This window comes from Cydia pomonella, chromosome 21 (genome assembly GCF_033807575.1).
Source record: "Cydia pomonella isolate Wapato2018A chromosome 21, ilCydPomo1, whole genome shotgun sequence".
In the NCBI taxonomy this organism is placed as follows: domain Eukaryota; kingdom Metazoa; phylum Arthropoda; class Insecta; order Lepidoptera; family Tortricidae; genus Cydia; species Cydia pomonella.
The window spans coordinates 2,949,029-3,021,117 of NC_084723.1; the positions used below are offsets into that span (position 1 = coordinate 2,949,029).

General features: G+C 38.7%; 1 protein-coding gene across 1 annotated transcript; it reads left to right on the top strand.

Moving 5' to 3' along the window:
- Positions 1 to 33,021: 33,021 nt before the first annotated feature.
- On the top strand, positions 33,022 to 39,221 carry LOC133529743 (UDP-glucosyltransferase 2-like). Its single transcript, XM_061867543.1, has 4 exons — positions 33,022 to 34,999; positions 35,445 to 35,667; positions 36,104 to 36,323; positions 38,669 to 39,221. Exons 1-4 carry the CDS (start codon positions 34,178 to 34,180, stop codon positions 38,940 to 38,942), a joined length of 1,539 nt encoding a protein of 512 aa, XP_061723527.1. The 5' UTR covers positions 33,022 to 34,177; the 3' UTR covers positions 38,943 to 39,221.
- Positions 39,222 to 72,089: the final 32,868 nt, after the last annotated feature.

Below are 72,089 nucleotides of genomic sequence, written 5' to 3' on the forward strand. Positions count from 1 at the left end.
CGTAGACCGTAACTGTTTGCATTCTTAATTGTTATCGTAAAATATTCAATAACTAAGATATGAAGAAATGTAACATTCATTAAGTTATGTTTATGAAAAGTGAAATATTGTGTTTACGTACATGACAAGGTGTAATATCGTTAGGGGATTTTGTTTATAATTTCAAAGTGTCTTGCGCGTTTACGTTCTACGGGCGTTGCGATGTGTTAAAGTTCATTCTTAGAGATTTTAGACTTATGTCTCATTTTGTATGGGATTTTGAGTTATAAAACGTTCCGCTTGGCGCGCTGTGTCTAAATCCCATACTAAATGAGACTTAACGCAAACGCGCACGTCACGTTTCGAAATCGAATAAATGTACACTAGGTGCTCTAGTTGTTCGTGGCATCGACTTCCTTTCTGTAGTTGCCGTTACACGATTGGTTTACTTTTATAGCAGACAAAATTGTATCAAAAATGCCTCTTTTTAAACAAACTTTTTCATTGCATAGGCAAATGGGACCGATTCATACGTCTACATTTTTCATGTAGACTAGTTTAGACTAGTACGTGTGGCCCTTTTAATTTTCGACATAGTTATACGTAATCTGCTAATTATAGCACTAGTGCGGTAAAGTAAAGCACCATATATAAGTACTGTAAAGAGTATTTGTTTTGTACCTTATTCTCGGTCAATTTAACGTAATCTCAAGGCGTAGGTACAAAGGTAAAATTATTAATACATATATTAAGTACGTATATAACGTTAGACAAGCGGATAAATTATACTATAGTTTTAGGTACACTAGACATTACTGAACGCTAGAAATTAATTAATAGTTAAAGTTATCCATAGTAACCACAGTCTGGACTGCAAATTAATTCCAGACTATCCCAGTTGAACAGAGCAAACATTTGGAACGTGGTACGTGACCTTTTTACAAGCTTTTTAAGAGGAAAGGTGACGGTCGAATCTCCATACAAATGTAGTCCTCATTTTCCTCCCTGGATATTGACATTATGGAAAATATTTTTACAGAATATTATGTATTTTAGTCATAGCTATGCACGACCGTTTGATTCTTTTAGTTTTATTCATTATTATAAAATTAGTAGCGAGAAATAGGTTTCAAACAAATTTTTAAATGCTCCTAAATCTTATAATAATGAAAACATCTAAAAAAACAAATAGTTTTGATTAAAATACATCAAACTGTGTAAAAATATTTTAAATAATGTTAATATCCAGAGAGGAAAATGGGGACTACGTTTGTATATAAAGGCAGTTTTGGGGCGGTCGTCCCCTTTCCTCTTAACCCCCGACACAAAAGAGGGGTGTTATATATTCGACGCCAACAATTGGCCTGATTTGAACTCATTATACGTCAAAAATTTGTAACTTGTAACGTTTCTTCAAACAAAAAACGACACTTTTGACAGTGACATATCCGATCCATAACGTAATCTTGAAATAATTTTTGACGTATATTAAAGTTCGGATCAGGCCGATTGTCTGTCTGTGTCTGTGGCAAAGCCTCTCTCTCTCTAAATTGTCCAGCAGTGGGAAACTAAATTAGACTAACAAAAAATACGATTTAAAAAATACAATATAGAAATATTAGATACCCGATTATTATAATGGGGTGAAGTATCTAGTTAGATACCACATTGTTACTGAATCTCAAGCAGTTAATAAACTAGTCTCGAGTTGATTGTAAATATTTCTACAAATAGATTTTAGATCTATGTTCGTTTCTAAGTATACGGAGATATAACCAGGAATTTCTGTTGAATTTATCTTGTTTCAAATTTGTTGTTGAATTTTGTTGTTGTTGTTGTTGTTTGTGTTTGTTGTTACGTGTTCAAATCCTAGTACCAATGAGTTTCTCGGAACTTATGTACGGAATATGATCTGAAGATTCATCTGGTGCGACGGACGGACGGACGGACGGACGGACGGACGGACGGACGGACGGACGGACGGACGGACGGACGGACGGACGGACAGACGGACAGACGGACAGACAGACAGACAGACAGACAGACAGACGGACAGACAGACAGACGGACAGACAGACAGACGGACGGACAGACAGACAGACAGACAGACAGACAGACAGACAGACAGACAGACAGACAGACAGACAGACAGACAGACAGACAGACAGACAGACAGACAGACAGACAGACAGACAGACAGACAGACAGACAGACAGACAGACAGACAGACAGACAGACAGACAGACAGACAGACAGACAGACAGACAGACAGACAGACAGACAGACAGACAGACAGACAGACAGACAGACAGACAGACAGACAGACAGACAGACAGACAGACAGACAGACAGACAGACAGACAGACAGACAGACAGACAGACAGACAGACAGACAGACAGACAGACAGACAGACAGACAGACAGACAGACAGACAGACAGACAGACAGACAGACAGACAGACAGACAGACAGACAGACAGACAGACAGACAGACAGACAGACAGACAGACAGACAGACAGACAGACAGACAGACAGACAGACAGACAGACAGACAGACAGACAGACAGACAGACAGACAGACAGACAGACAGACAGACAGACAGACAGACAGACAGACAGACAGACAGACAGACAGACAGACAGACAGACAGACAGACAGACAGACAGACAGACAGACAGACAGACAGACAGACAGACAGACAGACAGACAGACAGACAGACAGACAGACAGACAGACAGACAGACAGACAGACAGACAGACAGACAGACAGACAGACAGACAGACAGACAGACAGACAGACAGACAGACAGACAGACAGACAGACAGACAGACAGACAGACAGACAGACAGACAGACAGACAGACAGACAGACAGACAGACAGACAGACAGACAGACAGACAGACAGACAGACAGACAGACAGACAGACAGACAGACAGACAGACAGACAGACAGACAGACAGACAGACAGACAGACAGACAGACAGACAGACAGACAGACAGACAGACAGACAGACAGACAGACAGACAGACAGACAGACAGACAGACAGACAGACAGACAGACAGACAGACAGACAGACAGACAGACAGACAGACAGACAGACAGACAGACAGACAGACAGACAGACAGACAGACAGACAGACAGACAGACAGACAGACAGACAGACAGACAGACAGACAGACAGACAGACAGACAGACAGACAGACAGACAGACAGACAGACAGACAGACAGACAGACAGACAGACAGACAGACAGACAGACAGACAGACAGACAGACAGACAGACAGACAGACAGACAGACAGACAGACAGACAGACAGACAGACAGACAGACAGACAGACAGACAGACAGACAGACAGACAGACAGACAGACAGACAGACAGACAGACAGACAGACAGACAGACAGACAGACAGACAGACAGACAGACAGACAGACAGACAGACAGACAGACAGACAGACAGACAGACAGACAGACAGACAGACAGACAGACAGACAGACAGACAGACAGACAGACAGACAGACAGACAGACAGACAGACAGACAGACAGACAGACAGACAGACAGACAGACAGACAGACAGACAGACAGACAGACAGACAGACAGACAGACAGACAGACAGACAGACAGACAGACAGACAGACAGACAGACAGACAGACAGACAGACAGACAGACAGACAGACAGACAGACAGACAGACAGACAGACAGACAGACAGACAGACAGACAGACAGACAGACAGACAGACAGACAGACAGACAGACAGACAGACAGACAGACAGACAGACAGACAGACAGACAGACAGACAGACAGACAGACAGACAGACAGACAGACAGACAGACAGACAGACAGACAGACAGACAGACAGACAGACAGACAGACAGACAGACAGACAGACAGACAGACAGACAGACAGACAGACAGACAGACAGACAGACAGACAGACAGACAGACAGACAGACAGACAGACAGACAGACAGACAGACAGACAGACAGACAGACAGACAGACAGACAGACAGACAGACAGACAGACAGACAGACAGACAGACAGACAGACAGACAGACAGACAGACAGACAGACAGACAGACAGACAGACAGACAGACAGACAGACAGACAGACAGACAGACAGACAGACAGACAGACAGACAGACAGACAGACAGACAGACAGACAGACAGACAGACAGACAGACAGACAGACAGACAGACAGACAGACAGACAGACAGACAGACAGACAGACAGACAGACAGACAGACAGACAGACAGACAGACAGACAGACAGACAGACAGACAGACAGACAGACAGACAGACAGACAGACAGACAGACAGACAGACAGACAGACAGACAGACAGACAGACAGACAGACAGACAGACAGACAGACAGACAGACAGACAGACAGACAGACAGACAGACAGACAGACAGACAGACAGACAGACAGACAGACAGACAGACAGACAGACAGACAGACAGACAGACAGACAGACAGACAGACAGACAGACAGACAGACAGACAGACAGACAGACAGACAGACAGACAGACAGACAGACAGACAGACAGACAGACAGACAGACAGACAGACAGACAGACAGACAGACAGACAGACAGACAGACAGACAGACAGACAGACAGACAGACAGACAGACAGACAGACAGACAGACAGACAGACAGACAGACAGACAGACAGACAGACAGACAGACAGACAGACAGACAGACAGACAGACAGACAGACAGACAGACAGACAGACAGACAGACAGACAGACAGACAGACAGACAGACAGACAGACAGACAGACAGACAGACAGACAGACAGACAGACAGACAGACAGACAGACAGACAGACAGACAGACAGACAGACAGACAGACAGACAGACAGACAGACAGACAGACAGACAGACAGACAGACAGACAGACAGACAGACAGACAGACAGACAGACAGACAGACAGACAGACAGACAGACAGACAGACAGACAGACAGACAGACAGACAGACAGACAGACAGACAGACAGACAGACAGACAGACAGACAGACAGACAGACAGACAGACAGACAGACAGACAGACAGACAGACAGACAGACAGACAGACAGACAGACAGACAGACAGACAGACAGACAGACAGACAGACAGACAGACAGACAGACAGACAGACAGACAGACAGACAGACAGACAGACAGACAGACAGACAGACAGACAGACAGACAGACAGACAGACAGACAGACAGACAGACAGACAGACAGACAGACAGACAGACAGACAGACAGACAGACAGACAGACAGACAGACAGACAGACAGACAGACAGACAGACAGACAGACAGACAGACAGACAGACAGACAGACAGACAGACAGACAGACAGACAGACAGACAGACAGACAGACAGACAGACAGACAGACAGACAGACAGACAGACAGACAGACAGACAGACAGACAGACAGACAGACAGACAGACAGACAGACAGACAGACAGACAGACAGACAGACAGACAGACAGACAGACAGACAGACAGACAGACAGACAGACAGACAGACAGACAGACAGACAGACAGACAGACAGACAGACAGACAGACAGACAGACAGACAGACAGACAGACAGACAGACAGACAGACAGACAGACAGACAGACAGACAGACAGACAGACAGACAGACAGACAGACAGACAGACAGACAGACAGACAGACAGACAGACAGACAGACAGACAGACAGACAGACAGACAGACAGACAGACAGACAGACAGACAGACAGACAGACAGACAGACAGACAGACAGACAGACAGACAGACAGACAGACAGACAGACGGACAGACGGACAGACGGACAGACGGACAGACGGACAGACGGACGGACGGACGGACGGACGGACAGCGGAGTTTTACCCTTTGGGTACGGAACCCAAATACCTACTGTCCGCCGAGACACGTACAATCAGTGGAGTTGGAAATGCATTGCCGGCCTGGCTGGCGGTCAGGAGCTGGAATTACGTTCGTTTCTTGAAGCTGTGAAGGTCGTACCGATCCAGAAATTTAATACCGCGGAAGACATTTCACAATTTAGCTATCCAAGGAAGGTAGTTTCTGGAGAATTTTAGGAACAGTTATCGACTATCAACTATAACATCATACAAACATGCTCAGTGCTCACAAACACTCGTACGTAAAATAGACCTTCCGTTATACCGGTGAACATTAAAATTTAACCTAACGACATAAAATATGTACCTAACTTAAAAAACCAAGGCAGAGTTCAAAATTTGTTTTCGGTACAACATTGAAAGGCGCGTGTGAAGTTCCGAGCTCAATCAATCTTATTTATACAAATGGCGGACTTAAGCCTTAAGGTATTCTCTACCTGTCAACCAATGGGTTAAACCAGAAAGATTAATTATTAGGTGCAGTGTCTTTTAAAGTAAATAAGTTTGTAACCAAGACTATATATGAATATAAAATAAATCTTACAGGGAAACTAAGCATTTTCCGACCAGGTTTCAATAAAAATGATGGCGTCCTACTAATTTTTATTGCCTGTAAATGTAAATGCGTATAATTTATTCTTAATTCGAGAACATTCCGGTCGTTCCTAAAACATTTAAATTTTGGTCTCTATTCTATAACATACAAATCAATTTGCTATCAATCTCTGTACTTAGAATTAATCACAAATAAATTGGTGACTTGATTTACTCACAAAGGTCTAGATCTGAATAGAAATAATTGCAATCACTTGTTTATCTGAAATAATTTGTAAATATAATTTTGTTTAAAATTTTGCCTCCGTCAGATCCCTCGGTGACATCAATAATAGAATACCAAAATTATAAATACAACTATATACAATTGAAATTAACGATTGATTAATAATTGTGATTTTTTCTATAAAAATAAATATTAAACTGTAACATAACACAACTTCCAATAAGGAAAGTTTACACAATTGGTCGCTAGATGGCGCTAGCGTTGAGTTAGATCGCGCAAGCGTTTGTCTTCCATAGAATAGTTAATTTCTAAGTTTTATTATTGTCTATTCATTTTATAGATACGATGGGTGTACTGTACTTTTCAAGAGATGCTCGGAAACGATTACTAGTGTGGTAGCTGGTGGTTTGGTTCATGCTAAGGGTGATTCCTCCTACATACTCTTATGGGTCTGCGCCTTTACGCGAACGGTGTTACATTTTTTTAAGCACTGTTACCAAGTTTAAAAAAAAAATAAACTACTTGTCGTTAACACTGTCTTTTGCTGATTACTAAGAACACCCCATCGATTCCGCCCCTTCAAAAACTACAATTTTACGTTGGCTGCTTCTTCATTTTAAATTTATATTTTCTGCAGGAGAATCGAGCCCCGGGCCATTAGCAAAGCCGACCGCTAAACCTAAATAATAAGGCGTAAAAATATATTCGGCCAGAAAAAATATTAAAATGATATATTTCTGTCCATTGTCCACGCTCTTTTGTATAAAGCTCTCATTTCCAAGATAAATGTCATTTCATTACATTAATGCTTTTGTTTTAAGGCTTTTGTATTTTGAGAAAGGGGAAAGTAAGACGTTTGAATTAATTTAGGATTTATTTAATGCGCCGTATTTTGGTGTAAGTTGTGTAATAAGTTACTAGTGCTTTTATTTCTTATCATTTTCCTTTATTTCTCTTTTAACTTAGGTAATTCTATAATTTGGATATAAAAATAAAATACAAAACACATAAAAATACTTTTAAGCATATATTAAAAAATCTAACCTAGTGTGCCGCCAGCAGCGGGGCAAGGCACAAGCTGCCGGTGGTCAGGGCCGCAGAGAGAGGAATTACCTTCTGGATTTCTAATGGCTCCTCTACACGATGGGCCATCATACTGGCCCACTAAGATGGGCCATATTGTTAGGACTCGTGAAATTTATATTGACCGTAACGATAGCAAAAAAATTATATGTGAAACAATTTTCTCGGTGGTCAGTGATAATTTGTTAGACCAGGAAAGTAGATAAGTTCTAAATTTCCTGCTACCTAAAGGTTGTCTGGAAGAGATCGCTTTTTAGCGGTAAGACCGCCTGTTGTTACCTGGTTCTATTTTCCTTTAAAATTCATTTGTAGTTTTACATGTATGTAAAATGTATAATTGTTGGTGCAATAAAGAATATTTACTTACTTACTTCAATTATAACCGGAAATTGAATATTTACTTACTTACTTCATACTTGTTTACTTCTACGTAAATACCTAAAGATACAGAGTATAGTCCCTACACCTTACTGTACATACTTGGAAAAAGCATCAGATAATTAGTTAATCGATATACCGAACATAAAACTCACTCCCCGTCATTAAATTTTGACCTCTAAAATCCGATGTCTGATGACCAAGCGAACAGTGCCAAAGGCTTTATTCTAACGAACGTCCATTCTCAAATAGATGAGAGAATAAATCCAACACTTTTCAGTCGAATTCATAAATATGTATACATTTCTTCATCATAATCCATTCCAATAAGGTGAAACAATGTATACATATTTATGAAGTCAACTGTACGAATCTACAATTCCCCGGCATTCGCTATCGTCGACATAGATTATTGGGAAACGTGACTGTAGGGGTCTCATTTGTACGAAAATCTTTCCTTTGAAAAAAGACATATTTTTTGGTCCTTGTTGTAACTGTGAAGTTAAGATTTTTGAGAATACTTACGTAGAACTTGCGAGATAACATGGTTGAACATTTGGAATATTTTTTTATAGAATATAATATATTACATGCTTTTGTATTTAAGTGCAATATATTATATTTTAATTATTTAAGCGAAAATAGCTCAAATGGGTCTTGGCAGGGCACGTCTGCCGTATGCCGGATGACCTGTGGGCCAAAACAGCCACCTGTTGGGTCCCATGGGTTGTAAGGCGTCACGGTAGACCTCGTCGGAGATGGGGGGACGAACTTGACGGCTTTGACGGGACTGGTGGGAGACTTCCGAGGATAGGTACACGTGGAAGAATAAGAGGGAGGCCTTTGCCCAACAATTGGACAATATACTAAAATAGTACATTACGATACAAGTGCGAAAAATAGGAAATTCGAAACGAGTGGCGATAAATTAAAACACGACGGGAGTGTTTTAAATCGACACGAGTTGCGAATTATCTATTCGCACATGTATCGTATAACGTTTTACAGTACATATGGCCCTTTAAATGTTTGACACAGTAACGTAATATGCTTATTTGCGCACTAGTGCGCTAAAGTAGCACCATATGTACTGTAATGTATGTTATACTTGTACCGATTATACGTATTAATGCTTTTTATATGATCGTTCAAGGCTTATTGCTGGGCAAGTCTCTCGGAATCCCATCTACATATTATAAGTATCGCAATAATGTTAAAATATATGATTACTCCCTATAAAAAATAACAGACAAATTCCAAACTGCCAGTTACCAAGTAACTGCGCTGTTACGATGTACATTTGGGGCCATTACATAAAACGTTTTCACTTTGTTCCGTATACGGAACACCTGCAACTTGGGACCATTGAGGGGTATATTAAAGGTTGTTTATTGAGTTCCCTCGTATTTGGCCTGTTTGAGAATACCTTTTGTTTTTCAATGAAATGTATGTCGGATAGTGTTATTGGACCCAACAAAAAACATAATTTTTCCTAAATATAGTCTGGTACATTGTTTTTACATTTGTTTCGCCAAACATATAATTTATTGGCGAATAATGCACTCACTTTCAAAACACTTATTTTATCTTACTATATATACATATAAAGAATTTTAAACATATTTTTAACATGCAAGCTATAAGTACCATCATGTGTATACTATTATTATTACTATTAAGTTTATGTTTTATATTTTTATCTGAGGGTATTATCTATCAATAAAAATATAAACCTTTTGTGTGAACTAATTGCTACTGTATTAAAATTACCATTGTAATTTAGCAAATAAAAAAACTATGACTATGACTATTATTCGTGCTCTCAATTTAGAAATCATCTGCCTGTGTCATGGCACGACAACAGCCAAATTCGCACTGCGCAGTCGCGCAAAAGAATAAACGTTTAAATCGACCAATCACGAAAAGCTGGTTGTCAGTTTAAAAAAACGTCGGATTGTAAAAGTTTTCTCGGAGCATAAACCTAGGATTTTATTTTAAAATATTGTGGAAAGTGGACTCATTTATACATAAAAGTATTGTTATATAACTCTAAGTGTGTGTACATAACGAATTACGCCGGAACCGGTCGGACCATTTAAATCTGTGCGTGACCAATCCAGCGCGTAATGCCGCTCTGTCGCCAGAATTATCAAAAAGGTATGTGATTCATTTTTGGTGGTTTGAGTAATGCTGGAATGCAGTTAACAATGGTCTACAGTTCGTAATTATTACACCGACGGCAAAATAATACAATACAACTATGATTAGATAGCATCTTAAAGCAACTTTTAAAATCTTTTTTTGAACACCTATAAACTAGTACAATATGTGGAAATCTACTAAATGCACTCCGTATCCCTCAAACGCTGCCCCAAAGTTGTTATGCCTTTGCCCGACACGAATAGGAACGACATATTTTCACATATTGAATTTTAAATATTTCGAGCAAAATTATTAGATTCTATTTTTCCTTTAATAAAAAAAATCTGTTCCAATATTACAAAGCATTTCTTTTACAGAAATCAGACCAAAATCGAATGTGAATTCACCTGAGCAAAATAATGATCATCGCTTCCAGGGTGACAGCGACAAAGTAACAAATGGCTCTATATAATACAGTGAGATGGGACCCTGTCGAAATAGATATGCCGGTCACGCTCAGAATTAATACGTTTGCTGAGTATGACGTATAGGAAGTGTGTGTTTGCTGAATGCTGGATATTTAAAAGCTTGGTTTTTTTTGGAGCTGGTATGTGAAAGTCCGGATTCATCCTGAGGGTCGCGAAGTTGAAATCTCGACACAATGCGAATTTTAATTCATTTGTGGTGAGCGTTCTAACTAAACTTCACCAATGAGGTGGTTTTGGATGAAAGGTGTCAAGATTCGGTGGTCCGCGGTCGGCTCCTTGACACTGCGGGGTAACGTAATGCATCGAAACCATTTGTAGTGTTTAGTTTTTTATAATATGTATGTTATAAGGTATTTATCTATGGGCCACTGCCTAGGTATTTATCTATGCGCCTGACAATAAAATATGTATATTTTCATTCATTTATTCATTTGAGTTGTTAAGAAAGCTTTGGCGTGCGGTACCTTTACCTTTACCTTTCAAAACAACTGTATTCCTACGATACAATATAATGTAAATATTCTTAATTGTACACCTCAGTACAAGAGAAAAATAATACAAAGAAAGCAGTAACTCAAGTAGAAGTAAATGAGAGGCCTTATCGCTAAAAGTCGTTTCTTAAAGACAACCTTTAGGTAGCCAAGATTAATACATTTATACTCACTACTAAGTACTTAGCTCCGTTGGCTCAGTGACCCAAAATGAGACTTGGCCTCCGACACAAGACAGCGCCACTTTTCTCGAAGTTCGTGCAGATCCGCCACCACCATGTCACTCCAGCAATATCTGGGGCGATAGGCCGTCCTCCTGCTAGGCAACCTAAGTACGCTCTTTTAAGGGCTCCTCTACACGATGGCCCAGCGTAGGCCAGTCTAAGGGACGCAGCAATGCGATGGAATGAGATAGCAATATCATTTGCTCCCTCTAACGCATAAATTTATCCCTTGGACTGGCCTACGCTGGGCCATCGTGCAGAGGAGCCATAACGGGTTAGCACTGATTGACTAACACGTTATTTTCTCGCGGATTAGCAAAGTAATATTTCTTGCTTTAATTAGTTCGTAAATATTATACTAAAGCCATTATAGAAACATGCTGATCAACTTCCAAGTAGCACAGACTCATCAAAGTCTAACATTCGATATTTAAAGCAAAGTAACTTCAAAGTCTGTTATTAAACTAAAGTGAAACTTAATCCGGCTTCCTTACTAACCTTTAACCTGATGTAAGTTAGGTGTTGTAAGATACAACACTATTATTAGAATAGGTACAGGGTGAGCCAGTGATATATTTTTCTTCGTCTCGACGTCTTTCATTAAATATAAAATCTAGACAAATGAGCCAGGTGTCATTTAAAAAACCTGACAAGTGCTAGTCAGACTCGCCCACCGGGAGTTCCGTACTTTTTAGTATTTGTTGTTATAGCGGCAACAGAAATACATCATCTGTGAAAATTTCAACTGTCTAGCTATCACGGTTCATGAGATACAGCCTGGTGACAGATGGACGGACGGACGGACGGACAGCGGAGTCTTAATAATAGGGTCCCGTTTTACCCTTTGGGTACGGAACCCTAAAAACGAAAAAAAAACAGTTTTATTCAAAATTTAAAAACAGCCATTTGCTATGACAAAATGTTGTAATTTCCTCGTTAATATTAAATTTATATGAAAAGATGACTTTTATAATGACACTGTGTTTTATTCAAATTGATACAAAGTTAGCTTAGTAGCACTTTATAAAATAAAAATCGGCCAAGAGCATGTCGGGCCATGCTCAGTGTAGGGTTTTGTAGTTACAATTCTGTCAAAATAGGCCAAACAGGGGTTATTAGTAAATATCATGTGCATTACAAGCATGAGGAAGTAGGTACCTTTATAGCGCTTTGTATCTACGCCTTTTTACTATGAAGAGAAGATTTTTTGCAATAACTTAAAAACGAATGGACCCATCACGATAGCTATAGTTTGATCAGAGAAAGTCCGCCGAGGTCTACCCCTTCCAGTTCCCTCTTCTACTTCTCCCTTATACACTCTCTTTGTTAACCTTCCTTCACTCATTCTTGCCACGTCTCCAAACCATCTCAACACATTTCTCAATGTTTGTCACTACATCTTCGTATTACTTTTGTATTTGATTATGAATAAAATTATATTTGCCTTGATTAAAAAGTCACTTTTACATGTACATACACAATATTTTCCTTTTATGCTTTGATGTCTGTTATTTTCATCTCGGTTCTTCTTGATTAATCAATTTTCGACCCTTTTTTTGTAAATATATAACGGTCACACGTGCAGTCAATGTCAAAAACATAATACCATTTGATACATCTTCGTTTACGTCTCTCTTGTATTCGGATTTTAAAAATTGTATTTCAACTTGATACTAATTTCTGTCTGATATATGTAGGTCTAGATGTTATAAGCACCTTAGGGTACTTGGTGTTATATTTGCAAAATCATACTTACGAAAATATTACTCAGAAGAAAGTGTCAATGTGTAAATTGTTCAATCTTCTTTTAATCTCGAAGATTTTAATCGAAATCATAACCAAGATTACAAAATTCGATATTTCCTGCCGACGAGATTGCACCTCGAAAATTTGCTCAAGATCTCGTTGTTTCGATATCTCGCGAGATTGGCATTGAATTCTCTAGTTTGTATGAACTGTGGGCACACTGATTTAAACTTTCACAATTTTTACACATTATAAAATTAGGCAAAGAATGGTACATACCTCAACGTAGCTCAACGAGGGGGGTGGGGTTAGGGTCGGCAACGCGCATGTAACTCCTCTGGAGTTGCAGGTGTACATAGGCTACGGAGACTGCTTACCATCAGGCAGACCGTATGCTTGTTTGCCACCGACGTAGTATAAAAAAAAAAAAACATAATCGCGTATTACGTTTTAAATTACACAGAACAGTACAAAAAATTCAATTCTACACTATAAAAGTGCGGGAAGCCATTGAAATAAAAAAAAACATTACAATTTCAATCGAGAGGAGGGTTTTAGGATCTTCTCCACATGGAAACCAGTCATTAGTAAATGTAATCGGAAACGAATATTTGACAGTCGAAAAATCGAATATCGTTAGTGTTGTGTCGACAGAGTGACATCCCTAGTGCGCAAAACGTTCATGTTGATAAACAAGACATGCAGGTAGTTTGTTTTAAAAACACGCGCGGTTAGATGTTGATGTCAAACTTTAGCCAGTCTTCTCCGAGACTACAGGGAGAACGTCGTCCTCTAAACGTCGGAGGTAAATTTAAAACTTAATACGATTAAGTTCTGTGTATTGTTATTACACATTGACATATATCTAAAGGACGAGCCTTATGGGCACTAAGAATGGTTCTAGTTCAGCAGTGTCACTCACGAATACGAGTCTAACGCAACTAGTTGCGACCAATCGCGCGCGTGATGTGAACTCGTCAACCAATCGCGTTGTGGCGTTAGACTGCACGAATTGGCTCGAATTCGTTTCCGTGACACCGCTGTACTGGCCCCATTCTTATTGTCCGTAAGGCCCGTCCTACGACAATGTTATTACATTATTTGAAATCCGAATGTGCCTCCATGTAGCAACACGTTTACACGGCAGACAATACGTATTGTTACACCAAAGGCTTATTTAATAACTGTCTGCCTGGGGAGCTCGATTAGATCTCTTGTTAACTTACTTATACTAGGTAGGTAGGTATTGGAGTTTACGCCTTTAAGAATAGATTTTCATATATAAGCTCGGGGTATGAAAATGTATGGGGAGTAAAATCAAACATAACGTTACGTAATTTGTCAGGTGCAACTTATTTTGCGCACCCTCTATCAACCGCTGCATGGAAACAGTTTATTTATTAAATTTCTACAAATAACAACTGTCAATTTGCGGAGTGTGATCTTAAATTTTACAATGTATTTTAGAATGCATATATGGTGCTACTTTACCCCACTAGTGGATAATTAGCATATTACATAACTATGTCGAAAAATAGGTTCATATGTATTGTAAAACGTTGTACAATATACATGTGCGAATAGGTAATTCGCAACTCGTGTCGGTTGAAAACACTCCCTTTGGTCGTGTTAAATTTATCACACACACACACACGCACGCACGCACGCACGTACGCTTGCACGCACGTACGCTTGCACGCACGCACGCACCCACGCACGCACGCACCCACGCATGCACGCACCCACGCACGCACGCACGCACGCACGCACGCACGCACGCACGCACATATAAATAAATACAGTAGGACATCCTTACACAAATTGACTAACAGGCTAATTCGAACGAATACTGACATCTAAATGAATATGGTCAGTCTGGACTCATCGTCAAATAAGATGTCGTGCTTTCAATCAAAATTAGCATGTGAGCAATTAATATGATAATTAATTAGCCTGTGTGATGCGTATACACTCTATCTTGTAGTTGTAATACAAACTGTGCCCCTAGGCCTAGTGTAAATTTATTCAATAGCGAAACGTGACGTACGCGTTTGCGTTAAGTCTCATTTTGTATGGGTTTTTGAACAGCGCGCCAAGCGGGACGTTTTGGAAAGTCAAAAATCTCATACAAAATGACACTTAACGCAAACGCGTACGTAACGTTTCGCTGTCGAAAATATTTACACTAGGGGTACTGTAACCCTAGTGTAAATTTGATCGACATCATAACGTGACGAACGCGTTTGCGTTAAGTCTCATTTTGTATAGGATTTTGGGTTTCCAAAACGTCCCGCTTGGCGCGCTCTTTCTAAATCCAATACAAAATGAGACTAAACGCAAACGCGTACGTCACGTTTCAAAATCGAATTTATTTACACTAGGGGTACTGAACACAAAATTTAAAAACGTTCGAAATTGACGAAACTGTTTTCGACAACTACTTATTTGCAAATTTAATAAAATGTGGATACATTTCACTCGCCTTTACATAAACGAAACAGGGGCGAATCTAATAACCCCCCATAAAGCACTCACCAGACACACACTAAATCGCCTGGAATAGTTTCTATCTGTGCTTGACTGGATCCCTTAATTACACAACATCGTAAGAGACCGACATGTACTATTAAAATACGCCCTTTTGTAAAATAAAGGTAGGCTTTTAGTAACCCAAACTTTGCCCATTCGAATATCAACTCTATACAAGTTGAAATAAGGTATAGTTTGTGTTGTTTAGACGAGGGAATATAGAATAGTATGTGAGAGGATTGAAATATTTATTGAAAGCACATGTAAAGTGATTGTGTAACAAATTTAATCTAATGTGTCTTGATTAAAGTGAGTGAGATTAATGATATTCTAATTTTTTGCCTTATTGTGTTGTTTAATAACTGTTAGCTATGTACAGTAAGCAAATATTCTACATACATACTTGCCTCGTTAAGATGCCGTAGGTGCAGAGTTTTTGTAAAACCTGACGGCTTTTTACTTCACAATAGAGTTCCCAAAAATTAAAAGCAATCTTGAGAATTTTCTCTACGCACTTAAGTGATTTGAATCCTGATTTCTTTAACTATCGCTCGATAGAAAAAAAAAAACACGTACATAGGTCTAAACTAAAACGCACTTTATTTTTTTATAATGTATGCACTAAAGCTATATTAATATGAAAATGTCTTTTAAAAACGCGCAATCTTATTTTTAGAACTCAACTGTAATTTTTTTTTGTTAAAACTCACAACAAATTAAAATTCAAGTCCCGAGCACGCGCATTTATCTCGATAACGCTTTCTTCTTTCAGTGAGAGTGACAGAAGAACACGAACCTACTGGGCCTTAAGAATAAAATTGTGTTGAAAATCATGAATAAATAAATATATTATAGGGAAATTCTTACACAAATTGGCTGTCCCACGGTAAGCTCAAGAAGGCTTGTGTTATACTTAAATACATAGAAAACATCCATGACTCAGTAACAAATATCTGTGTTCATCACACATATAAATGTTCTTACCGGGATTCGAACCCATGACCATCGTCTTCATAGGCAGGGTCACTACCCAATTGGCCAGACCGATCGTCAAATGAATCTTATAATGGATACTTTAAGAGTTTTAACCTGATAGCAAATTGTGTATTTTCCATAATTTCAATATCCAGTACGATAATAGGCAGAAAGGAAGGAGTCGTGCACTATCCTCTTGACAATACCATAGAGAAATACTTAATCTTCGAGTGCTCACTCTATTACATCAGTTTCCTTACGTAATAAATAAATAATAAGTAAAAATAAGTTGAAAGGGAGGTACTTTGGAGTTTCAAATGACGACCGATTTGGCCTAGTGCGTAGTGACCCTGCCTACGAAGCTGATGGTCCCGGGTTCAAATCCTGGTAAGGGCATGTATTTGTGTGATGAGCGTGGATATTTGTTCCTGAGTCATGGGTGTTTTCTATGTATTTAAGTATTTATAAATATTTATATATTATATATATCGTTGTCTATGTACCCTAAACACAAGCCTTATTGATCTTACTGTGGGACTTAGTCAATTTGTGTAATAATGTCCTATAATGCAAAAAAAAATGACCGAAGACCGCCGCCGGCAAAGACATGAAGTGACCTTGAGTGAAACCTTAGCGAACTCAGCGCCGTCGACTGTCCAGTCGAAACGGTTTTGGACAGAGAAGCATAGCGGTCTTTGGTGTCGGAAGCCAAGATCCACTTCGGGTCGCTGCGGCAGTAAGTAAGTATGGGAGGTATGGTAAAAAAAAGCTTTTATTTCAGACCAGATATCTATATTACAATTAAAATATTTCCATATAAATTAATTAAATTTAAAAAAACGAACAAGTATCTTGCATAAAACTTAATACTGATTAAGTAATTTTATTATTTATCTTAAATAAGTTTTTCTCTATTTTAGCTGGTCAAATTTAGCTTTCAAGATTTGACCCACGCGAACATACTAACAACAATAAAAGTTTGTATATAACTTGTAAAAAAAATAGGAGAAAAACAGTCAGTTGACATTAAAAATTACAATATACTATATTTAATGGATATATAAATCTAAAATAGGCCCTTGAGGCATTGTACCAAGGATGCTGGCGGCATTTCTTCGTTGTATCGCAAAATTGATACGTTGTGCAAGGAAGCCGCCAGCTTACGGTCACCAGTTACGACAACCAGACGCTTCGCGCGAGCTCTGGAAAAAAACTTGTGCGCGCTGGGACCCCATGGACCTAGTTTCAACGTCAAATGGTACAAAATGTTACTCTCTACTTGACATTACAGAATTCTGAATTTTAATTTTAATTGATAGCTTGTTATTCCTGACTCAAAATCACATTACGCAAGTCAAACGAGTCTTTATATCGAAGCATTAAAATATATAATTACTTTCATTCCACGTTAATTTCCAACTATTAATCATACCTTCAAATTTGTTTTCATACAAAATTACATTTACACCAACTAACAATCGAATTAGTATTCAGTTAAGGTTGATAGTTGCTTGTTGGGGGTGTAAAGGTGAGGGGTGGTAAATTAAGCATTCATCACACGGATTGGAGTAACATGGATGAAAGCAATACCTGGGGTAAGGGTGCGTGCACACGGGCGTTTGTGTGTAAGAAGTCATGTGTATAATCGGTACAAGTTTGCCTTGGCGTGTGATAATTATGTTCATATTAACGCCGCTACCATTTAAATTCAAAGAAATCGAATTAAGGTACAGTGAGCGACAGAAGAAACCAGGGAGCGCGGGTATCATATCTTTTATCTACACACATATCATAAACCCTCTATGATGCCTTCAAAATCCGTAATTAATGGCCAACCCACTTCCCAACATTACGATAAACTGTTTTGTTACAACAAATGTCTTATCTGTGAAGATGTTTAAATTGCTTCATAACTACATCAAAATCGATTTGGTTATGACGTCAAATTTGGAACATCTCTGAAAAAAAGCAATTCCATTTGACCTCTATTCTAATATCAGTCGAGATGCCTTGTTGTTCGAAATGAAATGTCAATTGCATACAATTTTGACATATATCGCATGTTAGTTTGTATCGAATGGTACGGAAATAGGCCCCTGACTTTAGTATTTCTCTGAATTAAAAAAGAACTGCGAATGCGTGACATGCGTGTAAAAAGTTTTTATTTGCCACCATTTGACGTACAGTTTATCTTTTAATTAGTTTTAAGTACAAAATGAATATGTTTTGTTGTTTTCATAGTAATTATAGCAAAAATTTCGTGTAAAATGAGCGATAAAAATATTTCGGTGACGCCACCACATATCCGCGAGTTCCGCCAAGAGAGTAACGATGCCCTGTAATTTGGGTTAGTGAATATATCATAGAAAGTTTATAATATGTGTGTAGATAAAATAGTGTATGTAACTGTACATAATTAGGCATTAAAACACTCGTGTGCTCCTATTCAAGGCTCGGAACCGGTTTTTTCTTCATACAAAAATACCGGTTTTATTACGTTCTTTTTCGTTCTTTGGTTTATTTTTAAATTTTTAATGGGACTATCTAATAATGCGAAGTTGTTACCTAAATACATGATCCAGTCCTACGTAAAGAGTATAAAATAATTAAAAATATTGACCTATTTCGGGATTTAAAAATAAACCGGTTCCGAGCCCTGCTCCTATTAAGAAACTCACTTCGTTTATTTCTTTATTTTAATGCATTATATTATGTAGCAGTCACATAAACTACTATTAGTTTTTATTTTTTGGTCGTGAAAATAAATAAAGCTTCCCACATGGTGTCGACGCTACAATCATCATAAATATCTGCGATTCCGCTACAGAATTTGTGACCTTCTTCTCGCTCAAGTACGTGCCAACGTATTTTTGATGTTCTATCTTTCTTCAATTTTACACGTTTTCTGAAGAGGAATTCGGCAACCAGGATGTGTTGTGATGTTAGCGGTTCCCCGAGAATCACTTTACAGTAAGTATCTAGACAGCCTTAGATTTGCTGGGTTCACTAGTATATAATATATTTGAGTGTTGTTGCCTCCACTCTTGTAGGGTACAAGGTGTTGTTCTGTTTTTGTGAAAAAAGTGTTAACGATGACTATTGAATATCGCGCTGGAATACAGATACAATAATGTTGTCCACTACATTGTTGCAGGACACGTCAAATTTTATATAAATTTCTCAATAAAATGACCCTTTAGATATTTCCTGCAGCAACACTGACTGCAGTACTGGACATGTAAGATTTGTAATTTTATGAATATGAATATGTTGTTGCTGCCCGAACACACCTGACAGCAACTGGCTATTTTTGTAAATAATGTCTAACGATCTTGACTTTCAATCAAATGTCTATATAGGACTCATGGGATTTAAGCAACACAAAGGTCAGAAATGAGAGTTAAAGTCTGACGCTCGCACTCGACGATTGAAACGCCTCTAAAAAAATAATAATGTGATGTGACGTCACATCATATAAGTCTGTCCTAAAGACCTAAATGTATGGAAGATCAAGGAAATTGCCATTTTGACCCTGAAATATTGCGTTTATGTGTATAGATGTCATACAATTTATTTTTCAATAAGATGTAAGGAATCGAATGGTACCATTTTTTTTCCTTTTTTTAAAAGACGAAAAAAAATATTATTTTTACTTTGGAGCGTGGTTTTTTTTTATAATCTCAATGTATTTTTTTTAATACCACGTTTTTATAATGGATGGGTCATTTTCTATCCATTTAACTAAATTTTGTTATAATATTCAACATGTGTCAAGTACCTACCCAATTGTTGGCAGTTGATTGGAGTATCAGGCGTCCATAGGCTACGATGACCTCTTAAGGCGGTTTATCTACTCGCTGCCGCAAAAAAAAAATGCGACAATAGTCGGCAGTTATGTCACTATGAAATTCTGCAGAAGTAACGTTAGTGCTAAATAAATTGTTTTTTTTTATACCACGTCTGTGGCAAACAAGCATACGGCCCGCCTGATGGTAAGCAGTCACCGTAGCCTATGGACGCCTGCAACTCCAGAGGTGTTACATACGCGTTGCCGACCCTTTAAAAACCTGTACACTTTTTTGAAGAACCCCATTCTGTAAAACTGAAACACAAAAAGCGCACTGCAATGACTACCTCACCTCTACCACCGGAATGCACCTAAAGAACTGGCTACCAACTCTTAACCACATCAAAGAGCTCCGGAACAAGACCACCATTTCCTTCCATCTAACCCAAATTCTCACCGGATACGGCTACCACAAGAAATACCTAAAAAGAATGAAAATTATCACCGACGATCTCTGCCCCTGTGACGGAAACACCCCACAAACAATAGACCACCTTCTACGATCATGCCCAAAATTCAGCATAGCAAGATTCAATCATGAAATCATCTGTCATAATCTCCAAATTCAACCTTACAGCCTCCCAGACCTCATTAGCAGAGAAAGTACATTGACCTCATTTTGCAATCTAACCATAATCAACAGTTTAAAAAAGTTCAACAACACATAACAACTCATCTACACCATCCATCTTCATATCTTAACATTCATTACCACCATCACCTTTCATAACAACACAACATCATCCCAGTGTCACATAATTAATTCATTAGAGATATAAAACATCCCACAGACCTTACGGATCCAGCCGCCCGTACACTTCGCGGGGACTGGACCCAAAATTTTAAACGCATAATAAAAAAAAATAAAAAGAAACCCTCGGGAAAACCTTGGCAGGGAGCTCATTCCACAGCCGGAGCGTCCGCGGGAGGAAATTCCTGTTAAACCGCACAGTGCGCGACCATTTAGGCTCTACGGTGTGAGGATGAAAACCCTGCCGACGGCGAGCGGTGCGGTGATAGAAAGTGGCCGTTGGCATCATGTTAAACAATTCTTCAGAGCACAGCCCATTGTGCAAGCGATAGAACACACACAAGGAGGCAAAGTCTTGAAAGTGTTGATGTGTTTTTTTGCTTATATGTAAATTCTATGTTGAAGTGCCTTTGTGGCCTATTTGCTGAATAAAAGATGAAGCTGAAGGTGCTTATAGTTATTTCAGCAGTTAATATGTCGCTGACCTAAACTACTCTGAACAGTACGCCAGTCGCGTCTTGTTTGTCGGCCCGTCTCGACCCGAACTATGCACTCGCCTGGAATTGATGATACCTGTACTACCAGTATTTACTTCAAGAAATTACTTGTTGGTGTTATGAGTCCGTTTCTACGTTGAATACTAATTGAGGTTGTTATAATTCCGTCTACACGTGTTGCTGACTTGAGAAAGATGGGTATAATAATTCGTTGTTTTATCGTAAATTTAATGTGAATTTCCTAGAAATTGTCTCATTATGGTTAGTGCTCATTTTCAAAAATACCAAGCAATAAAAAAATTAAGTAGCTGTAGTTTAAGTAAGAGCTTCGTTTAAAAACAGATCGATATAGATTGTTACCCGCATGCGACCAGAAGTTGTATGTAGTTTTGAACCTCATGGAAACCCAGATATGGACATACTATTCGAAGAGGGGAAACGAATGAAGGTACCATCACATTCGGTGGGATATCGCCAGACGGAAGCCGTGGCTCCGAGCTGCGTCTACACTTTTGGCAACGGTCCGTCATAAGTGAACTACGAGCGGTCTGGTTAAGCTGGAGCGAGACCAGAATGATCGCTGAAGATAAGAAGGCTCTCAAGATTGATAAGTCCCTTTGCACCTCTAGGGTGCCTAAGGACAACATAAGTAATGTAAAAGAAGAATATAGAATATATTGATTTCAAGAATTTGGCATTAAAAGAAAAGCAGTACATTGATCCCTACACTGGACTGTAACGTGGGAATCTCAGAGAAGTATCGAAAAAGTTCCAATCAATCAATTATTCCCACTTGCGAAGAAAAAACTACATTTTAAGCGAAATAATTCTTAAATACGGTGATAATTCATAAATTCGTCCGCCATTTTGTTATTCTTTGAAAGGTTAGGTATCGAAGGCACAGATCTATTCGGCATTCAGCCACGATTGAAAATTCTGTAAAAATATTATAAAAGGCTATTACATTAATCAAATTATTATAAATAATAAAAAATCTATTTTGTATATGTTTTTGTAAATGTAAATGTATCAGTATTTTAAGACTAACACTCTTTTATACTTACTTGGTTTGTACGAATCTGGGATCGGAACCGGTTTTTTGCAAAAACATCCAAATAAACATATATTTCGGTTTATTTTATACTCTAAATGTAGGACTCAGTTGTGTTTTCAGATAACGACTTCGTATTATTTAATTGCCTAATTAGAACTGAAGTAATTAACAAAGAAAGAAAAAATACCGGTTTCCGATCCCTGGTATGAATTAGTGACACAATTATTTAAAAAAAAGCTCAAAACCTCCCCCATTATAGCTTTTTTTTTCACATTCCATAACTCCCGAGAGAACAATGCCTTCGTCCTTCAGTATACTTGCATGAAATAAGATTTTTTTCGAGCAAGCGATGATAAATACCTAATGTTCTTTGTAGTAACAAAATCGGAAATAATAGGTGTCACTACATGAGCTCATTTAAATGTCTCGAATAAGACCCATGTCCTCTATCTCACTAAGGTTTCCTACTATCCCGCATTATTTAACCCGGCGACAGGCGCTACGTAAAACTTTGCATACCTACATATGTAAGTCGGGTGACAATGCAATGGTACCATCGAGCTGATGATGGATACAGGAGGTAGCCACAGGAACTCTTTGATAAAACAAAGCAACCTAATTGTGTTTGGCGTTTTTAGAATTGTCTCGATGAGTATTAGTTGCCTGTGGAAAGAAAGGTACAGTCAGCGATAAAAGCTTGTACCAAAAATGAAATTTTTGCCAAAAACTTATCCGTTTTTTATTGACTTTTAAAGTATATTACCTACTGCAAATGCGTTCTTAAGATTCCGCAGCAAGCTCGGTTCTCCATACAAACGTAGTTACCCTCTCATTTTAAAACGACTAGCTAAATTACTCTGAAACTTTGCACTTACAATAGGATAAGGTATATCTATGCCTGTAATTAGTTTATGTAGCTTCAGATACTATAGTTAAAAAAATACAGCGAATTTAAGTCAAGAATACAAAATTTGTTTTTGCTCTATTTCGTTTGTTATAAGCTGGAGCTTTAAACTTAATACAAGCATATTACCTCATATCATTGTATGTCCAAAGTTTCATTGCAATACAACACGTAGTTTTATAATAAGATCGAAACTACGTTTGAATCAGAAAGTGAAATACGGCCAAGCTTGCTGCGGACTCATAATAATCAGTGCTGCGATTATTTACTTACATATACCAAAAAGTATAGTAATATTTACCCAATACTTGCCATTCACGGGTTGAAGGACCCTAGTTCCAACTACAATTCAGGCAGTAATTGAATAAGGTACGTGCAAGATTTATTCCCTACAACGCCACAAATGGAAAGGTAGATTAGTTGTGGCGAGGCCCTTGCCACGCTTAAATTGATATATAGGGGATGTTATTTATTATTAAACTCTGTTCTTTAGAAAAATAACGTTGATTCAAACGGATACAGTTTTTGTTGTATAAGTCCTCTTTTAGGGCCTACGCTAGCTGACGCGGACGCCCGGGTGCTATTTGTAGGTGAAATCCGCCGCACGCGTCCGCTTCAGTTAGCGTCGCTCATACTATTTTTCGTTAACCCGCTCGTCCGCTCCGTGCACCCGCGCCAGCTAGCGTAGGCCCTTAGGGTGTCCGCTAGCTGGCGCGGGTTCCCGGAGCGCGCGAGAGCGCACGCGCGCGGTTTCCATTGTAGGTACTAAAATCCGGCGCGTACGAGTACGCGCCAGTTAGCTTTGCTCATATTATTTTTCTTTCATCGTCTGGAATGTCTAATATAATGAATAGTATTATTATCTTTTTATCAAAATACGTCGACTAGGTTCTCTTTGTGAACAAACACCGACAAAAACCCTCTCTCGTACAATAAAACTTTATGTTTTTATATTGAAACGACGTCCTTAAATTATACGTAATTATACGTATGTATGTATATGTAAGTAAATACTTTATTGTACGTAAGACAGATTACAGACAGAATATATACAACGTACAAAGGCGAACTTAACCCTGTTAGGGATCTCTTCCAGTCAAGCTTTGAGCAATCGAGAGTGGAAAATAAATAAATCAAGATAGAAAAACGGACACTATGTATAGAAAGTAAATTATTAAGATTTGCAGCTAGGAAGTAAAAAAGACAGTTTTCATGATTGATACTTCCATTATTATTATATGAAAAGTTTTCAGTTTTCACTTAATACAAATTTAAAGTTATGGTTTTCCCCTATTTTTCATTTTATTTAATGTGTCATGTTATTTTTTGTTAAGTGAACCCTGGCAATACCTAGTGGAACTCAGGTTTGGTGCAACATATACACACGCTGTTTTGGTCATATTCATCCGACTCGTCTTGATGAGCACTTGGAAAAGCAGTATCCAAGATAAAGCTGATGCTGAACCCTGGCAGTACCTAGTGGAACTTAGGTTTGGTGCAACATAGGCACACGCTGTTTTGGTCATCCAACTCGTCTCGATGAGCACTTGGAAGAGCAGCTATTATTGCATTAGCACAGAATAAATAATAGTACTACCGTACGGAAACAAAAAGCTAACCCATGTAATGGGTCGTAAAGTTTACAATTGCCTTCCGCGTGAAATTGTTACTGCAAAAAGTGCGTCAACGTTTAAAACTAGACTTCGAAATTGGCTCCTTGAGCAGACGTTCTATGACCACAAAGAGTTGTTTATAAGTAAACCTATGTCATAGCATAAGAATAATATTAAGTAATACCTACATATTGTAATACCTATTTGACATGTAATTTTATATTATTAATAAATGATGATTATGAATATGATTATTAACACTTCCTACAAGACCGAAGCTTGACAGCGATTCAGGAACGAATCATGCTGTCTCTTTCTAATATATGGCACTATCCCTTACGGCTATTTAGGGTTGTCAACGCAAAGGGACGTCAAGTTGTGCCAACACTAATAATTGCTCAGAGCAATGCTGAGCCGAACGGAACCGAGAATGACAAAAAGGAGAGTGTCGCCCCACTAATTTATAAACTAGTCAATCAGTATTTAATATTAAATATCCATATTAAGATTCATTTTTAAATTCGATGAGAACATAAGTTCTATGAGTATAAATTAGAACTACTCCACTCACTTTACGACTTTGCGAAACTTGAACAAATAACTTTTTGAAACATGACTTAAAAACACTTAAATCCTAAAATAAGTTGACAAAGGTTCTGTTTAAATGAGAGCACTTAATGGCAATAGGCAACTTAACAAATTCTTACTTAGTATCAATCGATCAGGGAGATTTTCTTAGTTTCGAAAGCTCGATTTACTGTGGCTCCACTACTAGGCATTTAAGGTCTGATTTTTCAAACATCAGATAAAATTATCCGGCAGATAAAGATTCACAAGCAGGAAGAATAAATTTTTGGCATACCCTTTCTTTCACAAGCAGGAAGAATACATTTTTGGCAAAAAAATTTGGTACAAGCTTTTATCGCTGACTACTTTTTCTTCCACAGGCAACTAATACTCATCGAGACAATTCTAAAAACCCCAAACACAATTAGGTTGCGTTTTTTTATCACAGAGTTCCTATGGCTACCTCCGGTCTCCATCATCAGATCAGCTTGATGGTACCATAATATTGCATTGTCACCCGACTTACATTATGTATGCAAATTTTCAGCTTCATCGGAAACCGGGAAGTGGGTTTGGTGGGTGGGAATTTAAATTGCAAGATTTGTCCCATACATACTAACAGGGCAAGTTAAATAAAAGCGTGTAAAAAGAGTGTTATCTTGTTTTGAAAAATCAAAGCTAAATTGAACTAGTAGATTTGAAAACGAGTAGTCAATACCACTGGATACCCAATTTTTATTTCGCGTATTTTCAAAATATCAATTCGCCGGTTTCCACAATTTTCGACTGACGACGTCAAGCGCTTGGAATTAAAAAATCCCATATGAGACCCATTGCCATAAAGCAGTACAAAAGTCACAAATGATAGTCAAACTCTGACAATCGCACTTCACTGACGAAACGCTCCTCACAAAATGGCTATACATCGTGAAGTCACTATGTCATAGACGCCGCTTCGATAATGGAATACAAGGACATTATGATTTTGTCGGTGAAATATTGCGTTTATGTATATAGTTGCTAACAATATTTTTTAAAATAAAATGTAAGGAATCGAATTTTATCATTATTTTTGATTTTTACTGATGTTTAAAAAAAAGTAATATTTTAAAATTTTAAGATCTTGTATTTTTTTACTAGGTATTCCAATTTATTGTGATTAATGGCTCATTTCCTGTTTATTTAACTAGATTTAGTTAAAAAAATCAATATGTGTCAACAATCCTATTATCGAAATGATTGAAGTAGTACAGTGACGTAATATAAATGACGTAAAACGACTGAACGACGGCATCATCAGATGTGAACCTTAAAATCACCACGATACAGCCGCTTTTAAAACGACAATGTTGCTTTGGCACGCGCTCAATACGGGAGCCCACTGCTCGCACAAAAGAAACAATTGATTTTATTTAACAGCTTAGGGTCTTAGTCAATACACATGCCCACGATACGACGTCGTCATATATTCATACCATTTAACGATCGAAAAATATGGAATTCTGAACCATATAAGGGCTTGTGCACAAATCACGCGAGATTCGATAGGGGGGGGGGGGAGGGGGGTCACGAAAAAATCACGACAGATCACGTTTGGGCAGGGGGGGTATAAGGAAACCTCACGTTTATTTTTTTATAGTTAACGAAACTAAGATAAAATATCTACTACATACTTTTTCTCGGTTTCATTAAACATAAATTTTCACTTGGCATTTCAAAATAGCGAGCATAAACAAGAGTTGCTCTATTTATCTTCAAATTAGGTCGAATGAAAAAATAAAATAAAAATACACGTGAGGTTATGTAGGGGAGTGGGAGTTAGCCAAGAACCTCACCTAACATCACCAAGGGGGAGGGGGGGTCAAAAACGTAGCCGAAAAACCTCGCGTGATTTGTGCACAAGCCCTAAGGTTCATAAATATGTAAAACGATACGTTTTAGTTTAATATGGCAACCCCGCAACTGCCCACCCAGCTCGGGCCTCTTTCTCGGTTCACCATGCGGCCTGTAAATACCTTGTATTTTGGAAAGTGCATTAAATATAAGATTATTCATGTCTTTGAACCTATAGTTTCATTGAACATGAATCTGGTCCTTCCCACCGGATTTGAACTAGTGACCTATGGACCACAAAATACATGAAAGAAAAAATGCAAGTTATGTGGACTTTTAACTGGACTAAGAAAAAAATGGGCACTTAGCAGAACAAATGTGCTTCTCATTTCGTATTCTATAAAAGTAGGAAAATAAAGTACTGAAAGGCAGACGACGGATTCACTAATAGTTTATGAGAAACAAGATACCTATCATAGAGTCCCATACAAAAAACAGCAGACTTTATTTTAGTTTTTAGTTGCCTGAAACATTTACCCGATACTGTAAATATAGCTGACTATACCCGCTACTTTAACTGCAAGTTACTGGACACGGATTTGCTTTCACGCGGGCAATTCGATACAGCTGTGTATTTACTTTTGTCGACTGTACTATGGCAGAATTTCCATGTGATGCACATTGTTCTAAAGGGCTTGGCTAATTTAACGAACGGAATGTAAACTTTTCGATAAAATTACCTTTTTGACATTTGCAGCAGCAATGCAGTTGATAATAATGGCGGGCTGCAATACTACGTAATAATGCAGCTGACTTTATTGCTGCAGAAAACGTCCAAAATTTTACGTTTCCTGCAGTAATGCAGTTAGTTTTATTATTGCAGCATCTCGCTCGCCACTCGAACGAAAGGAATCATTGACATATATCTGAGGACGGGCCTTACAGCACTAAGAATAGTCCCAGTTCAGTGGTGCAACGCACAAATTCGAGCCAATCGTGGGGTCTAACGCAACTAGTTGCGACCAATCACGCGCGTGATGCGAACTCATCAACCAATCGCGTTGCGGCGTTAGACTGCACGATTGGCTTGAGTTCGTGTGTGTGATGCCGCTGTACTGGCCCCTTATTGCCTGTAAGGCGTGTAAAGATATATGTCAATGAAAGAAATAGACACGCTGCTGGCGAGTGGCGAGTTCTTGATATTCATGCTGACGCACTGACGAATCTCTCGAAAGTGAACTATCAAAAGCGCCCAAACCTCCCCATGGGTCGGGTGGTTAGGACACCATGGTAGGTTATTTCAATAACACTATATAAACTTGCTATAAAATTGAGAAACAATCCGAACTTTTAAACTATAAGCTGTGATGGATGCGACTCTGCATTGTGCATGAATGATAATACGTTAAATGGGAGATTGTACACCGGTTGAGGGACAGAGGCTGCGACCCTCGAGCTGGATCTTATCTAGTCCAACAAACATCCTTAGCCATTTAGCGTGGCAACGCAGCCGGCATATTTGGAACGTTTGGGTCAGGTAGGGAACAGTTTGGGGGCTTAAAAGTTAATTTTTGACGGGGCTAGTTTGTGGGGAATTTTCCTTTTATTTCTGCATTAATATATAAGTATAATAATTAATTCATCTAGTACAAAATCCTTTGTTTTTCACTTTATAACTAAACATTATTTTATCTCCCCTTTCTGTACAAAATTATTTTATAAATAATTATCAACACTTCCTATTCAGTACAATAATATGTTCAAACTTTATTACAACAGCTTCCTGATAGAGAAGCTGAATGCTTTTATTTTTGCACAAAATTGCGGTGTTATGAATTGTGATGAATTAAAATTCCACATAATACTGGATAACAAACGAAATTTAGTAATTAAATACAAGATTATAATAGGGTTATTCAAAGCGAGTGCCTAATGTTCCCCATCCTGTAACTTTACTAATTCATTGAAATATTGTTTTTGTAGTCTAATATTTCATCTCAATGAATACGTCAGTATTAGCTTTCGAAAACACATAACTAGATTTAATTAAAGAAACTTACACCTTAAAAAAATAAGGTCTCTTAAAACCATTTGTTGATAAAGTTAATAATATATTATCGGAAATAAACGCTCCGAAAGAAAAAAAAATGTGTACCCTCTCTAACTCTGCCCAAAAAATCATGAAACAAGAGCTTGATAGATACTTTCAATGAAAACCATAGCGAATATAATCGGTCCAACCATTTTTGAGTTATTGCAAAAAATCTTCTCTCCGTCGTAAAAAGACGTACAAAGGGCTACGAAGATACTCCCTTAGTTCTTTATGCTTGTAAATGATACTTTATAAAAGCCCCCGTTTGGCCTATTCTAACAGAATGGTTACTACGAAACCCTACACTGAGCACTGAGCATGGCCCGACATGCTCTTGGCGATTATTTACTGTATCGTACCATAACAACATACCATTCGTACAATTAAATTATGACTACTTATAAAATAAAACTACTAAAAGTAAACCTACCTAGAAAAAATAAAGATACCTAAAACAGACCCTGGCCTCTTGGCAGGGTGCCCATCACGCAGGCAGCATTCCCGCGCTGTATCGCGACAGCAAGCCTTTGCGCGAGAAAACTGCCTGCGTGATGGGCACCCTGCCAAGAGGCCAGGGTCTGTTTTAGGTATCTTTATTTTTTCTAGGTAGGTTTACTTTTAGTAGTTTTATTTTATAAGTAGTCATAATTTAATTTTATTCAGAATGTACGAGTATATTGTTATTGTAAACAATTTAATAAAATATGCTTACGGCGACATTTCTAATAATGTTAAATAATATCGAAAGATTAGGGAGGGGTTTTTATAACTTGACTTTACAGTTTGTTGGTTTATTTATTTTTATGATAAATAAACAACTTCATTCGTACAATAGTAATTCATCTCTTGAGACCACCATTGTCCAAACATAACACAATTTATGTTTATTTCCTTCTTTCCTTAATATCAACATTTTATAATACATCATGAAACCTTTCTTCAAACGCTCACCCCCTTACGTGCAATTTATTTCTTTACACGATTATTCCTTTTGAAATCGCGGAAATACGAATTTATCAGTACAAGAGGGTCTTTGTATTCTAAACTTTGAGAGGGTGAATGGGGCGCAATTGGGAGCATGCAAGATTTTTTTTGGAGTATGTCAATAGTCGTATTATAACTGTTTCGTTTTTTTAGCATTAGAAAAAAAGGTAAATAATCTTGTCGTGTCTTTTTATTGAAACATATTGAAAAATGCTTTAAGAAAATTAGTTTATATTACTTATGAAAGCAAAATAATGTAAATAATCGTATATGATTTATAATATTTGAGTTTTAATATTTGACGACCGGTTTGGCCTAGTGGGTAGTGACCCTGCCTACGAAACCGATGGTCCCGGGTTCAAATCCTGGTAAGGGCATTTATACGTGTGATGGGCATGGATATTTGTTCCTGGGTCATGGGTGTTTTCTATGTATTTAAGTATTTATAAATTATATATATCGTTGTCTAAGTACCCTCAACACAAGCCTTATTGAGCTTACTGTGGGACTTAGTCAATTTGTGTAATAATGTCCTATAATATTTATTTATTATTTATTTATTTAAAATTAAACACCATAGCGACAGTTGAATCGTCTGATCTTGTGTCGGATAATACAAACGAACTTAGCCAGTTTAAATCATGAATATATTCAACAAATATTCCCCTTCAACAAACTTAACAAATTTAAGTTCAAGTTTGACTAAGTACTTAAACCTTGACGTAAAAGTTGACGGACATTTTCTATGCTAATGTAACTAAAAAGGCTATTACTAAGTTAGTACAAGCTGTGAAACTTGGCTTACGAGTCTGCATTTAAAATGACACAAACTTAAAGGGAAACATTTTATAGTTCAGTTTCATATTTATATAGGCGCCATTCATTTATTACCCGGGTATGTCCTTAAACTACGTCCAAAAGAGAGGTATGGGCGCTGTGAATGTCATCTCGCTTTGTGTGATAGGGAACAGCACAGTGGATGTCATTCCAGATCTCGAGCAGATTCCAACTGGGGAAGTACCTTACAGAAAACCGCAGCCAAATAACACTAGACACTAGACATAGTGTTGTGTTCTTGCTGGTGAGTAAGGTTTCCAGAGCTCAACGAGGATGCGAAATGTTAGGGTCGGCAACGCGCATGTAGCACCTCTGGAGTTGCAGGCGTCTAGAGGCAGGCCGTGTTCTGGCGCGGTTATATAAAGTTCACAGTGACTAGTTAAAGGCATACTTAGATAAGGAACGATTTGATTGGTTACAAACATCGCTAGGCCGATAAAAATTGATGATTTTACTGCATTCTTAACGCGAATGAACTATAGTAAGCCTAAGAATAAAGACTTTTACTTTCTCTAAAAAATCTAAAGATTATAGGCTACTCATGCTGCAATAGGTATCGTAAAATGAAATAAACATTGTCCATGTCGGCTATAACATTGTCGGAGGCATCTTTTTAAATATGCATTCGCCTGTCCTCTCCTATACAACGTTCACTTATTCCCTGCTGTATATGAATGAAACCCTTTTTCGTCGTGAATAAGTATCAATTATGTAAATAATGTTCCAAATATGTGGACGTGTATTTTTAGTTCCGTAAATTTGGCGCACTTTATTATAGAATTGGGCTATTTCATTAGTTTTATAAGTGTAACTCACGACACGATGAAAAAAGGGTCTTATCTGGGTGGACAGAGTCTACTCTGCAGGAATACTTATAGTATCTTTTCTTTTTCCTCGCGTCACAGTACACTAAGAACAGTAGTGAATTTAAGGCCGCTCGGCAAGTTATTTGCCTACTCTTGCGTTGGCGCTTAGGGTTGGCATATTTATTTTTAGCTATATATGATTTGCATATCATGAGTAGCACTAGGTTTCTATTTATATAATAATATAATGAAATGTTCTATCAATTCATAAATTAAGGCTGATAAAGAGCAGGCAAATGCGAGCGGGCGAGCAGCGTACTCGAATGCGCGCGATCACAGTCGCGTTACGGCCCACACTGCCGCCACCGTATTCCCCCGTATATTATGCTAATGTGTGCATGGCAGCGCGTGCATACACGGCACCCGGCGCGCACGCAGACATTCAAGCCGGCAGCGGCAGATTTATATGAAAATTACCTACTGTTCTTGTACTGTGCTCGCGTCGACCCGGCATTGTGCCACGGCTCATGGTAGCCTGGGGTCCGGTTGACAACTAATCCCAAGATTTGACGTAGGCACTAGTTTTTACGAAAGCGACTGCCATCTGACCTTCCATCTGGCCTTGTTGGGATTAGTCCGGATTGCAAGACGCACGCTCTTACCGCTAGGCCACCAACGCTTCCAGGAATACTTATAATATGACATGAAATTTATACCATAGTTATAATTAAGGTTAATGAACTAAAGAACTCCCGGTACTTAAGAGGAAAGGGGACGGTCGCTTCTCCATACAAACGTAGTCCCCATTTTCCTTTCTGGATACTCAATTATAAAGCCTGCACCTAACAAACGTCTTTTTTTGACTTAGTGGGTGACTGGTAGAGAATGCCTTAAGGCATTAAGTCCATCATTTGTACTTTATACTTTATGTGCAATAAAAGTATAAATAAATAAATAATATGTAATTTAATAATAAAGAACCCTACCAATTATTCCAGTTCGACTTTTACTATAGAGTTAGTAAGACTACTTGTGTCCTGTGGCCCCACTGTGGTGTGTGTGTGTGTGGGTATATACCCATTGTGATGAATCTCCACTTTATATACATTCTTACCTATTTACTCCTCTGGCGCAGCGACCCAAAGTGTGTCTTGGCCTCCAACACAACTACTCGCCACTGATCCCAATCCCGTGCAGTTTCTCGGCAAATAAATAAATTGTTGATAGGAAAAAATCATTGAAAGCGCAAAAAAGGTGGTACCTACCTAAACATTATAATACTGTATATTTTCATACAATTTAAAAACTGTCTGCTGTGAAACTATTAAATCACTGTTAAAACACGTAATAAGTAATATCACTCCGCAGACAAACATTATGATAAGACGTATGATAAGACGTTATCATCACACCGAAACCACGTTTGTATCACTCCGACTAATTTGTTTTACTTTACTTATTATAATTATGTACTATACTAGTTTGTAAAAGTCATCCGTATTCGACAAAAAATCTCGTGTCTGTGACCTCGCGGTTCGTAATATATACGGACACACAGATTTATTTTACTGAGTTGTTAAAGTCCGGTGGTTAGTGGTTTCGAATACGTATACCTTTATCAGCGAAAGAGAGTTAACCATGAGCCGATTGATTGCGCTTGTGTGTGCGTTAGTTTGTTCGAGCGACGCGGCCAGGATCTTAGCCGTGTTTCCAACACCTTCAATAAGCCATCAAGTAGTCTTTAGACCATTAACATACGAACTAGCAAGAAGAGGTCATGAAGTAACCGTCATCACAACGGACCCAGCCTTCCCAAAAGGAGAAGCTCCAGGAAATTTGACAGAAATCGACGTACACGACATGTCGTACGAAGTTTGGAGAAAAATAATAGCAAACCTTAGAAACGGTGATAAAAATGAAGTAAAAAGCCAAGTTAATGTTTTCAGTGAAGCGTGTCTTGCAATATTCGAGAAACAAACTGCTGTTGCTGAAGTACAAGACATTATTCAGAACAAGAATAACAGTTTTGATTTGTTGCTAGTAGAAGCTTGGGCACGGTTTGCTCTTGGATTCTCACATGTTATCAAAGCGCCAGTTATAGCTGTAAGTTCTTTTGGTGCTATTTTAGATAATTATGACGTCATTGGAGCGCCGATACATCCCCTGCTTTACCCTCAAGCACTAGCTACACGTGTTTACAATCTATCACTCTGGGAGAAAGTTACACAATACTACACTTATTTTTCTATAATGAACAACTTCCGAAACTCAGAAAAACATGAAAATGCGGTTCTAAGAAGGATTTTTGGTGAAGATACTCCTCCTCTGAGTGAATTACAGAATAATATTGGTATGATGTTCATCAATATTCACCGTTTATGGGAAGGAAACATACCTGTTCCCCCTAGCGTGATTCACATTGGAGGAATGCATCAGAAACCAGAACAGGATTTACCACAGGTTTGTTTCTTATTTGACTCATTATTTGTCGAGAAACTAATATTTATTTACATTTTAAATCAAACTGCAATACCTATTTATGTGGCATATAATAATATAACTGGTTTTGTATTATTAATCCCATCAGAAACATTATTATGTAAAGTGTAGCCAAGACGAGACCATAAGGCTCGCACTGTCAAAAAGATATCAGATCTCTGGTAGAGCCAAGCTTCTAACTCTACAAGCCCTAACTTCATAAACTCTACTCTTTAGTCAAACTATACTCGTACTTGAGAATTAGATTGCCTTCTAACATAAAGACTTGTTAGTATTTAGTTTTAGACTTGTTAGGAATTTTAAATAAATATAAATGTATTAAACTCTTATCTAAATGCCGCCACAAGGACAAGGTGCTGAATGCATATTATTGTATTTACTTAATGCGGTACTTGTATTTTTTAAGGATCTAAAGCAGTATCTCGATTCTTCCAAGCATGGCGTGATCTACCTCAGTTTTGGCACAAACGTTGATACCTCCGCTCTGCCCAGAAAAAAGATCCAGTCCATTATAAACGCGTTTTCACAACTACCATACGATGTGCTCTGGAAGTGGAACCAAGACGAGCTCCCAGGCCGAACGCAGAATATTAAGATTTCAAAATGGTTCCCGCAATCTGACCTTTTAAGTAAGTAATTATTTATATACGTAGTATTTCTTAAGATTGAAATAATACTACTCATAAAATTAAATTATGTCATTTTTCCTCGCGTTGTCCCGGCATTTTTGCCACGGCTCATTGGAGCCTGGGGTCCGATTGGCAACTCTAGTTTTTACAAAAGCGACTGTTATCTTACCAGAAGGTAGAAACCCCAGAGGGTAAACTAGGCCATATTGAGATTAGTCCGGTTTCCTCACTATATTTTCCTTCACCGAAAAGCGACTGGTAAATATCAAATGATATTTCGTACATAAGTTCCGAAAAACTCGTGGTACGAGCCGGGGTTTGAACCCACGACCTCCAGATTGAAAGTCGCATGCTCTTACCGCTAGACCACCAGCGCTTCCACTACAAAATAAACTATATAAAGTACATCGCGTATAATACTGTCAACATTTTACAGGACATCCAAAAGTCAAACTTTTCATAACGCAAGGAGGTTTACAATCAACGGACGAGACGATCACTGGAGGGGTACCAGTAATAGGCATTCCTATGATTGGCGACCAATTTTACAATGTGGAAAAGTATGAATACCACAAGATAGGAAAGAAAATATACCTTGAGGATCTCAACGAAGACATGCTGAGGAGTGCAATAAAAGATGTTATTGAGGATAAAAGGTAAGAAAAGTATTTTTAAGTGTACATTAAAATTAACTTTAAGATTATCACTAATAAAATACATTAACAATCCGCTCCCAAGCATTCCCATTTCAAAGATGCCCATGATGTTTTCGGCGTTTCCACGTTGGATAACTACCGACAGACTTTGCGCCAAAAACGAATCAAAGCGAAAAGGAAATATCTCTCTCCCCTTTCTGATTCAACGGCCTAATAGTGGGATAAGTCAGTGCAGTGAGTATGCAGTTTTGTCTCGGGCGAAGCGGCTTAGCACGTTTGTTCCTTAGGTCAAATAAAGCTGATTTACCTCGGTAGCCATGATATCGTACGAGATCACGCCCCAAAAATATGGGAGTAAAGGTCGGTCCCCCAGGTCCAATCCATTCTATATTTATTCTGATCTTAGCAACTAGGGCAAGTTATAAATAAATATTTCATGAAATTTAGGGACGAGGAATTCATATTTGATATAATCGTATACATTTTAATACAAGAAAGACCGATTGTTGCCGATACTCACACAGGGGAATCCGTTATGGATGCCACTGGCCCGAGAGAAGCCAAGTGGGTATGTCCGACTCCCACGGACTAAACCCCCTGGGGTGTTCCGACGCTCGCTTTGTTGGCGGGGTTTCGGGAACACGGTTGCAGGCCACCGATACCCCGCCGGCGTTGCCCTTGCGGGCCCATCTTTTGTGGCTGCTCGAGCAGCCTACTCCGCTGAAGGCACCTCGGAACACGTGAGGGCCTTCCAGCTCGGAACCTCTTCAGGCGAGTGATGGAACTCCCGACCCATCACCCGCAGGTTCCCGTTAGGGCGGCAGCATCCGGCCTGCGAAGGCTCATCGCCGTCTGCCTGGTCTCCTGCGGCGCTGAGGAATGGCTATTGGCCTAAATCAGCTTTGTTTATCTTACCCCACTATAAGTGACCTAACTTGACAATGACATAATTACGTCGTATATTTTAAAGTTAATCCAAATTAAGTTCACACAATATAGATAACTTCTTATGATAAAAATAATCACTAAAATGATAATATAGTAATAAATTTTCTTCTCGTTTATTTTAATGAATCAGGAAATTTTTTAATGTCTGCGACAGATAATATAATCACTGGAGATAAGGAGGTCAGCAGGAGTCTATCATTATGATGGCTCATGACTGTCTCGTGTGTTAAATATTTGGGTCGTTAAACCACTGATAACGTTGACACATATCTAAGTACGGGCCTTACGGGCAATAAGAATGGGGCCAGTACAGTGTCACGCACACGAATTCGAGCCAATCGTGCAGTCTAACGTCACAATGCGATTGGTTGATTAGTTCGCATCACGTGCACAATTGGTCGCATTACAACTAGTTGCGTTAGACTACACGATTGGCTCGAATTTGTGAGTGACACCACTGAACTAGCACTATTCATAATGTCCGTAAGGCCCGTCCTTAGATATATGTCAATGACTGACAATGATACGCCTATACAATTTTTTGTCTAGGCATAACATTAAATTTTTTTTATTAACACAAAAACATATACATACATTCTCAAAATAATGCCAGCGAACAAAGCCTCATAGGGCTTAACTGCCGCTGTACTCTTACACTCTAATATTATAAGTAGGTTTATTGTTTACATTTTAAAACCATGGAGTATTATATTTTAAAAAAAGTTGCACAATCTTAAGAATGCAACTATTACTTCAATCATGCTAAATGGGTACTTAATTGGACAATGGGCACTTGCCTAATCATCCTCTGTCTTACTAACTAACTAATAGGGCTTAGCGACCCAAAAAAGGGGCTCGGCCTCCGAAACACGCCACTTTTTCCGATCCTGCGCCATTTCCTGCCAATTATCGGCTTGAAGTTGACGCAGATCCGCTTTAACACTGTCTCTCCAACCATAGGTATCAATATTTTATACCGACCTACCGGCACCAGTCGGTCTTCCCAAGTACGCCGTCAGACCAATGTTCTACAAAATTTATTTTAATCTTTTATCACGTCGTCAATTTTAGTTCGTTCGTGGTTTTGTTTATTGTGACATATAATATAATACGATAAAAACTAAAGTAAAAACTACAAATCTAATTAATTATTGTAAACAAACAAGAATTATAAAAAAAAACTAGAAATACTTTCATTTGGAATGCCACGTAATTCAATACACATGTCTTACTTAATTATATTTTAACTAATTACTTAATTTCGTTCCATAAAGAGTAGCTGATGAAATTAGATACAATAGATTATTTATATCTTATTAAGGCTGCTTCAAACACAATTATGTGAATTCATTTGTGCTGTTGCTAAATTACATGTGTACAAAATTATTCTTTTACAGTTACCGAGAAAACATTATCCGTCTAAGGACCCTAATGAACGACCAACCAACATCATCCCTAGAGCGCGCCATCTGGTGGACGGAGCACGTACTTCGCCATGGCACTAAGCATCTCCGCGCGCCCGCCGCTAACATGCACTGGTTTGAATACTACGATGTGCAACTGGTTGTTATTGTACTGTGCGCTGTTTTAACTGTGATATTAGTGGGTTGTATAGTATTGCGTAAGATTGTTAAGCTGTTTACGAGTAGTATTAAAGTTAAGATTTTGTAGATTTATGAGCAGGGCCCGTAGTTATCATGCCGTTGACGCAAAAAGGACGTAATTTAACATACAGGCAGTTGTTTTACAATACTACAAATTTAGATAACTTACTTATTGACGGGTATCAAAATAAATACTTGTTACGAGAATAAAAGCTTGTTACGCTGTTAAAAATCAAAAATATGTATTATTTAATAAATTAATAATCTATTATTTATTTGAGTGACAAAAAGATGAAAGTCAGTTAGACGTTTCTGTACTGATTGTCAAGTATATGTATAACTTAGGTAAAAAAAAAATTGGAATCATACTCTATGTAGCGTAACGTCATTTTTCTGTTAACGGCATGAAAAGTACGGGCTCTGTATGAGTATCGATAAATTCGAATATCAACTAGTTATATTACGCAGCAACGTATCTGGTGCAGAGGCCGTACCGCGAACCACGTTCGACGTGTTGCCTCTTTGTCGCACTTGTAAATTCGTACGTCAGTGTGACAGGGAGACGACACGTCGAACGTTGTTCGTAGTAGGCCCTCTGGGCTGCGGCAGCGGAAATTGAATATGTAAATTGTGCCATCCAAATGTGTGTGTGTGTATTGTGTTGTCAATATTTATATTTGAACTTAATTATTAACAGTCCGCAGCAAGCTCAGCCGAATTTTACCTTTTTTTTTAATACTACGTCGGTGGCAAACAAGCATACGGCCCGCCTCATGGTAAGCAGTCTCCGTAGCCTATGTACGCCTGCAACTCCAGAGGAGTTACATGCGCGTTGCCGACCCTAAACCCTATCGTTGACCTTCGAGACAAACGGAGTTTCGTTCTCAAATTAATACTACATGTTGCATTGCAATGAAACTTTGCGCATACAATGACATGCCCAGGGATCGGAAACCGGTATTTTTTGTATGGGAACGAAAACGGTATTTTTTCGTTCTTTGTTAATTATTTCATTTCTAATTGGGCAATCTAATAATACGAAGGCGTTATCTAAAAACACAACCGAGTCCTATATTTGGAGTATAAAATAAACCGAAATATATGTTTATTTCAGAGTTTTTCCAAAAAAACCGGTTCCGATCCCTGGACATGCCTGTAATTAGTTTATACAGCTCCAGCTTATAAAACAAACGAAATAGAGCAACAACTTTTTATTAAAAACTTTTCCTACTCCTCTACTGTTATCTGTCATTTATGCATTCATTAACACGAATATAAGAACATACATAGGTAAAAGGTTTCAAGAAAAGTCTATATTGTCTATTCCTCATAAAAGCTCTTGTGCTTTTAATCGCTATAACGTTACTGCGATTAATGGCTACCAACCTAACAAAACCAAAACGAATACAGTTATAAACTAAGTGCATTGCTGCCAACTTACAAAATATTCATTTGGTTGCATAGTAAAAATAATTACTTCATAAGTCAGAAACACGCATGTGACACCCGTAATATAGCAACACCCATAGACTACGAAGACCGCTTAGCGTTGCTTGTTAGTCTCCGTAGGCTACGGTGGCCAAAATTGAGAAAAAACTGTCCAAAAATTTAATTTAGCAAGTCGCTGACCGGCCGGCCGCGGCCCGGGGCGGGCCGGGCGCGTAACAAGGTATGCTCGCGCGTCTTGGCTATGTCTACCAAATTAAGATTTATTTTTGTTGACTCGTAGGAAAAATATTGTATGCAACGTTGTATAAGTAGGTCAAAAATGCTCGTGGCGTATTCCTTTACAATGTTCGCCTACGCCTTCGGCTCCGGCTCATATTTGTAACTCACGCCACTCGCCTTTTTTGACCCTTCTTATACAACTGTTGCATAAAATACTATAAATTCGCTGTATTTTTTTAACTATGGTATCTGAAGCTACATAAACTAATTACAGCCATAGATATACCTTATCCTATTGTAAGTACAGAGTTTCAGAGCAATCTAGCTAGTCGTATTAAAATGAGAGCGTAACTACTGTTGTATGAAGAACCGAGTTATATTGGAACTTGATATTTTTTTTATGCTACGTCTGTGGCAAACAAGCATACGGCCCGCCCGATGGTAAGCAGTCTCCGTAGCCTATGTACGCCTGCAACTCCAGAGGAGTTACATGCGCTTTGCCGACCCTAACCCCACCCCCCTCGTTGAGCTCTGGCAACCTTACTCACCGGCAGGAACACAACACTATGAGTAGAGGTATGAGGGTGATATTTAGAATTATTGAAGTAAATATTGTGATAATACTTATTATTTAAGGATATGCATCTGAAGGCTCTTTATCGCCATCATCAGCGTCTCCCATGATATGTAGCACTATGGGCGTTGGAATTCAAATTAAACGAGTCTTCGTACGAATGAAATATGTTTTATAATTATTAAATTAGAAAATAATATCACAATGATCTTCAATCAGGTGCCTAATATGTTATTTTATAATCCAATATGATTTTAATCCGCAATCGGAGATGATTGAACTAGATTTAATTAACAGGCGTCGGCGATCCGTCAATGCCTTGTCACGCGCCGCCTTCATTGACCACCGTCGTAATCAATATGGCCGCCGGCAAAATGCCTTGACGTTCCGCCAGAGTGAATTGATAGCAACTTCACTCTCGTCTGTGTAAACGTCACTTTAGTTTGCAGTGTTAAATCTAGATGGCGCCACGTTGGGAGCGCCGTCACATCGTTATTAATACTATAGGTATGTAGGAAAACAGGTGAATCATTTGTTTCTAGATTAATTCATTACAATAAAGTTTGTCCTACAAATTATTTTTTATAGTTTTATTTACATATACAATAAGCGACATTTTCCACCTTCACCAATTAGCTGATTGGCAGTTATCAACTATGCGTTCCTCCAGAGACTTCCTGCCTCGCAGAGATAAACTGTGGAATATACTTTCGCTCGCGGTATTTCTAAGAAAAGAGCATAGGTGGGCATTTTCAGAAATAAAGTGTACCCAGTACTATTTTTTAAAACCTAAAAAATTTTGGGTTATTTCTACTTAGAATTACGAGCACATACATGTTGTATGGATCGTTACAAAACTGACTAATAAATTTTGTATGGAAAATTAAGGATAATTAAGGCAAAACGGGTATATTTCTGAAAACCCCCAGGTACTCCGATTTTTACTACATTGTAGGCTGGCATTGCACTTTTACTATAGCAGTCTAAAATCTTCGAATCCATGAAGTAGTTTGAGGAAAACCGCCTCGCGACATTAGACCTAAAACGCCAACTACGCAAGGAAACACCTAAGCCCTCCTATGTGTATAAATACAACGCGGCCGGTCAACTATACTGCTGTGAATGTGAAAGGGTGTTTAAGAGCAAGTTTGGCCTGGCCAGCCACATAAGAGCTCATAAGAGGTAAAACCCTTACTGAGGTCGCCCTCATCGAAATCGATGTGGAGGACTATACTGCCGCCTTAAGGAAAAAATCGGACAAGAGTGAGTCGGACTCGCCCACCGAGGGCTCCGTACTTTTTAGTATTTGTTGTTATAGCGGCAACAGAATACATCATCACGGTTCATGAGATACAGTCTGGTGACAGACGGACGGACGGACGGACAGCGGAGTCTTAGTAATGGGTCCCGTTTTACCCTTTGGGTACGGAGCACCCTAAAAACCATAAGTAAGTTTCGAGGAAAAGCCAAAAAACTTTGCACTCCTGTTAAATTTTAAGGTTATGTTATAATTCTTTTCACCTCAGCAGCTCGAACAAGCCTATTTTTATCAATCCGGGGTGTGATGAAAGTGCGACTTTCCTCACTCCAGGGAGTGAGACAAGCTTTCGTCATAATGATGATGTAAATAAATGTGGTTAACTTGATGTTGATTATAATATGTTCTCACTACTGAGGTGAAAAGTGTCACTCGAGAGCTAAGTTGTTTTACATCTCGTGTTTTTGAGAATCTTTCGCTTACTCAGGACGCAAAATCAACACTCGCAAGAAAAACCAACTTGTTGCACAAATAACTAATATAGTACCTGGGCGACCGAGCTTTGCTCGGTTATAACTATTTACTAAAAAAACATTTTTTTACTAAATTAAACTTGTCTAAAACAATAAAAATTAAAAAATTATATATAATCTTGAACATATAAAAAAAAAAACAAAAGTTAGTCACCGGGGATTCGAACCCGTAACACTCGTTTAGCAGTCCGCGTCTTAACCCGCTGGACCAGACAGACAGTGGCCGGCAACATGAAATTAGCGACCATATCCCAAATATAAGACTAATCTAGATAGATTGTATACCCCCAAAAACCCCCATATACCAAATTTCAGCGAAATCGTTAGAGCCGTTTCCGAGATCACAGAAATATAAATATACAAGAATTGCTCGTTTAAAGGTATAAGATTATATTACACTTTGAATTAAGTATATTAAGAATATCCTGTGAAAATCCCATATTTTTTGCTTAAAATCTTAAATATCTCTCTCACTACTTAACAACCGGAGAGAACATTGAATAAAATCCCCACCTGGAAGTCGTGAAAACATTACACATCCTATAAAGACGGCCCTTAAAGTTAAAACCCCTAAAAACAACCCTTTTAGTTCCTTGAGAACTGGCAATTTGGGCCTCTTATAAAATTACGCACATCACACCGTAACATACCTGGGAAAAGAGCTTGCCCATACCTCTCTTTAAAAAACTTAAATAAATCTCAGAAATGGAGTTAATTAGAATACCGGTATCTTTAAGAAAGTTACTTAATTTAAGCTCAGGGATGCACCCTTGAAATTAACGGAAATAAAAAAAAACACGGTGTATATCTTGATATATCCCAAGCTAAATTTCCAGGTCTGACAGGCCAATTTAAGTTTTGTATATCGTGTCATTCACGAAGACGCTTGCCTTGACTTGTATTGTTATGTTATAAAAGGTTATATTTGACAAATCAGCGCGTCATCGTGGATGATACGAACTATAGTTATTAAATCTCATTCCATTATGTAACGTTCTGCCGGTGTCAAAAGTGACGTTTTTGGTTGAAGGTTGACATTCAAAATTCCATTCCCATTCAGCTTACATATACTAATAACTGGAAACGAATATCAACAATCGATAAATCGAATATCGTTAGTGTTGTGTGTCAAGTAACATACCTAGTGCGCAAAACGTTCAAGCTGATAAACAAGACCAAGTGCGGGTAGTTAAAAAAACTCGCGCTGCTAGAAGATGTTGATATCAACTTTAGACAGTCTTCTCCGAGGCCACGCGGATGCCGTCCTCGGAACGTCAGAGGTTTTAAAACTTAACTTATCTTATCTTATCATATTGTAATGTCGGATGCGGATTTCAATTCCTGCTCTGTTCGGTGTAACGCAAGTCATTTTACAGAGAAGGTGCTACGGACGAACGTTATTGCATTTATTAGTACGGAAAGTGTTTGTTTACGTGCTATTAGGGAAATTGCGTTTTCCACCTTTATGTTATAGTCGGGGTAAAACGTTGTCAAGGAGATTTTAACGAACACCTTACTTACTTGTACCCTTTTGATGTCACGAACGTGTAAAGGTGTCTTAACTTTTAATTGCACTTTTTAGGGTTCCGTAGTCAACTAGGAACCCTTATAGTTTCGCCATGTCCGTCTGTCTGTCTGTCTGTCTGTCCGAGGCTTTGCTCAGTGGTCGTTAGTACTAGAAAGCTGAAATTTGGCATGGATATAATATATAAATCAATAAAGCCGACAAAGTCGTACAATAAAATGTTTTTTTTTTTTTTTAGGGTACCTCCCCCACACGTAAAGTGGGGGTGAAAATTTTTTTTTGCTTCAACCCTACAGTGTGGGATATCGTTGGAAAGGTCTTTCACAAATATTTCTTGATAAAGTAAAGATATTCGGAGATAATTGCTCCGAAAGAAAAAAAAATGTGTGTGTCCCCCTCTAACTTTTGAACCATAGTCCAAAAAATATGAAAAAATCTTGGAAGTAGAGCTTAAGAAAGACATTAAATGAAAACTATAGCGGATATGACCAGTTTAGCTGTTTTTTTATAATGCCCCCAAATCGTGAAAAAAAAATTTGCTCACCCATAGAAAATGACAAGGTCAGACAGCCAAAATGTATGAAACAGCCATTTTTTTCCGCGATTTCAGGGTTGGTCCCATAGTAAAATTTGCTCAGTATGACCGATATGTTCACCGCGTAAATTATTGCAGGTCACTTAATAAACATAAATGTTTATTAAGTGACCTGTTTAATAAAAGTTATCAATGGTGGACTTGATGTTTAAAGACATTCTCTACAAGAATAGCCTTTTAGGGCTTCTTATTTATTTGTAGTATTTATTATGCATAAGACGGGTGGAAATGAAAAATAAAATAAAATATAACATGCAATGTATAAAGATGCATTTAAGAGTATTAGGGATCTCTTCCAATTTAACCTTATTTTTTAATTTGAGGAAAGTTTATTATAAGAAAGAACTTCTTTTATTCGAAGTAATTTCAAACATTTAATTATTTTAATGAAGGTACTTTCAAAACTCTAAAAGGAAAAGCTTCTCATTTACGAACTAAACCAAAACTAAACTCGCCCAGGCATTTCAGGTAAAACTTTCCTTTGTTAAGTGAATTTCTAGACCAAAGTAACCACAACACTAGTTTACAACTGACCAGGAAAGATATTTCGTTACACAACTTTCAACTTTAAGGAACATGAAAGAAAGTTGCTTTTCCTTTGTGGTTGGTTTTAAGTGAAACCTCTTGAAGTTTAATTAAAAACCTCACCTTAACAAAATGGAAACCAGGCAGTAATAAGAAGTTTAAGTAAAAAAACTAAGCACTAAAAAGTATTAATGTCGGTCTGGCTAGTGGGTAGTGACCCTGCCTATGAAGCTGATGGTCCTGGGTTCGAATCCCGGTAACAGCATTTATTTGTCTGATGAACACATATATTTGTTCCTGAGTCTTGGGTTTTTTCTATGTATATAACTAAGTATGTATTTATCGATATACGTACCTATGTATATCGTCGCCAAGTACCGACAGTACTAAATATTGATACGGACAAAGTGACCAAAATATGTACACACTACCTTAATATACAGGCAAAAAGGTCGTGTATACGTATTTTTGGCACTTGTCCTTATCGATATTTAACACGTTGACTGTACAAGCTTTGAGGCTAGGTCGATCTGTGTAAGATGGTCCCCAAAAAATTATTTATTATTCAATGTGTGAACAGGCCCTAAGGGCTTCTCAGATTGGAATCCATACTTATAACGAGTATCATCATCATCATATATTTAAGAGTTAAACTCTTGTCAGTACAGCGATTCTCATGTATGTCGAGCCTCTGCCTCGTAGCAACTTGATATGACACGACGTCAAGTTTTTCCTTTACTTGATCCACGTGCTCTCCTTGGTGTCTCTTTCTTCCTCTTATCTTCAACTCTTCCTTCTATCATAAGATAAGATAAGATATCATTTATTTGCGTGAACTGTGGTAGTTAACAGGTGTTACATAGGTTTTCTTGGTCACATAATTCAGCCAAATAACGGCGTGCAAATATTACAGCCTTCATCATCATTGGCCACAGCATCTTGACAGATGCTTGTTGCACCGACAGGTTATTAAGAAGAAGAAGAGGTCCGTGCGCCGTCGGAGATCAGAGGTGCGGCACATCTTTTCCTGCGGCTGTAAAGTCCAATCGCAGCACGGCACTTTCTACCACAAAGATCGCAGGTGAAGCGCGAATCTATTGATGGTTCCTGAGAAGTCCGAAGTCTTTTCTGCTTCAAATCATTGAGCCAGACTCACACACTAATTATGACACACACACAACCTTAAACACTAATTATGTCATGGTTATGATATCATTTATTTGCGTGAACTGTGGTAGGTAACAGGTGTTACATAGGTTTTCTTGGTCACATAATTCAGCCAAATAACGACGTGCAAATATTACAGCCTTCATCATCATTGGCCACAGCATCTTGACAGATGCTTGATGCACCGACAGGTTATTAAGAAGAAGAAGAGGTCCGTGCGCCGTCGGAGATCAGAGGTGCGGCACATCTTTTCCTGCGGCTGTAAAGTCCAATCGCAGCACGGCACTTTCTACCACAAAGATCGCAGGTGAAGCGCGAATCTATTGATGGTTCCTGAGAAGTCCGAAGTCTTTTCTGCTTCAAATCATTGAGCCAGACTCACACACTAATTATGACACACACACAACCTTAAACACTAATTATGTCATGGTTCTGATAAACTCGTCATGTCGTAACAGGTATCTAAGCATATTTTCTCTTCTGTTTTCTATAAGGATTCTGATTTATTTAAGGAGCATGCCTGCGGCGACTGCTCTGCTACGAAATGTGAATATTAAAACTGGTTGCGGCCACTTCCGTTGTGTTACTGTATGGTAAAGCTTAACCCAACGGATTTTATTAAAAATTACTAACAATTGTTACCTACACTAGGTAAATGGCAGTAAGTCTTTCAGACTCCTCCTAGGTTGTAGGTATGCATAGATGGATTTTGAATACAATTTTTATAATTTTTTACAGATTCTTAATGAAGAAATACGGTATAGATTAGAGATCTACCGAACGGATATTTTGTTATATGATTCACTGAACATTAACTACTATGCTCCAAAACTCAAATTATAATAATATACGTGGCTGAAATAGCCGCCAAGTTACAGTGCGACTAGGTGGGATACGTTTGCCGTCTGCTGGGTGATTTCTGAGCTAAAATGACAATTCATTGTTATTGGGTCCCATAATGGTTCCATTTTTATCGCCTGTCACTTACGCACTTACATACTTGTTGTTGTTGTTGTTGTGTTGGTTTTGTTGTTGTTGTTGATACTTATTGTTGTCAGCCATGGTGACAGGCGATAAAAATGCGACCGTGCTACCGCTGCACCTCGACGGCGTTGGCGAGATGAACTTGACGCCTGTAATAGGAACTGGCGGAGGACGGGTCAAGACCGGGATACATGGAAAGAGAGCAGGAAGACCTTTACCTAGCTGTGGGACACTCGCTTTTAGCAAAACAAAGAAATAGAAGCCAAGGGAAAAAACAAAAACATCATTATCTAAGGGAGCCAAGAGTTACTTGCTACCTAACTGCCCAATATCCCATAATCGTAACAAAGCCATTATTACTCCTATCTTCATATCCAAGCTTTCACCTCCGGCTACAATTTCCATCGCCTTTCATGCAAGTTGTCGGCTCAGGCCGCCGAGTATTAAGTACCCAAGATGATCCTGCGGAAGGGAATTCTTCGAGAATATCTTCTACCTGACGCTTTTGTCTATTATGGCAGTTACTACAATCAATTCTGTAAAACTTGAGAATATATTATAGTAAATATAATAACATTCATAAGATTCAAAAAAATAAAAATATCTACTTTTTTGAGTCATTATCACAACGAACTCATAATGGTCGTGCCATATACCCTTCTGGCACTTAAGTTCTTTATGCATATTTCTAACATTTAGAACATTTTCTAAAAAATAACAGGTAACAATTATATCTAAGTATCGATAGTTACACCTACTTACAAAATTTTACGAGAATCAGTTGGAAATTACAACTAGCTAGAACATTAGGACACACGAAAGTCAGTCAATTACTAAGTGGCCAGCAACGAATGCTCAAAAAATTATACAATAAGGAAATGCTTGAAACACAATTTTTGACTTCGGAACTGTATTTGGATTAGATGGCCTCCCTGCGGCCTGACTACGCGAATGTATCCTACAACCGATATCGGATCGGGTACAAGATTCTGAATGGTCCCCAAAGATACCACGACACATGCTCAGTGGACACCCTTTTAGAGACGCTTGTAATAATTTATTTAAACTTTATTGCACAATATATCAAATAAAGTACAAATGGCGAACTTAATGCCTAAAGGCATTCTCTACCAGTCAACCATCAGGCTAAAAAGAACGTGCAGTACGTGCAGGCATTAAACAAAAAAAAAAGAATAAGTAACTTAAAACAAGCAAAATAGCGATAAATAATATATACTAACGGTTATAAACTTACATAAATATACTATAATTAAATATACATACATATATATTAATTTATGTACCCAGTGCAAAAAATACTATGACTACGAAGGACAATTAACCCTCTGGTTAAGGTTAAGGTTACGCTTGTCGAAAAAGTACTAATAATAATAATAAGTAGTAATAATGTACTAATATAATTTGTGTTTTAGTTTAAGTTTAAATTAAGCATTTCTAAATAAAGTTTTCTTCTTCTTCTTCTTCTTCTGGAATGTTCGACTCACCCGAGCTCTTCAAGCAATTGCAATACACGACCTCTTTCTTATACGTTGATCCTTTATCAATTTTCTACTCGAATGAGTCAGGCTACTCAAGCTCTGCTTTTTACTTTATATCAATTTGACCCTTATTATTATCACAACAGGTTCTATATTGTCTGCACAGGACGAAGCTCAAGTATATGTTTGGAAGAAAAAGGACTTATTTTAATAGAAAAAAGGTATAATTTACGCTGTTTTTGAATGAAGTTTCCATAATTCAATCGGTTCTTTATCGCCTCAATAAATTATGGTTATAGAGTACATTTTATATGGTTTGAAAAGTATTTTGTGACAAGGAACACTGACGTAGCCTAATCATCAGACCAGAACCACGGAATAAGTAATTCGAGCCATCCGAGTTAAAAAAAAACTACTTACTATATCTCATTCAAACCAATTTTCGGTGGAAGTTTGCATGGTAATGTACATCATATATTTTTTTTAGTTTTATCATTCTGTTATTTTAAAAATTACAGGGAGGGGGGGGGGGGGGGGGGACACACACATTTTACCACTTTGGAAGTGTCTCTCGCGCAAACTATCCTGTTTAGAAAAAAATGATATTATAAGCCTCAATATCATTTTTGAAGACCTACCTATCTATAGATAACCTACACATACGGGTTTGATGAAAAAAAATTAAGAGTTTCAGTTCTAAGTATGGGGAACCCCCAAAATTTCTCGATTTTTTTTTTCTATTTTTGTGTGCAAATCTTAATGCAGTTCACAGAATACATCTACTTACCAAGTTTCAACAGTATAGTTCTTATAGTTTCGGAAAAAAGTGGCTGTGACATACGGACGGACAGACAGGCAGACATGACGAATCCATAAGGGTACCGTATTTTTCCATTTGGCTACGGAAGTAAAGTAAAAATGATTTATATCACACAAAAATTTTGGAAGAAAATAAATTATCTTATATTGGTTCTTAAAACATCCCTCGCTACGCATCTTCCCAAATCTCTGGTGCAAACGCAGCCTTAAGATCAATGTGGGTAAGACGCATTTAAAATTGATTGCAGGGTCCGTTATAAGGCCGGACAAGTATTCTAGTATTTGTATACGTCAGTCGTTCAGAAACAGCCACAAAGGAAGAGCTTCACTCGTTCTGCTCTACCGATCTTCTGTAATTCAGTTGGATACAATAGTACATTACGATACAAGTGCGAAAAATAGGAAATGCGAAACGAGTGGCGATAAATTAAAACACGACCAAAGGGAGTGTTTTAAATTGACACGAGTTGCGAATTACCTGTTCGCACATGTATCCTACAACGTTTTACAGTACATATGGCCGTTTAAATGTTCGATACAGTAACGTAATATGCTAATTTTCGCACTAGCGCGGTAAAGTAGCACTATATGTACTGTAAAATAAATAAATATCTCGGGACAATCGCATAGCACAACCTAGCCCCAAACTAAGCAAAACTTGTACTATAGGTACTTGGCGAGGATATACATACGTATATAGATAAATAACATACTCATATACATAGAAAGCATCCATGACTCAGGAAGAAATGTCTGTGTTCATTACACAAATAAATGCCCTTACCGGGATTCGGTCCCAGGACTATCGCTAACTCTAACACCCTCTTTGTGAACAATTCCTAACTCAAACTGTTTATACATCACTTATGAGATTTTCGCACACAAGTCGGATTTGCGTATTAAAATATTTAATGAAAATCTGAGTGTTGACTTTTATCATAGAACAACATTTTAAGAGGATATAAAATAAGAAGAGAATAATAAGAAAATTAAAAGTGTACTAGAAAGACTTATTTAATACCTTTTCGTACAAATAACTGGAGTTTTTTCTTGCAAGACGAATAATATGACACTTTATTGCTATTAATGAGTCATGCATGTGACTCAAGAACAAATATCTGTGCTCATCGGACAAATAAATGCCCTTACCGGGATTCGGTCCCAGGACTATCGGCTTCATAGGCAGGGTCACTACATACTAGGCCAGACCGGTCGTCGAATATGTGTACAAATGCAAGAGTTAAAAGCAGCGAAAGAATTTCAAATTCTTTCGTCACTATATAGTAAGTATACAGATGCTGAGAAATGGTGCATCTACAATGCCTAGATTTTATTTTATTTTATTTATTTTACTATAATACATTTTGTGTTGTCTTAATGGACAGTCCTTAAGAACCGTGAGATTGAAGACCTAGTGGCTGAACCTAACATCATGGGAGAAAGTAAAGCCCACAGACTCAGTTGGTTGGGCCACCTTGAGAGAATGGACGAAGATCGGAACGTAAAAAGAGCGTACTTGGGTCGCCTAGCAGGAGGACGTCCTATCGGACGCCCTAGGTATCGCTGGAGCGACATGGTGGAGGCGGATCTGCGCGAGCTTCGAGTCGACAATTGGCGAGAGGTCGCACAGGACCGAGAAAAGTGGCGCTGTCTTGTGTCGGAGGCCAAGTCTCATTTTGGGTCGCTGAGCCAACGGAGTAAGTAAGTAAGTTAATGTGCCATGTAAGTGTGTTTTAAGTTATTTGTAAGTTCTATGTCACTCCCCAATTTATTTTTAAGATTCTCTGTAATGGTACTAACACTATATGGATCTTCCTGGATTCGAAACAAATAAATAATAATAACCGGTGTTCCTCCTGGTCGTCTTCACGACGGCATTTTCAGGGGCTCATCTAGTGGGCGGCGAGTCACCGCCTGCCTCGATAACTAGTGAAAACATTGTTATGGCAGGTGTCCGGACGTCTTTGCAATAACCCAGTCTCATTGTCCTCCCAAACTTCAATCCATAGACCGTTATACTGTTCACTTTTACTACAATAGTCCCAATGCCTGCTGCGACCGGTTCATGGGTGTCTATTGTTGGGCCCGTGAACGGGTTCCAGCAGGCGTTCTACATGACATTAAATCTCTCCAAGTGGGCTCTACGTGTTGTATCTATATCCCCACGTAAGCCAATCAAAAGACCGGGATTTATAGGCCCGTGAAATCCAAGGAGATAAAATAATAATAACCGGAAATAATAAAACGGACGACCGGTTTGGCCTAGTGGGTAGTGACCCTGCCTACGAAGCTGATGGTCCCGGGTTCAAATCCTGGTAAGGGCATTTATTCGTGTGATGAGCATGGATATTTGTTCCTGAGTCATGGGTGTTTTCTATGTATTTAAGTATTTATAAATATTTATATATTATATATATCGTTGTCTAAGTACCCTCAATACAAGCCTTATTGAGCTTACTGTGGGACTTAGTCAATTTGTGTAATAATGTCCTATAATATTTATTTTATTTTATTTATTTATTTATAGTTTGGGCGGAAAAAGAAGAGTCGTGGAATGTATGTGAGGCCCAATACATTCCACGATTCTTCTCTTTCCGGACAGACTAGTCTGTTCCACATTGACCTCATACTTCGTCGAACGGGGAAGTGACCTGTGGTTGTTGCAAAGTTGGAACACAAGAGTATCCCGTTACCGCGAACAAACTAACGAACTTGGCTGCAGCACTACCGGCCTTAATTACGAGTGGCCACGTTAATTTTACTTAGTACATGATTAAACACAGATACGTTTATTTTAATTTAAGGTAAAGCTGCTATTCGAGATTGTAGTTTTCTAGTATTTTGGCGCTTGTGAAGCGCTGGTGGCCTAGCGGTAAGAGCGCGCGACTTGCAATTCGGCGGTCGCGTACTCGTACCAATAAATTTTTCAGGCCTTATGTACGAAATATCATTTACCTATTCTAATATTCACCATTCGCTTTTCGGTGAAGGAACATCGTGAGGAGATCAGACTAATCCCAATAAGGCCATGTCGAGCGATTTTCAACTTAAAATACGTGAGTGACTCGTTTTAAAATATTTTATATGTCTGTGTCTCACGAAAGTTTTGTTATTAAAAAAGTTGTAAGCAATTCCTCTAGTTGTTCGATGTCTCGTAAAACACAACGACGACGACGACGAGGGGGGTCGGGTTAGGGTCGGCAACGCGCGTGTAACTCCTCTGGAGTTGCAGGTGTACATAGGCTACGGAGACTACGGAGGCAGGCCGTATGCTTGTTTGCCACCAACGTAGTATATAAAAAAAAATGTAAGTAAAAAAATAATATGAGGAACCAAACTTGTTTATAACCCCTCATGTGGCAAGATGCCTTGAAATGGACGTTCAAACAACCGCGCGTGCGGCCGGCGGCCGCCATTTTTAATATTGAAAACCTGCCGCCTAGCGACTGCGCGCCGCATGGCGCGAAAATTTAAGATATTGTTTGCCACCCGAAATAGGGTATTTTTAGGGTTGTCAATAAAATGGCGACCATATTGTAAGTTCATTTGATTAACTCTTATTTTGCGATCACCGAAATTATCTGCAACTGCACTGGTCCTTAATAATACTACTGATGTATTTAGCGTTCTAATCATAATCATATTTATTGGTAATATCATATTACATGTCACAATAAATTTTATACTTAAGTACATATGTGCATATTGCATATAATTATGTATTCACAATTGTGTAATCACGACATCAATGCGACAACTAAGTACATGAACGCAATTTATCAAGGAATTTTACAGTGACATCGCCCGCGTCAACACAGTGACGTTGCTGCAGTCGCTATTCGAAAGCAACCTTAACAAGCTACATTAAAGTAAGTTGTCTGTGGTTGTTGAAAAGTTCGAGCAAGAATATCGCGTTGCCGCTTCGGAACAAAGTGGGAATTTTATTATAAAACACGAATTTTCTTTATGATAGGGAGGATGACACATGTTTCTTTTATGGTATAGGAGGCAAACGAGCAGACGGATCACCTGATGTAAGCGATTACCGCCGCCCATGGACACCTGCAACACCAGAGGGGTTGCCGGCCTTTAAGATGGCAGTACGCTCTTTTCTTGAAGGTTTGAAGGTCGTATCGGTCCGGAAATATCGCAGGCGACAGTTCATTCCACAGTTTAGCTGTGCGAAGCAGAAAGTTCCTGGAGAAACGCACAGTTGAGGACTGCCAACCATCTAAGTGGTGAGGATGGAAATGTTGTCGCGTAGGGCGATGGCGAAAAGAAGCGGCAGGGATTAATCCGAACAATTCCTCGGAGCACTCTCCGTTGTATGTACATGCGATAGAAAATGCAGAGCGAGGCCACATCTCTACGCAGCGCCGAGGAGTCAGCCGATCCGAAGTACGCTGAATTTGAATTGTTGAATTTTATAACAAAATCAAGTTAAATAGATATGGTATCACAATAATGTGGATATTAAAAAAATATAAGGAAATGATAAAAAAATTAGGCGGGTTTTTTAACTTCCAAAAAGGAAAAAAAGTAAGGATAGCATTCGATTCCTTACATTTTATTTAAAAAGAAAAATATTCAGTAACAACAAAAAGTTGTCAATATGCAAGTTGATGTGTCTTTTTAAGTAACGAAATACTTGTGTCAAGAGACACCGCTCTTCCACTATAATGTGGCTTTATTGGTACAAGGTGAGCTTATATACATACAAAACAAAGAATGTAATCTTAAAGTGAAGAAGCTTCAACAATTATTCTAAAACCTAATAGTTATAATTAAAGTGTAATCTATTTATATCCATTATGTATATTGTTATTGTCAATAAATAGACTACACTTTAACTAAAAAAAAAAAGTTATAATTTGAAGAATATAAAAACAATTTTAGAATACAATAGATCCTTTCGGATAATTAGTATCTAGCTTAACATAATATTGCAACTATAAACGTAAACGCAATACTTTACCGACATAATCGCAATTTTCTTGTTTTTCATACATCAAGCTGGGCTCTCAGGGACCGTGACGTCACGTTCACTTATCGTTTTGTTGGGAGCGTTTTGCGAGTGAAGTACGACTGTCGGACTTTGACTGTCATTTCTGACTTTTGTATTCCTTTAATGCAATGGATCCCATACAGACATTTGATCCTAAAAACAAACCTGATCGATTGATCTTTCTCTTCTAAGTCAGTCCCTCACTGCTGAGGAGCGTGACTCCACTTCCTAATTTTCCTTATGACAGCTCTCCACTTCTTCCTGTCAGTTGATTTGTGGAAAGCGTTGCTTAGTGTGATGTCCATCTCGGCGGATATTTGGTCACACTATCTTATTGGACTTGGTCCTCTAGGCCGTCTGCCGTCCACCTTTCCCATCACCACTAGTCTTTCCAAGTTGCCAGGGTCTCTGCGAGCTTTGTGATCAATTGATACCATTAAATACAAATATGTCAGGATCCTATTCTCTGGAGACAGAAAACTTGCAAATCTTGTCGCTTAAGTAACTCCATCGAGTAATACAGAAACTTTTTTATTTGCTTTCAAGTGTTATTTTCTAAGCCGATTATTCTGAGACAAAAGTTGCAACCACTCTGAGAATGAAATATTTTTTTAAATTTAAGCTTGAGGTCTATTCAAATTTTAAAAATAGGAACCTGATGTTTCATATGATTCGACTCTTTAACTGGTGTTCAGTTATAAAACGTGATAACTGAATCCTAAAATACTTGAAGTTGAACTTACTAGGTGAAAAGGATAATTAATTTGTTGCATATTTTTTATCTTACGTATATTGTAGAATGTATATAAATTTTGCCACTTAGTGTGTGGCGCGTTCAATTTTATAAATAAATAAAAATGCTTCTTTTTCCAGACATCTTAAATGATTTTTTATGATTTTTATGATAATGTCTATGAATGAACATACATACATTAAACCAAATATTAGATAAACAGAATTAATCTGAATGTCGGAGAAGGCCAATGCCGCCGATGTTACCCCTCCCCAGCCGTCGCCCCGGGCGAACTCCGACGCTGATCCTGTGCCATGTCCGTTTTGTTCACCGGTTCGTTTTTTTAAGGGTCAAAAGGGGCTTAATATTCATTTAAGCCGTATCCACGGCACAAATGCATTGCGTGTTGATCCTAATCCAACCGGAGTTTCAAACGATGGGTCTCGGGAGGTGCCTCAAACGCAAACGGGACTTCGCCTTGTTGATATACCAGCTTTAAAGGCTAAGATTCGGGTATTGAGACACATACCTAAGGGAGCTAGGTGCCTTGCTGCTGGTAAGCTGTGCTCGGTCATAAATGATTGCCTGCGCAGTAATAGTGTTGAGGATTGGTGTAGTTTGCTCTCTTTTTCTTACTCAGCTTTAAGGGTGCCGGATGCCGCTGAACCCAATTCGCTGACAACCAAGGTCAAAAATAACATTAATATCGTCAAGCTATGCTTTCCACCCACGCAGCCCTCGAACAGGCCGGCCTCGGTATACCGGGCAATTGAAACTAAATTACATGATGGTGACCTAAGGGGAGCCGTTCGCCCTGCTTCTCTCGGACTCTGCTCTGGCTCCTTATAATAGTAATACCCTACGGGCTTTGAAAGATAAACACCCGCCACCATCGAGGCTAGTAGATTTGCCTCCCGAGCCTGGTATTTCAAACCCTTGTTTGTCCGTAACGCCAATGGACGTGGCTGCGGCAATTGCCTCCTTCTATAACGGGTCAGCATCTGGTTTCGATGGTTTGAGGCCACAGCATCTAAAGGAACTGACTTCACCTTCCGCGGGGGACAACGGTCCCCGTCTCTTGGACTCCCTCGCAAAACTGTGCAATTTTTTACTGAGAGGTATGTTGAATATGGAGGTTAGGCCGTTTCTTTATGGTGCTTCGCTATGTGCTTTATCTAAGAAGGACGGTGGTATTAGACCAATTGCCGTGGGCAGCATTTTCCGACGTCTCACGGCTAAACTTTGCTGTCGAGCAGTAAGGGAGGTAATGTCTGGCTATTTACTCCCCAGGCAGATGGGCTTCGGCACTGTGCTGGGCTGTGAGGCGGCGATTCATGCCACTCGCCATTATGCTGTTGAACGCCATGCATCTGGTAATGTCATTGTTAAGATCGATATAAAAAATGCGTTTAACACGGTGGAAAGAGACATCATTCTTAAGGAGGTCCTAGAAAGAACTCCCTCTTTATACCCCTTCATTTACCAATGCTATTCCTCTCCAAGTAACCTATTCTACTCTAGTGATGTCATCCAGTCGCAAGTCGGTGCTCAACAGGGAGACCCCCTGGGACCCCTTATTTTCTGCTTGGCCATCCATAAAATAATCTCGGGGGTGAACGCTCCGTTAAATGTGTGGTATTTGGATGACGGCATCATTGGAGGTAGCCCAGATGTGGTCGTTGAGAGTTTAAAGACCTTAATACCAGCTTTTAAAGAGATCGGCCTGGAGATTAATCCATCCAAGTGCGAGTATTTTACCTGCGGGGGCATATCCTGTGAAGCTTTTACGGAGCTTGAAGTAGTTCTGCCCGGAATGAGGCAGATTGATAAATCCTCTTTCCATTTGCTAGGTGCTCCCGTGTTTTCCGAGGGTGTCAGCTCTGTACTACAACTTAAAAGGCAGGCACTCTCGGGAGTACGCGAGCATTTGGCGCATCTGGCTGCACACGTCTCCCTCATTTTGTTGCGGAATTGTTTCGCGTTGCCCCGCATGGTGTACACTTTGCGCACGTCTCCAACTTGGTTTTTTGAACAGGATCTGCTTTCTCTGGACGACACGCTCAAGGTTGCTTTGGAATCGCTGCTAAATGTGAATCTGAATGATACTCAGTGGCGTCAGGCTTCCTTACCGGTTCGTTACGGCGGTCTTGGTATTCGGCGGGTGCAGGACGTCGGTTTGGTGGCCTTTTTGGCGTCGGCGCATGGCTCAGCTGGTCTCGTTGCTCGTATTCTGGGAATCCAGGGTAGCGACGTGTGCGTACCATACGTTTCCGAGGCTTTGGCAAAATGGGCCACATTATGCCCTACCAGTGAACGTCCCGATAGCTTGGTGACGCAGAGGGCATGGGATGACATCCTTTGCAAACTTGCGTGCGCAAATTTACAGAGTGGGGCTTCGGGGGCCGACTTGGCGCGCCTCAAGGCAGTTTCCATGCCGGAGTCGGGAGCGTGGTTGCATGCTTTGCCATCTCCGCACCTGGGCACACTGTTGGACAACGACTCCCTGAGAATTGCAGTGGCCCTAAGGCTGGGATGCAAAGTGTGCAACGCACACCGGTGTATTTGTGGCATGATGGTTGAGGAGAGTGGCCATCACGGGCTGAGTTGCCAAAGGTGCGCCGGTCGTTTCCCTAGACACCACTCTTTAAATGAAATTGTGCGGCGGGCAATGGTGTCGGCCAATATCCCGTGCGTACTGGAACCACCAGGCTTGTCACGGTCGGACGGTAAAAGACCCGACGGGCTCACCTTAGTCCCCTGGCGGAGGGGGCGGTGTCTTTTATGGGATGCGACATGTGTTAGTACATTTGCTGCATCCCATCTAAGACACACGGTTAAGGCCGCGGGTTCAGCGGCAGAAATTGCCGCCAAAAATAAGCGTGCCAAGTACTCCGGGTTACAGGGGGCGTACGATTTTGTGCCCATTGCTGTCGAGACAGCCGGACCCTGGTGCAGCGAGGCGTCCGAATTGTTCAGGGAACTGGGTCGGCGGCTAAGGGAGAGGGGGAACGATCCCCGTTCTGGGTCTTGGCTTGTCCAACAGGTCTCCATCGCCATACAGCGTGGCAACGCTGCGAGTGTGATGGGGACTTTTGGACAAGGCATGTCACAGGACGGGCTTTACGTTAGTTAAATAATTTTAAGTTTGTGTTTATATAGTGGTGCTTGTTTTTTTTTTGTAATAATAGTGTTTTATTTAAGTTTTTTGTGTACTGATTTCTATTGATTATATACTAATAAAAAAAATTTGTGTATCTGTAAATGATTAATAATTTTATTTTCGATATATACGTATTTTATAATCTTGGGTATTACTCCGAAAGGAAGTAGATATCTGTTCGAAAATTCCTATTAAATGCCATTAAAGCCAGTTAAAGTAGTAAAATGTTACGACCAAATTAAAACGATAAGCTTTCTTAGATTATTTAATTTAATTACTTTATGACAAAGTCCAAAACTTAACAATTCGGACCCTTGGACTTGTCAGGGCTACTTATAACCGACGGTCGAGATACAGATTTTTGTCATCAGCAGAGTTTTTGAAAAATCTTAACTCGTTTTATTTTAGGATTCCGTGTAGTAGACAAGTACCCTTATTAGTTTCTCCATGTCCGTCTGTCTGTCCGTCCGCGGCTTTGCTCCGTTATCTTTAGCGCTAGGAAGCTGCAATTTGGCATGGATACATAAATCATGCATGGCGACAGAACGGTATAAAGTAAAGAAAATATGAGGTACTTACAATCCAAACAATCTTTATGTATTGTTTTCGCTATAACCCAATGGTGTGGGGTATCGTTGGATAGGTCTTTCAAAACGAATAAAGGTCCTCAACAACCATGTTTTGATGAAGTAAATATTTTCGGAAATAATTGCTCTGAAAGAAAAAAAAATATATTGGTGGAACCCTCCTCTAACTTTCGAATCATGAGTCCAAAACATTTGAAAAATGGGTAAAACAAAAACTTCATAAATACTTGCAATAAAAACAATAGTGAAAAGACTTCTTATTAAAGACTTTATACGTATATGATACTTACTAATAGCGCCCATTAAGCCTATTTGGACAGAATGGTAACTACGGAATCCTACACTGAGCGTGGCTTGACATGCTCTTGGTCAATTTTATTGATTTTTTAGATGCGGTTGCCAAATAATATGAATAGTCCATGAATTCGAAACCTGATTAAATAACATTCGCTCAATAGTCACAATAACAAATCAGGAATTTTAAACGAAACATTACAATTTTCAAAAAACTTGTGCGCAAAAGCTAAAAATATGAAAATTGAAGGTGCCTTTCTTCTTAAAACGAAGCGATGAGAGCTCTCACACCTCCGTGAATTGCCTATTGTATGTTTACATGTATCGTTTGAACCATTTACTTGATCCCTTCAGGAGATTCTGCGGGGCAAACGGCTTAGATACGTGCGCTGTGCTTACGAATAGGGTTGTTTCCAATTTTTTGAAACGCTTGTATTACGTTCTATATTAACTAAAAGTTGCCCTAAAATTCAACTTTTATACTAAAAACGGCTTTAAATATGTTAAATTAACAAAATATATTTTGACAGATAATTTCGCGCCCAAAACGCTCTTTGAAAATTGTTTGACGTCACGTTTACGGTTTGACATATAACTACATACACACGTAGAAGATACGAACTGTCAACTGTCATTTGTTGTTTATCGCCTAACTGTCAACAGTGTCCGAGAGTTGTGACGTCATCAGAATCTTCAATGACGTTTCGAGTTTGGTCACGTGACGTGTGCCAAAAGATATTTTAAATTCAATATTTACAAAAATATGGTCATTACAGGTCCCCTAAAAGTAGTTTAACATGTTCTTATAATCCAAAAGAATTTATTGGGATACAATTCTGCCCTAAGATTTGTAGATGGAAACAACCCTATTGTTTCTCTCAGGCCAATTCAAACGTTCACTGACATCAAATTGATATCAGTATCCCGAGTGTAAATTTATTCGATGGCGTAACGTGACGTACGCGTTTGCGTTAAGTCTCATTTTGTACGGGATTTTGAGTTTCCAAAACGTCCCGCTTGGCGCGCTGTCTCTAAATCCCATACTAAATGAGACTTAACGCAAACGCGTACGTCACGTCACGAAATCGAATAAATTTACACTAGGGGTTCTGAACGATATTGGAATCATATCCGTTAGCTGTGTTTCCGGTCATTTGTGCGTTCATTTAAGATTTATTTATATCTATGATATTTAAAATTTTACATTTACATATTCAAAATCAATGTACGGTCACGTCTGAAAATATAGATACCAAAAAAGTGCCAAAAATATGTATACACGCCTTTATTGTCCATATATTAAGGTGGTGCATATATATTTTTGAGACATTTTTCGTACCGATATTTTCAGACGTGACTGTACGGTAAATTTATTATATTTTATCTATTATAATGAATTGTTATTGAATTTGTTATTTATATTTCTTGTAATAATGTACGGTCACGTCTGAAAATATTGATACGAAAAAAGTGCCAAAAATATGTACTTATACACGACTTTATTGCCCATATATTAAGGTAGTGTATACATATTTTTGGCACATTTTTCATACCGATATTTTCAGACGTGACTACAGATATGAGAGAAAGGAAATTGGAAAGAAACAAAAGATAAGGCGCGCCGAACGATACTTCGCGATCCATCGGTGTTGACGGTTTTCATCAATATCTCTGAAAGTATACTTCTGTGTAAAATTTTGCTATAGTCTGTATTTTTAGGTATTTAAAAAAAGGTAAACAAAATCTACCCTCAAATGGCTCCTTAAGGCAGTTGAGGGTAGATGAAAACATTACATGATCAAATAATGTAGGTTTAAAGTCAGGTCGTTCAGTGACAGATCCAGGCGGTTTTGTATTTGGTTGGTTAACCAATAAATATTAAAACTACCCGAAAATGTATAAATTGTTTGTTTATTAGGGTTCCGTAGCCAAATGGCATAAAACGGAACCCTTATAGTTTCGCCATGTCCGTCTGTCTGTCTGTCTGTCTGTCTGTCTGTCTGTCTGTCCGAGGCTTTGCTCCGTGGTCGTTAGTGCTAGAAAGCTGAAATTTGGCATGGATATATAAATCAATAAAGCCGACAAAGTCGTACAATAAAATCTAAAAATTTAATTTTTTTTAGGGTACCTCCCCTACACGTAAAGTGGGGGTGAATTTTTTTTTTCGCTTCAACCCTAGAGTGTGGGGTATCGTTGGAAAGGTCTTTCAAAACTAATAGGGGTTTTCAAGAAACATTTTTTGATAAAGTGAATATATTCGGAGATAATCGCTCCGGAAGAAAAAAAAATGTGTCCCCCCCCCTCTAACTTTTGAACCATAGGTCCAAAAAATATGAAAAAAATCGTGGAAGTAGAGCTTAAGAAAGACATTAAATGAAAACTATAGCGGACATGATCAGTTTAGCTGTTTTTGAGTTATCGCAAAAAGTTTTCCCTTCATAGTAAAAAGACTTACTTTAATTAGGTACTGATTATGCAAATTTGCCTATTTGTTTAACTCGGGTGAAAGGTACCGTTTCATCCCTTGGTTAACAATTTACTATACTTTAAGCTCCAGTTTAGCTTATTGTGACGGAAGAGTAACTACGGAACCCTACACTGAGCGTGGCCCGACATGCTCTTGGCCGGTTTTTTTAAATACCTAAAGATACAGACTATAGTCAAATCCCTCAGCTATATCATCAGCTATGTTATACTAAAATTATACTGCTTTGATATGCAGGGTAACGATAAACAATTTAAAATAAATTAAAATTAATAGACATGATTTCGTGATTTTTTTTATCAATCCAACTTAAAAAATTTAAGGTTTCGCTTTAAGTCCTCTCTTTTTGAAATATAGTCTAGTTTATGAGTGAAAGCTTTTAAATAAAAGGTGTAAAATACAATTTAAAAACTGCAATTTTGCGTTAATTAAGCTCTCTTAATACGAACTTAAACTTGGCCTGTGACTGTTTTTCCCCAATAAAGAAGAGTAAAATAAATAAAAAATCTATTTTTTTATACTATGATAGTGGCAAACAAGCATATGGTGCGCCTGATAAGCAGTCACCGTAGCTTATGGATGCTGGAAACTCGTTGAACTATTAACCTGAATTAAGCTCACTGAAAATAATGAGCACATTATTCTGGGTATATGCTGACGTACGCAGTGTACCCCCTACTTGCTATAGATTGATCGGCGGATTCATGCATAAAACATTTGTATGCATGGATATTGTTCCGACGAGCCCACACTGACACACATTATCATATACCTTTTGGTTTTGTCGTGTATTTTTCATCTAAGAAAGATTTACACAGGAAAAAAATAAATGATAATTTAAGTAGACATTGAATCCTTTAGAGCACTGCTGGGCACAAGCCTCCTCTCATGCGCGAGAGGGCTCGGGCTATAGTCCCCACGCTAGCCGAATGCGGATTGGGGACTTCACATACACCTTTGAATTTCTTCGCAGATGTATGTAGGTTTCCTCACGATGTTTTCCTTCGCCGACAAGCTGGTGGTAAAAATATCAAATGACATTTCGTACATAAGTTCCGAAAAACTCATTGGTACGAGCCAGGATTTGAACCCGCGACCTCCGGATTGAAAGTCGAACGTCATATCCACTCGGCCACCACAGACCATACGAAGCTATTATTCAACTCTATTGACAACTGTGAAACTAGCATGCAAAGGTTCGACAACAAGTACAGGTCAAAATTATAGATAAAACCGTGATCCGCCCCATCCTGATGTATGGGAGTGAGGTTTGGATACTAACACTCAAGGAGGAGTCCTTCTAGTCACAGAGCGTAAGACGTTAAAGAAGATTCAAGGATCCATCAAAAGAGACGATGGCAGTTGGAGGATTCGAAAGAATGCCTAAATAGAACAACTAATAGCCGAGCCGAAAACGAGTATAATTGGTCTCAACAAAGCACATCGTCTCCGCTGGCTTGGCCACCTCGAAAGCATGGGTGAGGATCGGGTAGTCAAAGGGGCTTACTTGGGTCGACCAACTGGACGCCGTCCTGTTGGTCATCCTAAATATCGTTGGGCGGATAGAGTAGAGGCAGATCTCCGTGAGCTTGGTGTCGGCGAAAGATGGCGTAATTCCGCTCTGGACCGAGCAAAGTGGCGTGCTCTTGTGTTGGAGGCCAATATTCATTTTATGTCTTCGTTCCAGCCAAATGAGTAAGCAATTAATAAGTATGTTAGTTAGTTTAAAGAAAGAACTTGTAAACAACGAATTTAAAACCCGCGAAAAAATAGTAGTAGTAGTAGTACTCGTAAAACACTTTATTGTACAAAAAAAAACATAAAACAGGAAAGAACACACATCATTTGTACAAAGGCGAACTTATCCCTTTCAGGGATCTCGTCCAGTCTATACCATAGGAAACATTAACATGTAGTTTGATTAGTCAAACTGCGTAAAACATCATTTGAAAGCTTGGTTGTTGTATCTTTAAAATTACCCTAAGTAATAACCATCTTACAAATTACAGCTACACATAGATAAAATATCCTAAGCCAACATCAATTCAGTTTCTTTTCGATCAAAAGTCACCATACTGAGCAACTCTTACTATAAAACTGGCAAGTCCCGGTACGGACCCGGGTACGTCCTTAAACTACGTCCAAAAGAGAGGTATGAGCATTGTGAATGTCATCTCGCTTTGTGTGGCAGGGCACAGCCAGTGGATGTCATTGCAGATCTAGAGCAGAGCCCAACTGGGGAAGTACCTCCACCTTACAGAAAACAGCAGCCAAATAACACTAGTCCCTACTCATAGTGTTGTGTTCCTGTCGGTGAGTAAGGTTGCCAGAGCTTAACGAGGGTGGGGCGGGTTTAGGGTCGGCAACGCGCATGTAACTCCTCTGGAGTTGCAGGCGTACATAGGCTACGGAGACTGCTTACCGTCAGGCGGGCCGTATGCCTAATTGCCACCGACGTAGTATAAAAAAAAGTCCCCTATTAAAATCTCGAAAAAATAATTGACTCTCCCATAAGATACCTTATCTGCCAAAGTATTAAACAGACATTTTCTTATAGGGAGCGTGCATGAACTGTAGGAGGCAGCAGAGGCGCCTTCAGATTTTTGGCGCGAGGCGTAAATTATGTGATGTTTATTGTTCCGATGAAGATAAGATAAGATAAGATATATTTATTTGCAGAAAAAGGGTTAGTCACATGTCTTAATATTATGTTAGATATAGTTCCACCTTTTCCAGCTGTCTTCATACAGCATGCAAATGTATTTAGAGTAGGATTTTAGTAATGTATTATACTAAATTTAACTATAATTAAAATAATAACTTAATAGTGACTTAATTTACCTATATACATAATACAGTGAAAGTCTGCGGATAGCCAATCCAATGTGCATCAATGTTAAGTATATATTTTAAAAGCCGAGATTAAACATTAGTTTGTTTTTAACCTTATATTAAATTATTACCAAAATCTTTTCCAACTAGGTATCTGAGGTATCTTTATAATTAAGGAAGTTTCTCACACTGTAAAAGCAGTTTTCAAGGAGCCAAGATCTTAATTTACGTTTGAATACGTTACCTTCGAGTGACTTTATTTTAATTGGTAAGTGGTTGAAAATCAGTATGCACATATTATAGCTATGAAGCCCACAAGATGGCACAACCTCCAACGCGCACGGTCCCTATTGTAAAATTTGCTCAGTATGAGTATGACCTACATATTCAAGTTGCAAAATGTGACTGACGGTTCAAAAACCATACACTGTAGTAAAATTATATACAGAGTTAAATGCATCCTCAATTCTAGTTCAGCCGCTGAAGAGGTTAAAAGGTTTAAATTTCTCGACAAACCGTGCATTTATACTTTTAAAAGGATTACAACCGCTTTCCAACTTAGCTTTTCGATCCATTGTCTGCCTTTCTCATAATACGCAAAACAAAAAGAGACATAATTCTAATTTCAAAAGTCATAGCTAAAACCTTTTTACAAGCAGTGTCTGGCTTTTATCACACACAGAGGCACATAGTTGATAAAAGAGATTTATTACCTAAAATTAAAAAGCCAATTTCAACCTTATTTTGCCAAGCTTAAGGTTCAAATTCAGACTTCAGATGTTACAAAAGATTGCTCTTTTTCACATAGGCTTTCTACTATCCTAATAGACAGGGTCGGAAACGTGACTACGTATTTCTACGCCAATGCACTCCGAGAAAATGGGGTTTAAAATCTAACACGACAGGCTGCCGTATGGAAAAATGCATTAGTCAGTGTGGCCAACTCGGTTTCAAGAATTTGATAAGATTTTGACGTATACCAGAGCTCAACTATTAAACGGAACACACAATCGAGGTCACCACACAAATTACTTAGTAAAAGCATCGATACATTGATTAAGATGCGTAAAATTTTGACAGGTAAACGAGATGGCTCTGTACAACTCCATACGTTTCGCGGTAACTCTGCTTCTCAAAAGTTGACAGTACAGCGCCATCTGGTTTCAATGTCAAACTAAGGGGCAAGTTTTTTCTTAGACTTAACCTCTCTATTATAATCAATTATTTTTTAGTAACAATAAGTATTAGGGGTGTACCTGGGCTATTATAGTGTGGTAAGTAGAGGGGACATTAGAGAGTAAACTCTCCAGGCGGGTGTTATGCCAGAGTGGACCGAAGTCTCCTGAGAGTTGATCACATATTGTATTATAGTAACTAACATTCAGAACTTCGTAAGCGTAATGTAGCGTTCTACATAATTGCGTTCTAGCGTGCTAACGCCATCTGTTAGAATATTGTGGCACGACATTGGCAGTGACAGAGGACACGCCAAAATAGTATTAATTGGTGTAGAACAGGGGTCACCAATCAGTTTCTTCAGGGATCCGGTTTTTAAAAATAAAATGACCATAGCGGTCCATTTCTACTTCTTCTTCCTCACGTTGTTCCGGCATTTTGTCACGGCTCATGGTAGCCTGGGGTCCGCTTGATAATCAATCCTAAGATTTGGCGTAGGCACTAGTTTTTACGAAAGCGACTGCCTTCTGACCTTCCAACCCAGAAGGTAAACTAGGCCTTATTGGGATTAGCCCGGTTTCCTTACGATGTTTTCCTTCACCGAGAAGCGACTGGTAAATGTCAAATGATATTTCGTACATAAGCTCTGAAAAACTCATTGGTGCGAGCCGGGGTTTGAACTCCCGACCTCCGGATTGAAAGTCACATGCTCTTACCGCTAGGCCACTAGCGCTTCCATCCATTCATCCATCCATCCATTAACCATTCCATCCATTTCATCCATCCGTTCCATTTCTACTTAACTTTATTAAAAAAGCAAAAAGAATCCGGTCCCCCATTTGGTGACGAATCGTAGCGTTTTACAAGTGAAATTGCACCTATACAGGTTGTAACAAAATAGTGGGGATCTATTTATGGCCATATTCGGTATCGTGGGAATAGTAGAAACAATTTTTATTGACGCGAATAATTTTGGCCCTTGCACGGAGCGTTGGCCGACTTGGACGACCTAACACCTAACCCTACGGGTATCCTAATTTTTTCGCGTCAAAATGTTCTTCTTCTCCTGTTTCTTAATAAGAACACGATACCAAATATCTTGAAAGAATCTCCACTATTTTTGTTACAAGCTTGGGGAGAGTCCATTGGGGAAGTACCTCCACCTTACAGAAAACCGCAGCCAAATAATGCTCATACTACTACAGTCAAATAATGCCAGAGCTCAACGAGGGTCCGGAGTGTTAGGGTCGGCAACGTGCATGTAACTCCTCTGTCGTTGCAGGTGTCCATAGGCTACGGAGACTGCTTACCATCAGGCGAGTCGTATGCTTGTTTGCCACCGACGTAGAATAAAAAAAATGTAGTTAAGTTGACATTTAGGTGTTATGAAACCACGTCAATTTGAGGTTTAGGCATTTTGGGAATGTGGTATTTTGAGAAAAAAAGTTAGGCATTCCGAGAGTTTTCAATATAGAAATTTTGGTATATGGGTATAATCAAATTAAGCTTCACTAAAATCAAAAGGTTTTGTGTTCCTAGGATTGCCATAAAAATCAGGTTATTCTTTATTCATAGGCGTTGTAAGACCATGATTGCTTAGAATTAAAGCTTTACTTTTAAAAAGCAAAAAAAAAAGGAAATTCACTTAAAGACGATGGTGACCGATCCATCAACATTAACTCAGGACCAACCTGACCTGCTTATCAATACACCAAAGACAATTTTCAAGAAAGAATTATCGTTATTTTTTTCTGCACGTTTATTGCCAATCGATCTGATGGATAGTCTTAATTGATATCCATGCCACTTGAAACAAACGTTAAGAGGCTGTCAATACCTAAAGCGCGCACACTGTCTATTTGTATCGGAGTAAATGAGATAGCACTGTCGCATGTTACTGGGCCTGGGCAAGGGAATAATAAGAAAAATATTTAAATAAAAAAAAGTGGATTATTAGTGTAATATTTTACTCAACCACCACGGTTTAGATATAAATGTTTTGAAATTGTGATTTTAATTGCAGACCCATAAGTCAAAACAATAAAAACATAAAACCGTTTAATTGTGATTTTAAGACCAATCTTTGCAATTATTTTCTATCGAGCCGATTTCGTTCAATCGTGTATCGAGTACAACCACGGTCTTTGAAATACAATTAATATGAACATATATTTTTCTTACTTGACTAAAACAAATAGTCTTTCTTAAAAAACTGTTTAAGTAACATCAGTTTCAAGGACATTGGGTGTTGACAGCCTCTTAATGTATGATGTAAATGTCAACTAAAACAGCATTTAAATGATTAGTACATTGAGGTTACCATCACCACTAATCTAAAACAGAATTTACTAAATGGAAACTTGCATAACTTTTAGGTTTAATGTTTCTAGGAATTTTCTGCAATGTGCATAATTGCACGTTGGTAATCCTACTCACGTGTCATGAATCACCTGTATAATCTAGGTATCTCCTCTTGTGCCGGAAGGTCCGGAAGACTTTGGTTATATTGTGTATAATCTACACGCCGCAGTCCAAATTGGACTAGTGAGATTGAGTCACGTATATTATTACGAGTATCCCGAAAGTTTCATTATAGGGAGGAAGTGGGAGGTGGATATTTCGTAAATTACAAGGAGGTTGGTTTAACAATTTGTAATGGTTTCCAACTCGTTTTGATATAACCTTGATAATTGTCTTTCACTTTATTTTGTAAACACCAATCAAAGTCGGCGATCATCAAGGTCGTATAAAATTAAGATCAAATCGTCCTTAAACTACGTCCACAAAAGAGGTATGGGCATTGTGAATTTCATCTCGCTTTGTGTGGTAGGTCACAGCACATGCAGCGGATGTCATTCCAGGTCTAGAGCAGAGCCCAACCGGGGAAGTACCTCCACCTTACAGAAAACCGCAGCCAAATAACACTAGACCCTACTCATGTTCCTGCCTATGAGTAAGGTTGCCAGAGCTCAACGAGGGGAGGGAGGGTTGTTAGGGTTGGCAACGTGCATGTAACTTTTCTGGAGTTGCAGGCGTACATAGACTATGGAGACTGCTTACTATCAGGCAGGCCGTATGCTTGTTGCCGCCGACGTGGTATAAAAAAAAATTAACCAGTGTAGTCAGAGGCTTTCATAATTACTGGCCGAAGTGTTTTTGCAAATTTTCTGCTTGACGGAGCCGGAAAGCAGCAACTTTGTTTAGCGCAATGGGCTGAAAGTTGACGTTTTCCGGCCGGAACGCAGAAAATAATAATTTGACTCAATTTCAAACAATTGGGGTAACACAACAACATCTGCGAGTATCTTTAACATAACGGCCTCCAATCGTCAATCTTGTGCCTATGTGTGCAGCATGAGTTCCCGGTTCAAATCATGGTTATACTGTATAATATACTTGACTTGTTGGATACATGCTAGTTATGTATTCTGTAGCAATAATTTGTGAGACTGCTAGCGTAACTGTCTAGACGCGATTTATTTATTTAGTATAAACACTGGACCCTTTTTTGACGCTATGGGAATACATTTAAGCACGGTGTGTGGGAGTCGCCGCTCCTTTCCCCTCTCCTGGTGTCGTGCAAATCGGGTCCGGTATCCACTGTCCCTACTAGGGCTCGAGGCGAGTATACGCTCTCCGCCTTCGACCCTGCCGCCTACGATGGAGAGGAAGCGCGTCAGCAGCCGCTTCTCGCTCCCTCTCCGCGTTCTCCTTCTACGACATGACTACTTCGCAGAAGGAGGCCACTGCTTCCCATTTCCTCTCACTACAAATAGCAGTAGACTCTACTCATAGTGTCGTGTTCCTGCCGGTAAGGTTGCCAGAGCTCAACTAGGGTGCGAAGGGTCGGCAACAAGCATGTCACACCTCTGGAGTTGCAGATGTCCATTGGCTGATGTTACGGAGAATCGTACGATAAGATTGCTTTATAGTCAGAAAAGCGGAACGTTGTTTAAAAAAAGAAGCAGGACAAAACTTGGAATATTATTCCTGTATTTATATATTAGGTTATTTTTGTCTTACTAAGCTGTCTTTATAAACAATTCTGTTTTTATATTGAGATGAGAAGAAAATAACAGTAGTAAGTAAATGTACCTTTTCCATGAAAATACTTCTAAACAAAGAAAAGGTAAGGCAGGGTTATAAAGTTTGCCTTGTTAAAGAAAAATGTGTCATAATCTTTCAGTGTACACATTTAAAAATACCTCAAAGTATAATAAATAAAAAATCACAGCTACATAAACTTCTATGAGATAACATACGTTACTTCATTGATATGAACATCTATTTCACAAGCAATGGCGGAATATTAGTAAATTATAAAGACTCTTGGTTTGCGATAAAATTACAAATAAAAGGAAAAAACCGGAAAAGTGTGAGTCGGACTCGCCCACCGAGGGTTCCGTACTTTTTAGTTTAGCTATCACGGTTCATAAGATACAGCCTGGTGACAGACGGACAGACGGACGGACATCGGAGTCTTAGTAATAGAGTCCCATTTTACACTTTGGGTACGGAATCCTAAAAAGGTGTCATAATCTTTCAGTAGTTAGAAACATAAATATACCTCAAAGGATAAGAAAAAATAACAGCTACAGTAAAATAAACTTCTATACTTAAAATACGTATACTTCATTTTTATGAGCACCCATTTCACAAGCCATATGTTATGTCACGACAGAATATTAGCGAATTATAAAGGCTCTTGGTTTGCGATAAAATCACAAATAAAAGGAAAAATGGTTTCGAGAAACTATAAATCACAAGTAACATTAAATTTGAAATACGGGTATGTTTAACGTGAGATGCTCTCAAAAGAATTTAAGTTTAGTTTTGAACATTTTCATTTTTGCTTTGTTTCCAATGTCTGAATTTAATATATATAGTTAGAATGAATGAAGCGTGGAAAACAAAAGCGGTAGTCGTAGATTATGTAACTAGTTATTACATTAAGGAGTGAACGATGTCAGTATTTAAGCTCCTGCATCATTAGTTCGCGCTCTCTTTTTCTGTCGTAGCACACCGCATCTGTCCATTAACAATATACTTAACAGGGAAGAAAAGCTTTGCAATTCTAACCGAACTATCCGTACGTTAGGTTAGGTTAGTACGGCTTAATTCGATCAAGTTTTAATCATATTTTATACGTTAATAAAAAAAAAACGAAACCTATAAAACTATGATATATTATGCTGAAGCGACCGACATCAAAATGAAAGTGATATGTGAAGATTTAGTTAGTGCAAACCGATTTCTTCCGGAATGAAAATTCCATCAAAAATGTACGTACGTTCAATTAGGATCGCAAAGCTATTCTTCCCTCTTAAGTTGAACCATGTAAGTTGTGTCCAAATAAACAATATACGTCCGGTTTGGCCTAGTGGGTAGTGACTGCCTATGATGCCGATAGTCCTGGGTTCGAATCCCGGTAAGGGCATTTATTTGTGTGATGGGCACAGATATTTGTTCCTGAGTCATGGATGTTTTCTATGTAGTTAAGTATTTGTGTATCGTTGTCCAAGAACCCACAACACAAGCCTTTTTGGCTTACCGTGGAACTTAGTCAATTTGTCTTCAAAATGTCCCTACCTATCATATTTATTTATTTATTTGAAGACTGGAGGTTCATTCATCTGATCTTTCACCATATCATACCACCACCACAATAGGATCAAAAATCTAACAAATATATTATATACGAATCGCCATTGATTCATTTTAAGAATAGAACGGCTGATCCTTATTCGGTAGATAAGACCCTAACCAATGATATTGCAATTACTCACCGCGCAAAC

Bases quoted from the DNA above. Each gene is read 5' to 3' on its own strand.
- LOC133529743 (XM_061867543.1), top strand. From the start codon at position 34,178: ATGAGCCGATTGATTGCGCTTGTGTGTGCGTTAGTTTGTTCGAGCGAC. The intron at 35,000-35,444 runs GTTTGTTTCTTA...GTATTTTTTAAG, and splicing joins CAGAACAGGATTTACCACAG to GATCTAAAGCAGTATCTCGA. The intron at 35,668-36,103 runs GTAAGTAATTAT...AACATTTTACAG, and splicing joins CCCGCAATCTGACCTTTTAA to GACATCCAAAAGTCAAACTT.